At 37.6% G+C, this 71916-nt stretch overlaps 1 protein-coding gene and 1 pseudogene across 4 annotated transcripts; one reads left to right on the forward strand and one right to left on the reverse strand.

Moving 5' to 3' along the window:
• Positions 1 to 8922: 8922 nt before the first annotated feature.
• On the reverse strand, positions 8923 to 9855 carry LOC117033229 (60S acidic ribosomal protein P0-like; annotated as a pseudogene).
• Positions 9856 to 26687: 16832 nt separating this feature from the next.
• On the forward strand, positions 26688 to 51024 carry CNRIP1 (cannabinoid receptor interacting protein 1). 4 transcript variants are annotated; one of them, XM_033125575.1, is made up of 4 exons: positions 26688 to 27174; positions 27522 to 27726; positions 29742 to 29892; positions 41372 to 42349. In XM_033125575.1, the coding sequence occupies exons 1-4, from the start codon at positions 27141 to 27143 to the stop codon at positions 41534 to 41536; spliced, it is 555 nt and encodes a 184-aa protein (XP_032981466.1). In that variant the 5' UTR covers positions 26688 to 27140; the 3' UTR covers positions 41537 to 42349. The 4 variants fall into 4 exon arrangements, with proteins under 4 accessions (XP_032981466.1, XP_032981465.1, XP_032981467.1 ...); XM_033125574.1 differs by lacking the exons at positions 26688 to 27174; positions 41372 to 42349 and adding an exon at positions 50728 to 51024 and having other exon boundaries at positions 27201 to 27726; XM_033125576.1 differs by lacking the exon at positions 26688 to 27174 and having other exon boundaries at positions 27262 to 27726.
• Positions 51025 to 71916: the final 20892 nt, after the last annotated feature.

Here is a 71916-nt window from a genome sequence, read left to right on the forward strand (position 1 = left end):
GGGAAACTGGGCCAGATAACATCTAAATTCATTTCCAACACCTAGATTCTGTAATCCGATGAAATGAATAGCATTCGGTCACATTTGGTTTGTTTGTTTGCTTGTTTTTGGATAGTTGGGTCTTTTTCAAGCCCTTAGTTTCTAGGATATTAAGAGCAATAACAAAAGAGAAATGATTCACTTCTTTATGGGAAGGACAGATATCAATGCATCTAAGCCTTGTGTTAATCTTCCAAATGCTGTCCACTGTTTTAAAAATGGTATGCTTCTTAACACCTGATCAACATGAGTGGATCCATACTAATGATAAAAGCTAAGATTTGTTGAATGCTTACTACGTGTTTGCATTGTGCTAAATCCTTCACTTATTTTTAATCTCATCTAATCTGCCCAATATAACCAGGCAGTTATTATTATTATCCCTGTCTTACAGACGAGGCAGCAAACACAGAGAAGTTAAATGACCTGACTAAGATAGCTCAGCCCCTAAGGACAGTGGGCTGGGATTTGACCCAGGTCTGTCTCTTTCCAGAGCCTGCAATCTCCAAACATTACCTCTAGCACATGGTTACCTCTAGCCTGTGATACCTGGCAGCTAAGAGAAATCAATCATTAAACTCACATCACCTCCAAAAGAGTTACCATGTCCACAGGAGAAACAAAGCTTCCTTGACTTTTCATTCTTAAAAACAAAACAAAACAAAAAAATGCTTACTGTGTATTTTTATATAAAAGTCATTGAATAAAATATCCCTACAATAAATGCAATCTTGGATTTTGTATGGCAGTTTCTTAAAATTTCTCAACATATCCAAAGTAAGGAAATAAACGCTTAGCCTCAAAAAGGTGATAAAACAATAGAAGTTATATATAAAACTTTACCTGTCTTAATGCAGAAATAAAACATGGGGAAAACAGAGAGAGAGAGAGAGAGAGAGAGAGAGAGAGAGAGAGAGAGAGAGAAAATCTCAAATGAGTATCCTTTCAACAGTCCTCCATGTAAATCATCTTTCATCACACTGCTTAAGATAAAAGTTGAGCAGCAAAACGTTTGAAGTTATAGTTTTTAGCAAAGGCCTAAAGTGTGTGTATTCTAGGTGACCGATTAACAGCAGATATATAAGTTCTGAAATAGTATCAAATTATTATTCAATAAATCATGGTGGTATAATGGATACCCATATGGAAAAATCAAATAAATTGAGATTCTACATCTCACACCTTATATCAAAATAAATTCCAAGTGGATCAAAATGTAAATATATTAAAAGTGATATCAGGAAAGTTCTATCAGAAAACATGAGATAAATTATTTTTATCATTCCAGAATGGGGATGCCATTCTGGAAGACTGAGAGATTAAATTACATAAAAGTAAAAAATCATGCATGAGAAAAACACCACTAACAAAGCAAAAAGACAAATGTCAAATTTTAAAAAAATTATTACATATCTCAGACAAAACGCTTATTTCTTTTATGTAATATACAAAGAAATAAAATAGAGACACTAAAACATGGGTAAAGGGTAAAGGACATGAACAGAAAGTTCACAGAAAAGGGAATTCAAATGATTTTTAAACTTATGAAAAATGAGTGAATCCATTCATAATAAAAGGAACTACAAAGGAACATTGAGATGTTATTCTCACACATCCGATGGCTCAGACTCAAAACTCAGATTGCACCCTGTGTTGACGAAGGTGGGGAAATAGGAACATGGTTGGTGGGAGTGCAAAGTAGAGCAAACTCTACAGAAGGAAATTTCGCAATATTTATCAAACTTGGAAAAGCATCGCATATTCTTTGACCCAGCAAATCTGCTTCTGAGCAAAAATCCCAAGGATATACTTACTTGTGTCCAAATAACGAATACATAAGGATTCCCCTCACTAAGGTATGAAGTTGCATCTTCCATCATCTTCTATTTCTTTCTCCTTTATTGGTCATCATCCATTTACCAGTACTATCCTTATACTTATTTGTTTTGTCTGTTTCCCCTTCAAAAGTGAGCAGCAGACCCTCTTGGGGAGATAATCCTGGATTTGCCTTCTCACAGCACCACTTCCTTACACAAAGGTGGACTATTACATACCATAAGTTGGTTGTCTGTCTTGTTTACTGAAAGAGCAGTGCATTGGAACTCAAGCCTGAGTCTGATGTCCCTGGCATCACATAGAGAGACAGGTGGGGAACTATAGCAGTACATTCTCTGTTTCAAGGTGAATCACACACACCTTGACCTCGTTCGTGGAAACTATGTTTGCACTCCCTGCACGGAGTTGCTGGATCACTGGTGAGACCAAATATGCTTTGCATGTTGTTTTCCCTGATCTGTTTCCGTGTACAGAGTAGACTCAGTCCTACTGAATCCCACTAGTTGAATTTTCAGTCTGAACCTGAAACTCTTGCTGGGGCAGGACAATGCACCAAAAGGCAGCTGTGTCCCAGCATCAAGAACAGAATCTGACACATATTAGGAAATCCACATATAGTAATATAAATGATAAATGAATGGATGAATGAGTACTATATTGTTAAGTGAAAGAGCAAGTTGTACAGTGGTAACACCCCATTGTACCATTTGTGTAAAAAGATAATATCACTTCCATTTGCACAGGCTAACTCTGGTAGAATGCAAAAGTAATTTGCACCTCAATAGATGAATATACCACTCCTGCTCTTGGTGGTTACAAAATATTTTTAAAGCCAGGACAAATATTTTTCTCGGAAAACAGTTGTTGGTCTGCTCTATCATATATGTACGTATATAAATGGTTAATCAAGATTGCATATCTTAGATAATGATGATTTTGAACTGGAAAATTATCAAAGTAGGCGTTACTGAGATGTCTTCATTACCTGCTGCCAGAAGTATAGTGGCCTAGGTGCTCTGAGGGACAAGTCACACCAAGAAAAAAAAAAGGCCCTGATTGGGAGCAGAAGCTGAAAGTGGTGCACAGTAGATAGGCGGATATTCATCAACTTAGAATCCTACTGATCCCACGAGGATAGAGAGGTCGAAAAATAATATAGCCTAAAGTAATCACATTGATCTTCCTTATGAAGTTGAATATCAATCAATAGGCTTTGGGAGGAAAGATGCTGATTAAAAAAAAAAACTTGATTTTTAAGGAGTTTATATTAAACTTTCTGATCATAGTTAAATAACAGCAAACATTCCTATTTCATAACAACTAAAAGGAAAAAATATGTATATATATGGAAAGAAAAACACACTTTTTCTATTTCCTACATAACAAATAGGACAGATAAGACGCTTATATATCATCCAAGAATTGTTAGAAAACCATTAGGAAATAAACAATGGTGTTACAGCATTGCTTATCTTTATACCACTCAGATTTTTCATTTGATTTCATAGGAGACTGTTTCTGGTAACTGGCTATCATGGTGTGGTTTCCGTATCAGGGGTCAAAATTGGACAATATTTATCTATACATGTTTTCTATTCATATATACTTTAGCCCATTAACTGCTTGTTTCCACAAAGTCAAAAGCAAAGTCCAACAAACAGGCTGCAAATATTATAAAGTCTTTCCATTCTGGCTGGTAGCAGTGCAAACTATTTTCAGCTCTGTGAGCTCTAGGAATTACTCAGACTATGGCTTTATGGTGGGCTCCACGGCCTGGAAATGACTTCAGCCACTAAGCTGGGACAATCGTAGGGTTCATCTTATTTATTTCCCTCTTCTCAGGTTTCACAGTCCTATGTTTCCTGCTGTCCACTGTGTGAAAATAGCTGTCATATATATTTTATTTTATTTTCTAGTGGTTTATTACAGAAGGGAAATTCTTGTTGCAGTTAAACCTTCATGGGAAGAAGTACAAGTCAATAATTTTATCCTTCATAGCTTCTCCAAAAGTGATAAGGAGTATCTTCAAGGTCAATTGAAATGTTATTGCAGTCATGTTAAACACACACAAACAAAAACAACAATTCTTATCTTTTAGATATTCTGTGGATATATTTATGGACTGAGTGATCCAATTTCTGGGATTTGCTTCAAAAATATGGGTGAGGCTGAAATTGCATGGGGACATACATTGACCCTGAGTTGATAATTATTGAAGTGGAGTAATGAGTACTGTCTACTTTTTATATTTGAAATGTTTCATAACAACAAGTTTTCTTGAATCAATTATAAGAACCTCTGTTTTTAATGATTACTAAATGACCTCTGTGTCAATTTTATAAGAATGAAACATCTGAGAGAAGGTTATTGATGGTAGAAAGGGACAGAACATGATGCATGCAGCATAAAAAAAAAGAAACCAAATGGAAGGGAAACTGAAAAGCAAACAGCAATCGTCAACTGCTGTGTCTTATCAGTTCAGATGACCACTGTCCCCCAGATATTCGGGACCTGGCACAATGCCAGACTTACAATGGGTTCTCCGCTTACTGTGTTTGAGAGGTGGCAGAAGCTCTGCCCATCACACATTGTTACTGCTGCAGTAACTGCCTGGTCCTTATTTTAGAGAGTGAGATTTCACATATCACAAAACCAATCTGTCCCATCATAAACTCCAGCTAAATAGAACCTGGATCACCATGGTAACAGCAAAGGCAGCAGCAGGGGAGGGATGCATAATTTGTCACAGCGACAAAAAAGGAGGTGAAAAGCAAAAGTCAGAGAAAGCATCCTATTCATCCTTCACGATCAAGGCTAGAATTCTGTCTCCTCTCAACTGCCACGGCCTCCTCTGTATAGCAATGTTTATAAAGCACCTAGTCTGTGCATCCAAGGCAGGTATCATTATCTCAGTTTTGCAGTAGGAAAACTGAGGCTCAGAGAGACTAAGAAACTCTCCAACGACTAATAAGTGCCAAAGCTGAGAGTGAAGTCCAGATATACCTAGTGCCAAGGCCCACATTCTCCCATCTCTCTGATCCTGTAGCATTTAGCATTTCCAAGTGCTCATTCAGACATACGGGTATCCATGCAAACCCGTGTGTCCTCACTTATATAATAAATACAGTGGACAATATCAGAAAGGTACACATAAAAATAATTTTGAAGCATTTAAGAGTCCAGAGTATTTTGAGAACTCATATTTCATTCCCCTCCTCTCTCAAATTTCAACCAAGTAGGAACATAATATTAGACTATAATAATAGGAGGGAAACCTCTTCCCATTTTGGAAACCTGAAAAGAGACACATAAACAGAGAGCTGCATTAAGGGATTGGTCAAACAAGCAATATTCTAGGACATCAATCTATGTATCTAAATATCATTGGGATAATAAAAATGATACTGTTCAGTGTCTCATATAACTCCTCAAATAAATAGTGCAATATAAATCAGCCTTATTCTTTTTTAGTGTCTATAATAAATCCTTTATTTAAACATGTTAAAATGTGGTAGAGGAAAATAAATTTATCATCTCAAGCTGGTTTCTAAGTAAGGTGTTTTTGTTCGTTGTTGATGTTATTTGGGGACATTGTTTAGGGATTTTTTTTTTATGTTTTGTTGAACACAAATACAATTGTTATCTTCAATATAGTTGCCTTGTCATGCTTGAAGACAGAAATCAAGGGTGTTCTGGAAGGAAATACTGTGGTCAAGAGGCTGCTGCTAGTATAGAATATCTACTATTAACCACCACTGCAACTGATGGGTTCTAGCCATGTTTTAAACTTTGCACCATTCATTCAAGATTTGAAGTCCTAAAAAGACCCATGCCCCACATCTTATATAAAATTAACTCAAAATGGATAACAGCTCTAAATGTAAAACCTAAAACTAGAAAATTTGCACAAAACTAGGAAAAAAATCATTAAGATCCTAGGTAAGACATAGATTTGTTAGATACAACAGCAAATTCATGATCCATTAAAAAAAATCAAATTGATGATTTGGAATTCTCAAAATGAACAACTCCTTCTCCTTAAAAGATACCACTAAGAAAATGAAAAGACAAGGCACAGATTGGGAATAAAATATTTGCAGGTCACATTTTTGAACTACTATATCTGGAATATATGAAGAACTCTCAAGATTTGGTGATAAAAAACAACCAACCCAATACAAAAACTGACCAAAAAAGAAAGAAAGAAACCACTTTGTGGTAAGCTAAAGAAGGGCCTCCCAAAGATGCCCACGTCCTAATCCCTAGAATTTGTAAATATATTATCATTACCTTATATAGCAAAAAAGACTTTGCAAAGGTGATTAAGTTAAAGATTTTGAGATGGGGATATTATCTTGATTTATTCAATTGGGCCCAATGTAATCACAAGGGTCCTTACAAAAGGAAGGCAGGAGGGTCAGATTCAGGAAAACGCAATGTGATGACAGAAGCAGAGAGAGAGTGATTGGAAGATGCTATGATGCTGGTTTTGAAGATGGAGGCTTCTTCAAAAGGAGCCAGGAGCTAAGAATGGAAGTGGCCTCTAGAAGCTAGAAAAGGCAAGGGAAGGATTTTTCTCCTAGAACCATCAGAAAAAACACAGACTTGCCAACATCTTATTTTAGGACTTTGGACATCCAACCTGTAAGATAATAACTTTGTGTTGTTTCAAGCCACTAACTGTTATAATTTGTTACAGCAGCAACAAGAAACTAATACATATGCATACACGAATATGTATATATACATATGCATATGCATATGTTACCGAAATCCAATTTCAGCTGCTTGCTGCTCTTGAGCCAATAATCAAGAGACAAGGTTGGTGGAAAGAAAAGCAGGTTTATTCAAAATGCCAGCATTCTGGGAGGATGGCTAACTCCTGTCTCAAAGGCCATCTTCCCATTCCTAGCACAGCCAAAAGTTTTATACGCACATAAGAAGAGGCAGAACAAAGGACAGGGGGAGTTGGTCAATTCCTGGGCACTGACATCTGAAAAAATGAAGGGGAAGAAAAAAACACGCATTCTGAAATAAAGCTATCTCAGTTTCTGTTGCCTCAGTAAGGAGGGAGTCTCAGCGCAGGGCTGTAACAGCTTCTTTCAAGTCAGTGTCCTGGAGATTAAGCAGATTTAGGAATGCCTGCAGGCTTGAGAAAACAGTTATTAAAGCAGGTAGGAGGGGAGGGAAGCAGAGAAAAGAAAAAAAAGTTTAAAAAATTTTTCAGCTAGATTACATTGCCAAACCAAACAAGAGTGTAAAATCTTGAAAATAGAAATAACAGTGCCACCCATAATACATATACATATGTATATGCATATATGCATTACATATATACTCTTCATAATTTTTCTTTAAACTGTTTATATGTTTTATGCACTATTCAGTATGTATATTATATATTTTTTAAAGAAAAGTTTAACTGTTATATATATGCATAAAACATAAAGAGTTAAAAGAAAAATTATGAAGTGAATATGCGTAACTGTAAGGCGGACGGTACACTTTTAAGGATTTAGCAATCTAGTTTGGTTAACTGAATTACAGTTTGCTTTACTTTATTTTGTAGTTTATATTTTTTTTCTCTTTTTTCTCGCCCTCACTGCCTAATTTAATTGCTCTGCTTTCCCAAGGCTACATGCATATCTCGTTAATCAGCAGAACACTAACTTGCAAGAAACTGAGTCAGCCCTCAGCCATCCATACACCAGCAACCAGGCTGCAGTACTGGACTGTGATTTTGTCAGATGCCATGAATCACCCCTAAGTCCGGGTTCGAGATAACCATAGCTGAACAAACTGGACCCCAGGAGACATCTTCCCGGACAAGTCTCATGACTACCTCCCCCCTTTCCTTTGTTCTGCTTCTTCTTGTGTACCTAGAAAAGCTTCTGACCATTCTAGAAAGGGGAAAGGTGGCCTTTGGGACAGCAGTCTGCCATTTTCCTTGCTTGCCAGAATCTAGAATAAAGAAAATGCCTTTTCTCCTCACCAACTCTGGTCTCTGGAATTTTGGGGTTTCATACAACAAGTGACCAGACCTGAGTTCAGTAATGTCACTACCACCAAAGTCAAGAAATAGAATATTTCCAGCGGCCTAGAACCCTGTGTGCCTCTCCCCATCCTATAATTCTCCCTTCTCCCAGAGATGCCCACTATCTTGATTGCATGATAATCATTTTCTTGTTTTTCTTCATAACTTATAGGCACATGTAAATGTACACATAGAAGTGTATCTCTAACCAGCAGAGTAATTTTGCTTTTTCGTTTTTTTTCTCAAGATTTTTTAATTGTGGTAAAACACGTGTAATATAAACATTTCCATCTTAACCTTTTTTAAGTGCACAGTTCAGTAGAATCAAGTATATTTACATTTTTGTGCAACAAACCTCCAGAAATTTTCATCTTGCAAAACTGAAATTTTATCCCCATTAAACAGTAACTCCCATGCCCCCTCCCACGCCGCCAGCCACCATGCTTTCTATGAGTTGGACTACTTTAAATACCTCATTTACGTGAAATCATACAATATTTGTCTTTTTGTGGCTAGCTTATTTCACATGCCATAATATCCTCACGGTTCATCCATGTTGTAGAATGTGTCAGAATTTTCTGTTTCAAGGCCAAAAAATATCCCATTATATGTACATACCACATTTTGTTTATCTATTGATCTGTCAGTAGACATTCGGGTTGCTCCCACCTTTTGGCTATTGTGAGTAATTCTGCTATGAAAATGATTGAACAATTATCTCTTCCTTACTTTTAATTCTTTTGGATATATACCCATAAGTGGTATTAACAGACCATATGGTAATTCTATTTTTGATTAAGGAAACACCATACTGTTTTCCATAGCGGCTGCACCATTGTACATTCCCACCAATGGTGCACAAGGGTTCTAATTTTTCCACATCCTCATCAACACTTGTTATTTTCGGTTTTATTTTGTTATTATTATTATTATTATTTTTTTACTTTTAAGAGAAGTAAGCCTTTATTTTCCTTGTTTCACAAATAAAGTTGGTACTGGTTGCTTTCTGGGGATTAGTCAAAGAAACCAAATCCCACATCCTCGTCCAACTCCTCCGGCTCTTCCTTTGCTTCAAACTTGGCTGGGCTGCAGTAGTAGCAGGAGCGGCCATGGTGGTAGCAACCACAGTGGCAGCAGCTACAAATGCAGAGGGATCAGCCAAGAAGGACTTGACCTTTTCAGCAAATGGGAAGGTGTAGTCAGTCTCCACAGACAAAGCCAGGACCCGCTTGTACCCATCGATGATAGAATGGGGTACTTGTGCAACAGTTGGGTAACCAATCTGCAGACACACGCTGGCAACATTGCGGACATCCTCCAGGAAGTGGGAATGCAGTTTCCTCTATGACATCAGGCACTTCCAGGTTGTAGATGCCGCCATTGTCAAACATCTGCTGGATAATCAGCCCAAAGGAGAAGGGGAAGATGGTCAGCAGTGTGGCTTCACTGGCTCCCACCTTGTCTCCAGTCTTAATCAACAACACACCACTCAGCATTTCAATGGTGCCCTGGAGATTTTAGTGGTGATGCCTAAAGCCTGGAAGGTCTTTTCGGGCCCTAGACCAGTGCTCTGAGCTGGCACAGTGACTTCACAAGGAGCAATGGCACCAGCACGGGCAGCAGCTGGAACGTTATTGGCCAGCAGTATGTCCCTGATCTCAGTGAGGTCCTCTTTGATGAACACAAAGCCCACATTCCCCTGGATATGAGGCAACAGTTTCTCCAGAGCTGGATTGTTTTCCAGATGTCCTCGGATGGCCTTGCGTATCATGTGTTTTGCCCATCAGCACTATTGCCTTCCTGCGGAGGGACGTGAGGATCGGCTGCATCTGCTTGGAGCCCACACTGTCTATTCCCACAATGAAGCATTTTGGATAATCTTCCATAAGTTGGATGATCTTAAAGAAGTAGCTGGACTTCCAGCTCACCCTGTCTTCCCTGGGCATCACGGTTGTGCGTCAGGGATTGCCATGCATGGTTTAAAGACGATGTCACTCTCACAAGGACGCCTGGCAAATGCTGTTTTGTTTTGTTTTTGATAGCAGCCATCATACTGGGTGTGAGATGATATCTCATTATGGTTTTGATTTGCATTTCCCTAATTATTAGTGATGTTGAGCATTTTTTCAGATGCTTCTTGGTCATTTGTACTATATGTCTTCTCCAGATAAATGTCTATTTGAGTCCTTTACCTATTTTTTTAATAGAATTATTTGGCTTTTTGTTGTTGAGTTGTAGAAGTTCTTTATGTATTCTGGATATTAACCCTTTATTACATATATCATTTACAAATATTGTCAGCCATTCCATAGTTGCCTTTTTGCACTGTTGATTATTTGCTTTGATGCAAAGGAGGTTTTACCCAATGTCATAAAGCTTTTCCCTTATGTTTTCCTCTAAGAATTTTGTACTTTTAGGTCTTACAGTTAGGTCTTTGATGCATTTTCAGTTAATTTTTATACATGATGTAAGGTAAGGGTCTAACTTCTTTTTTTTTTTTTTTTGCAATTGGATACCCGTGTTTCCAACTCTATTTGTTGGAAAGACAGTCCTTTTCCCCACTGAATGGTCTTCACACCCTTGCTGAAAATCATTTGACCATATATGGAAGTTTATTTCTGGGCTGTCTATAGTATTCCATTGGTCTATATGCCTGCCTTTGTGCCAATACCAAACTGTTTTTGATTACTGTAACTTAATTGTGCTTGATTTAGAACTATATGAAATCCTATATCCATAGTCATGAGGATCTTATTTGTTTTGTTTAGCATTGAGAGATGCTTTTATAGTATTGCATATAGCTCTAAATGGTTTCATTGAAAACGATGAAAACAATAGTTAAATTGTTTCCATTGAAATATATTATTCTCTTGTGCAAAAGGTACCCATTCTACTACTGGTAGGTGCTTGATTCTTTCCTGACAACTATAATATTTTCTTGGAAATGGATTGCTGCTATTTGGGCTCATTAGGTTTTAAATTCTTCTTCATAGCCACCTGATTATACTTTATAATCTCTTTTAATCTTTACCATTTCATCTTTTGTTTTGTTAAGACTTTCATCCATAGCTATTTTATATTTCCTATCTGCTATTCTAAGACACGAAGCTCTTGATGGTCTAAGTTTGTTGCTTATTGTTTATGTGGAATCTCATTCTTTTTTTAAATCTACATGGTTTAAGTGATCTTTGACTGTAAGCTGATATTTAGTAGATATCCATCTGTTGAAAAATATGTGGCCCAGATTGAGGATGCTTCCTCCAGATACAATTTTTATTCACTTCCACCAGGAACCAAGGACTGCTACAAATCCACCACCACTTCTAACCCATATTTGGAGCATCAGGAATCCCAAGCTCATCCCTCCTTCCTGCCACTTCTCCATCTTGCCACTGGCCTAACAGCTTGGTTTCTGGATTGCAGGGCTGATGCTGCAATTTCATTTGCCTCCTGTTCAAATCTACGTTTTCAGAAACATCAAGATTCATTGGGTTTTTGTTTTTCTCCTTGGGAAAGTTCTCTATTTGTGATATAAGCAATATAATAAAAATTGTGTTTTATGTAGGTTCCAGTTGTCTTGTAGGAGGAAACTAATGGTGCACCATCATGTCAAAAGCAGAAGTCTTTCATATGCCATTTTTTTGTACATTGATATAGCATTAGCATCTTCCTTGAGAAGAATAAATGGGCTATTCTATTAATCAAACTGGGCTTTTGTTGTATTGAGTAAGGTGGACAAGACCTGGATTATCCTCAGTTGAGGACAAAAACTAAACCTGGACCACAGAGAGGATATGTAGTGATTTAAGGATGAGAAAGTAGAGAAATAGGTAACCAGAAAGGGCAACAAACTCTAATGAATGAGTTTAATTAAGTTTCTGCTGGTTGATGAGGAATGTGGATCACAAACTACCCACAAATATGTCCATAGTTAAACATGAATTTGGATCTACTTTGGAAGAAGCATTGAAATTCTGAATTTGGCTCTGAGGTAGGTGAGTGTGAGAGCTAGGGTCTATCCCCTACATTAAGTAATAACTGGAGAATGGAACTTACCTCGATCTTATTATTTTGATCTCTTACAGAAATATCTTCACCATCTTAACATACAATGTAAGTCTCTAGTTTTCACAGCATACTAATGTGAAAATCCATTTGAAGAACATTCTGTCTTTTGCAAAACCACATTTTAAGATATTTATTAAATTACTCAGTGTACCTTGAACAAGAACCCACACACATACAACATTTCTCCTTAAATTCAGTGCCCGGAAAAACCTTGTCTCTTTAGAAAAATATGTTAGTTTATTTTGTATCAAACTAAATAACCCATATGTTTCCTGTTTCAACTTTTTCCCTTAACTCTCCAAAAAAATCAGCTCTAAACTGAGTAAGTTCAGTTGTGGTAAACAGTGCATCCCAGGTATCTGGTCCCATCTCTGTCTCTGATCCTGTTTGTAAAAATAGCTTGATTATCCTTTCATTTTGTAGCATAAAACAATACATATTCATTATTTATTCTAGGAAATATAAACAAGAAAAATAAAGAAAAAAAGGGCAACTATTACTTCTAAAACCTTAGTGTGCATTCTCTGATTATACTGTCCCCACCCCCACACTAACTTTATTGATATCATTGGGTTGCCAGAAAGGAAACTGACTCAGAATTGTGTAGGAGAAGAAATTTTTCATTTTCTTCTACTCATTTTAAGTTCACTGGCTGGGGCCCTGCAAATTAGACTGACAAAAGACAGATTGACAAGAGAAAACCAGATGGGTTTATTAACATGTGAATCACACGTACACCTGGGACTGCTCAGTAATAAGTAGGTAGTTAGAACTTGGGCTCATATGGCATTTTAGCAAAGAACAATAATTTTCTACAGTATTGACCAGACAAAGGAAAAGGACTTTTAGCTTCTAGGAATGACAAATTATGGGAAGGCAAATTTATGGGGGAAACTAATGGTAGATATAGGCTAGTTTCAGCTAGGTTTGTCATAGAGATTTCTCTGGTGCCTTCTCTGAGTTGATAGAGTTTAGAGCACTCTTTGTGATTAACTTCTGACCTTTCTTGCAGTGAGGGGAAGGGACACACCTTTACAAAGTTTTGTCCTGCATTTAGACAAATAGGGGGAAGGCAAAGAGATGTTCTTGTATCTGCTCTACTCAGTTGCTTTTGGCTTAAAATAACCCTTATGCCAAAGTGGCATATTTAAAGCGGCAAATTCTGCTATCCTTCACTACTTAAACAATAAAAAGTACTTCTTAGAAGGATAATGATGAGCTCCCATAATTCAAGTAGAACTCCCAGGCCTCGGAATACACAGGAAACTTAGTGGCCCTCAGTCCCCAGCAATGGAAATAATGAACAAACTCCCTAGGAGGTAGCCATTGCTTGACTCCTCGCCAAGCTGCTTTTTTTCGTCTGCGATGGCCAGCAGGGAGCATTGTCATTTATAAATAATAAAGACCTTATTTTACATTTAAATTTTTAATTTATTTAAAATGTCCTTTTAAGTCAAGAGTTGGCAAACTTTTTAAATAAAGAGCCAAATAGTAAATACTTTAGAATTTGTGGGCCAGATAGAGTCTGTTGTAATTACTCAACTCTGCTGTTTTAGTACAAGAGCAGCATAGGCTACACCTCAACAAATAGGTTTAGCTGTGTCCCAATAAAACTTTATTTATAGACACTAAAATTTGAATCATGTCATTAAACATAATTTGTTAAATTTTTTTCCAACCATTTAAAAATGTAAAATCATTTTTAGTTCATGGGCCATAAAAAATAGACAGAGTCAAATTGGCCCAAGGGCTACAATTTGCTGACCCATGTTTAAAATATTTGTAGTACAATGATCACTTAAAAACAACAAAAAAAGCTATTTCTTCAAATACGTGCCTGTGCTTTTAGGCTTCATTATTACACAGATTTCAGATTTGACCTGATAGTTCCTAGAGAGAACAATCTTAAGAAATGAGTTTGTACCTGTGATGCCTAGCCTCCAAGTGGGCTCCCAGTGACATCTACCTCCGGGTAGTAGCCCCTGTGTAGTCCCCTCCCACTTCACAGTAGCATATGGTAGATGTAACGATATGTCACTTCTGAGATGAGCTTATCAAGACTGTGATTTCTGTCTTGAGTGCATTCTCTCTCTCTTTCTCTCTCTCTCTCTCTCTCTCTCTCTCTCTCTCTCTCTCTCTCTCTCTCTCTCTCTCTCTCTCTTTCATCTTTGTCATGTTGTGTAGTGAGGCCCACAGGGCAAGGAACTGAAGCCTCCAGCCAATAGTCAGAAAGGAACTGAGTCTTCCCAACACCCCTGTGACTGAGCTTGGCAGCAGAGCCACCAAGCCCAGCCAAGCCTTCAGATGTCTGCAGCCCCAGCTAACAGCTTGAGTGCTTGGGACTCTGCACCAAAATCACCCAGCTAAACTCTTCTGGACTCCTGATCGCCCCCCTTAAACTGTAAGATAATACATGCATCCTGTTTTCAGCTGCTATTTGGGGGGTAATTTTTATGCATCCTTCGGTAAATAATACAGTACCTATGTTAGACCAAGATCTGTTGGCTTGTTAACACTAGTCTCTCACATATTGCTGCTCTCAAGACCCCTCTTCTCAGACTCAAAACCCTCTCTCTTATCTGCGTGCCCAGTGCATGAACCCTGCTGCCTTGAGGCACTCCCTAAAACTGAGACTTAACTCGAGCTTTTGCAACGTCTATGCTACATATGGAACTAGTAAATAGTGAGGGGGAAATTCCCGACACATTGTTTTCCAAAAACACTGGTCAGATTTTCAGAATCTAGTGATTGAATAGCATCTTTCCATCTCAAGAAAAGAATAAAAAAGTTTATTTGCTGCTTCTTCTTCACCTGTTATGCAGCTCCCCATCTCTCCTCATTCACAATTTCCAGTACCTTTTCAGACAGTATATTGTACTTTAAGTGACAATTTTGTCTTTGAGAATTGTGCTTTGATTTTCAATGTCAACTGATTTTCCATTATAATGTACAGTAACCTATTCCACTGTTCATTATTTCTTACTCATCAGTATTACAGGTCTTGTGATTTCTCAAGATGGTATTTTGTAAAGCATAAGATAGAAAAAGCAAGAAAATAATGGTTACTCTGCCAAGCCAATCACATGATCCTGACAGAAGCTAGGAGCTAGGTCAGTCATCATTAGCAGGAAATTGTCTCATTGCATTTTGTGATTTCAGGGCATGAGAATTTCTTAATGTCCACAAAATCTTCTCTATATTTCGAAAAGTATTGGGATTGTGTATTGTTTCAGTTTGAGGGTATTTCAGGCACCTGAGTATGTGGGTACATGTGTGCATGATGGGAAAAGAGGTGGGGTCAGAAAGTGGGAAATATCCAGATGTTGTAACTTCCTTTACTCAATTTGTTTCTTAATTAATCAGAGAACTTTAAATGTAGAATAAACTAGAAGACAGCATTAAAAATTCCTATCTTGAACTCCAAAGCTATGGCTTCTATAAGATTAGACAGAGTCAAGGCTATTATATATAGGGAGCCAAATTTGAGTAGCTTGACACTGTTGTCAGTGGTGATAGCCTTGCCAGGCATTGTGCTCAGAGTTCAGACACTGGCCTTAGAACATCTCAGCTCAATTTCCTCCTCTGTCATTTATTTTTGTTTTTATTTTTCTCATGCCTTCCCAGCAACTTCCTTGGTCCTTCTTTGGAAAACAGCACCGCCTTATTTGGGAAAATAATCCTTTCTCCCCAACGATTTGGTTCTAAAGTTTCTAGTTCCAGTTCTTCCTGAGGTCCAGCTGATCTTTCCATTTTTTATGTATTGCTTCATCAGTGCTTCCTTTTGTTACATAATATACCCATTAGTCTCCCCCAAGCTAGTTAGAAATGAATTTCTTTATAACCACTTGCAAAGGAATCCTGACTCAATCAACTGTGCTAGGTGTTGTAGTATAAATAAAAGAATAGAAAATTATGATCTGATTTAGACAAAAGACATATAAAAAAAATAGAGAATCCTATGAGAGTATATAAATATAATTATAGTAATCAATTACCAATTATCTGGTGGTGTATTAAGTGGTTTTCAGCTAAAGTACATTTAAAAAGCAATATTGTGGAGAGACCCAAGATGATAAAGTAGATAAACACTGCCTGTGTCCTTCCATGAACACATTAAAATTACAACTAAATTATAGAACAACCAACCTAGAGAACCATCTGAAGTCTAGCAGAACAGAAGTCCTATAACTGAAAATATAAAGAAACTGCATTGAGACTGGTAGGAAGGGCAGAGATGCGGAATGTGCCCCACAGCTGCATGTGGTGGTTGAGAATCAGGAAGGATATCTCAGAGGCGGAGTTCCCCCCAAGGGGAGCAAGGGACCCCAGCCCCTCACACAAGACTCCCCGGCGCTGAGTACTGGTGTTGGGAAGAGGAACACCCGCGACATCTGACTGTGAAAAACAGTGGGGATTCCAACCATTCAGGTTGAGTGGAAGGCTGCGGGAAACCCAGGTGTGCTCTATAAACGCTCCGTGCACAGAGCCACTTGCTCGCAGGCACTCACCTTGGGCTCCAGCAGAGGAACAGTGATTCCAGGGGACTCAGAGACATGCAAGGGGGCAGAGTGAGGTGCGTGGCTTCAGGAGGAGAACTGGAAAACAGTCCGCATTTTGCAGGTGAGAGGTCCACCTTTCAGTGGACAGGCAGTTGAGTGCTATCTTTCCTGTGTTGAGCCCACCCACTCCAGCCAAATCTGAATCTGATTGGCCTGGTGAGCTCTGCTGCTTGGCCCTGCTGACTCAGTGGGCCCTGTCCCACCCAACTTGTGAACTGCCAGAGGCACTTTCTCTAAGAGAAGTCAGCCCCACCTACATTATACTCTTTCTTGTAAAATTATTGGAGTCCAGCAGGCTCCAGGCAGGTGGCGACTGCTCTGAGACTTTTGCTTAGTTGCTCCAGGCTCAGAACTGGCACCAAACCAGAATTTACATTAACCTGGTGACCACAATTCTTCCCTCAGCAGTGACTCCCTGAGGCCCTGCCTCACCCAAGTCTCATACCACATGAGGTATTATCAGCGGCTGAACCTTAAGGGAGCTGGCAGATGACAGCAGGCCTCGGGGTACCCTGACTTTTTGCAGAGCTACCCCAGGCCTGGTACTGGTGGCAGCCATCCTCAGTTCACAACATGGCCTCTCCCACGTGCCTCCAGGTCCAACAAAGGCAGCAAACAACTGTGGATCGCTTTGCAGCTCCTACCTGATAGCTTCTGGCTGGTCACAGGCAGTGGCTGACCTGGGCCTGCACCAGAGTCCCTCCCAGGAGGCCCAAGAACCACCATACTTAGAGTTGGCTTCAGACCATAGCATTACACCATCCAACTAGCCCCACAAGTAGTACACACAAAGGGTGGACTCAACAGGCTCCAGAGCCCCCGGGATAAGCCTTATCCCACTCAGTGGGATAAGCCTCCCACACAGCAGCCTTCAAGCTATGGATGTGGCCAAACCTCACAGCCAGTCAGCCTGAGGGTCAATCCCACCCACTGACATGACAAAAGCAATCAAGGCTCAACTATAACAGGAGAACGCATACAATGCACACAGGGACACTTCTGGAGACCCAGCTCAGGTGATGAGGGAGACTGTGCCACTGGTCCCCCCAGGACCCTACTAAATAAGGCCCATTGGCCAAGACTGGGAGACATAGAAACAAACACAGAGATGTAGCCAGAATGAGGAAACAAAGAAATGTGTCTCAAATGAAAGAACAGGAGAAAAATCTAGGAAAAATAAAAAATAAAAATAAAAATGGAGGCAAGCAACCGACCAGAGACAGAGTTCAAAACAATGGTTATAAAGATGCTCAAGAAATTTAGTGAGAACTTCAACAAAGAAATAACAAGAATTCACTAGAAGGAATCAACAGCAGACTAGATGGAGCAGAGGATTGAATCAGTGATTTAGAAGACAAGGTAACAGAAAACACCCAATCAGAACAGCAAAGAGAAAAAAGAACTTAAAAAATGAAGATATAAGGGGGTTGGGGGGTGGGGGATGAGGGTGAGGGGGATCAAATGTACGGTGATGGAAGGGGAGCTGTCTCTGGGTGGTGAACACACAGTGTGATTTATGGATGATGTGATTCAGAACTGCACAACTGAAATCTATGTAATTCTACTAACAATTGTCACCCCAATAAATTAAAAAAAAAAAAAAAAAAAAAGAAGATAGTTTAAGAGACCTCTGGGACAACATCAAGCGTAAAACATTCGCATCAGAGGGGCACCAGAAGGAGAAGAGAGAAAGCAGGAGATTGAGAACCTATTCGATGAAACCATGACTGAAAACTTTCCTAACTTGGTGAAGGAAATAGACATACAAGTCCGGGAAGTGCAGAGTTGCAAGGAGGATGAACCCAAAGAGGCGACACCTAGACACATTATAATTAAAAGGTCAGAGGTTAAAAACAAAGAGAGAATCCTAAAAGTAGCAAGAGAAAGGCAACTAGTAACTTACAAGAGAGCTCCCATTAGACTGTCAGCTGATTTGTCAACAGAAACTTTGCAGGCCAGAAGGGATTGGCACAAAGTATTCAATGTGATGAAAAGCAAGGACCTACAACTAGGACTACCCAGCAAGGCTGTTATTTAAAATCAAAGGACAGATAAAGAGGTTCCCAGACAAAAAAAAAGGATAAAGGAGTTCATCACGCCAAGCCAGTATTACAAGAAATGTCAGAGGGACTTCTTTAAGACAGGGGGGAAAAAAAGATCAAAATTATGCATAATAAGATGGCAGTAACTACATACCGGTCAACAATTATTTTGAATGTAAATGAGTTGATTAAATGCTCCAATCAAAAGTTAGGGTGACTGAATAGATAAGAAAACAAAATCTTTACATATGCTGCCTACAAGAGACTCACTTCAGGTTGAAAGACACACACAGACTGAAAGTAAAGAGATGGAAAAAAATATTTCATAAAAATGGAAACAAACAAAGAAACAAACAGAGCTGCGGTAGCAATACTTATAGCAGACAAAATAGACTGTAAAAACAAAGGCTATAAGAAGAGACAATGAAGGCCCCAGTAATCCCACTTCTGGGTATTTATCCAAAGAAACCCAAAATGCTACTTCTAGGGGACGTGTGCATCCGTATATTCATTGCAGCATTGTTTACAATGGCCAAGGTGTGGAGGCAGCCTGGGTGTCCATCACTGGATGAATGGATAAAGAGGAAGTGGAACACACGAAGACAGACAAGTAAGTTCGCCAACTAGTTGGAACACTGTTGCTAACCTTTTTTGATGCCAGGGGGGTTATTCATTATGAATTTGTACCAACTGGACAAATAGTTAAGCAAGTTTACTATTTGGAAGTGCTGAAAAAGCTGCGTGAAAAAGTTAGATGACCTGCACTTTTTGCCAAAAATTCATGGCTGTTGCATCACAACAGTGCACCAGCTAATACAGCACTGTCTGTGAGGGAGTTTTTAGCCAGTAAACAAATAACTGTATTGGAACACCCTCCCTACTCACCTGATCTGGCCCCCAATGACTTCTTTCTTTACCCAAAGATAAAGGAAATATTGAAAGGAAGACATTTTGATGTCATTCAGGACATCAAGTGTAATACAACAACAGCTCTCATGGCCATTCCAAAAAAAGAGTTCCAAATCCAAAATTGCTTTGAGGGGTGGACTAGGTGGAGGTATTGGTACATGGCTGCCGAAGGGGAGCACTTCAAAGGGGACCTTAGTGATATTCAGTGGTGAGGAATGTAGCACTTTTTCTAGGATGGCTTTGCTAACTTAATTGTCATATACAATGGAATATTGCTTGGCCATGGAAGAGAATGGGTTCTTACCACCTGTGGCAGCATGGATCGACCTGGAGAGGGTGTTGTGCCGAATGGAGTGTATTAGACAGAGAAAGACAGATGCAATGTGATTTCACTTATATGTGGAATCTAAGAACAAAATTAACAAACAAAACAGAAACAAATTCATAGATACAGAAAATATTTTGATGGCTGCCAGATGTGAGGGGGATTGAGGGTGTGGGTGAAGAAAGGGGAAGGGATTAAGAAGTACAAATTGGTTGTTACAAAGTAGTTATGGGGATGTAGGGTATAGCATAAGGAATGTAGTGAATAATATTGTAATAACTATGTATAGTGTCATTTGGGTACTAGATTTGTTGGGGTGATAGATGGGAGGGGGTTGGGGACAGGATGACAAAGGTGAAGGGATTAAAAAGTACAAATTGTTTGTTACAAAATAGTCATGGGGATGTAAAGTAAATCATAGGGAATATAGTCAATGATATGGTAATAACTATTTATAGTGCCAGGTGGGTACTAGACTAGTCAAGGGGGATCACTACTTAAATTATATAAACGTCTAACCACTGAGCTGTATACCTGAAATTAATATAAAATAATATTGAATGTGAACTCTAATGATAAATTTTAAAAAGGGGGAAAAGGGGAAGGTGAATAAGAGGTCCAAATTTGTATAAAACAAGTAAGTCATAGGGATGTGACGTATAGCATGGGAAACATAATCAATAATATTATGATAGCATAGTACGGTGTCAGATGGTTCCTGGACTTATCATGGTGACCACTTTTTTAGGTATATAAATGTTGAATAACTATGGTGTACCCCTGAAACTAATATAATATTGTATTTTAGCTATATTATTACTAAAAATCTTTTAAAAGAGACTTATCAAACTGTACATTTCAAATATGTGCAGCTTATTATATATCAGTTTTACCTCAATAAAGGTGTCTTAAAAAAGAAAACAAAGCAATATTATATTTGTGAAAAAAATTATTAAAATTGCCACATTTTTGTGTTAAAAGACATCTATTAGTAGTTATGACCATATGCTAAGCATTAAACCTCTCACCAATCACATACAACCTATAATAATGTGCCACAGCCTGACATTCTGCTACTATTCTATGAAAATCTGAGCTATATTCTGTTGTTGAACATCTAAATTTTTAATCATTATTAATATAACCTTAGTAATCAAAATGTCAGCATCTTAACATTGAAGAAAATTTTGAAATGTTTGAACAAATGAAGAAAATGTAAGGGGGGAAATATTAAGCAACCTGCATCCTTGTCGCATGCATTTAACAGAGTTTTTTGCAAAAAGGTTAGGGTCATGTTTAAACAGTGCTCCTGTGGGAAACAAAAAGGTGGTGATGGTTTGGGTCCATCACAAGGAGACTCCGTGAATTTCCCTGTCTGGTTTGATTTGCACTAAACTCAAAATGTTTGTAGCCTGAGAACAGAAGATAGCTTTAATGTGTCTTTCTGTTGGGTAATCATAGTCATACAATACCATGAGTTTTTCAGAGAACATATTGAAGAAAATGGCAGTGACTAGTGCTTGAGTAATACATGGAAACTCTGTTTGTAAACACTGAGAAATGAGAGCTTTGTGAGCTTGTTCCGTGTGAAGATGGAGAACGGTGGGGGAAGGGAGTGGAGAGCAAAAGTAAAACTGTGATCAATCCTTCTTTATGTTTAAAAATAAATTAATAAAAAAAAATATATATAACTAAAGAAAAAAAAAAAGTAAAACTGTGATCAATATCTCTAATCCCAGGTGGAATATATAGAATGCTAGGAAGACAGTTTGTTCAATGATAAGCTCACAGTTTGTGAACTTCATAGTATTATTTGAAAACAAAGAGTAACTTCAGGCTATTGTTTTGGTCAGGCAATGTGTGTAACATTCTGGGTCCTTAAAAGTGGTTGTATTATCTTTGCCTTTTGGAAGGAATCTATAGGGGGGAAAATATGTTCTAAAATATTGGGTGCACTATAAATATTATATTAATTTTGTGCTAGACTTTGACTAATTCTATTTTTATTATGAATTTGGGTTATCCATGTTCATCTCTTCCAGTTCACCACTGCCCCCAATATTCCAATTACTTATGAGTTGACTACAACATGATTCTGTAGAACTTCAAAGGAAGTGACTATTGGTGAGGGCTGGACTAGTCAGTAACAGCTTTCAGGAGACGGCAATATTTGACTTGGACCTTGATGGATGGGATAATTACAAATAATCCTGAAGACTTAATTCATTGATTGATTCATTTGACAAATATTGAGCACCTACTCTTTTCTAGGCTCAGTTCTAGGTACTGGGAATAAAGTTGTAAATAGGGTAGAATCTCTGCCCTAAAGGTATTTCTACGCTGGTTGGGGAAACAATGTACAAGTACACAAGTAAATGTATAGTTTAGAATTCCAGATGATGATAAGTGCTCTGAAAGAAAATAAAATAAGCTGAAGGCATAGGTTACTAACTTTAGGCCCCTCTAATGAGCTAACATCTGACCAGGGGCCTGAAAGAAGAGAAAGAACAAGATGCAGAGGTATAACACTCCAGTGGTTTGGGCGGAGGGAATAATGGGAAGTTAGTGTTCCTTGGGCGCACAGCTGGAGTTGGGGAAGATGAAAATGTTGTGGAGATGGATGTTGGTGATAGTCGGACAATAGTGATTGTACTCAATGCCATAGAAGTACACCTTTAAAATGGTTAATTTTATGTTCTGCATATTTTACCACAATTTTTTTCTTATAGTTCTGTATTAATATCAGAAAGAGTAGAAAGCCATTCCTACGGAATCCAGTTTTAATGGAATATTTATTTATATTTGTGGAGAAAACGTGAGTACTGCTGCCCTGGCTGTTCACAGATAACATCCATGGCAGGAAATAGCAAGTTTTATTTAGACGCCAATTCCTATGTTAAATTGGTCTAGAACAAATGCAAGTGAGAATTAATGTCAGGCTCTCCATCACTGAGCCCGAGTCTGCACCATCACTGTGTAAGGGGCTAACCAGATTCCCCCATGAGTCTAGCAGACACACAGGAGGCCTATTGCTTATCCCTATGGCTACAGAAATCCTTTGGGCCTAAGGTAAGACCTGGATTCTTCAGAATTGGTCCAGGAGAATGGCTTTGTCTTCAAATCTGGCAAATCAAACGAGGAGGGGAAGTCCTTATATAAATACAGAGTGAACAGGTTGAGATCCCTGATGCTAAGACATCCTGAGGCAGGAGAAGGATGGCACATCACAAACCATTGACTCTGATTTAAAAATAAAAATAAGAAATAAGTCCTGCAAATGTTAAGCTATACCTGAACATAGGTCAATTGAAAAAGAAAGTAAAATGTGCTGAGTTTGGATTTTACATGTATGTACACACACACACACACACACAATGTCCCATGTGATAATACTGTTTACTTTTTGAAGCCTATTCATAGAGACTGGGACAGCGAACATGGAATGTTAGCCTGATTCCTGTGCTAAACTCACCATTCATTTGGGCTTAATTTACCAATTTCTAAAGAATGATAATTAATGGTTGCCTGGTTGACAGGTAATGTTTAAGGTCATCAATTTGAGGTAATAACGCTAGACACTTTAAAAAATATAGTAAGTATATTTTCAAATAAATAAAAATAGCTACAACTTATTGAGTGTCTATATGTGACTGATCCTCTTGTGTGTTTTATACAATCTCCTTTGGTTCTATGAGCATCATATATGTTACCACCATCATTGTATAAATGAAAACATTGGGGCTCTGAAAGGCTATATAGCTTGGTTTGTTCAAGGTCATGCAGCTTGTTCTCAGCTGAATTGAGATACAGACACAGATTCATTAGACTCCATACCCATAATTTTTGCACATTTGTATTAGTGATGAGAAATGGTCCAGTTCCTTTTACATTAATTAATTCCATTTTTAAGAAGTTGCATTTTATGGTTCTGAAAATGTAATTCCTAATGCATCTTGCCCGGCATTTCCTCATTTAATTCTCACAAAGTTGGGAAGGAAGTGTTTTAATTCCCATTTTACAATAACGATAACTGAAATGCAAAGATTTGAAGTGCTCTGCATAAAGAAACCAATTAGTAGCTGAGCCAGGATTCAAACTGAGGTCACCTTACTCCATGTCCAACACGCTCTTCAATACATAGGTGGAAGATGGCTTGAGACTGGGGGATTGCTGCAGAAAAAGTTGAGAAAAAAGTAAAATTTCCGAACAGATTTTAAAATAATTCCAAAAGAAATTTCCAAACAGAATTTAAAATAATTTCCAGCCCCCATCTACCAGAAAAATAACCATTAAGTTTGTTGTGTACCCTCTAATGCTTTTTAAATTGCTAATAAAAACATATACAAATTTATATGGCTTTAAGTTTTTTAATGTTTTAAAATAGCATCATCCTGTAGATATTATTTGCAATTAGATTTTTTTCTCTTTACATTATTCCAGATAAATCATATGAATCTAACTAATTACTTTTTAAGAAATGGAAGAATTTCCATATGAACACATTTAAAACAAGGACAGATCATCAAGGATATAATTGTCTCTAATATCACGCATTACTAACATTTTAATAGAAAATTTAAAAAAAATAAGCTCAAACACTTTATGGAGACTAAATGAACATTCATTCAGTCAACAGTACTATATGTTGACCAAACCAGTGGGAATGGTAATATTTGAATTTTGTGTGTTAGAGAAACACAAAAATAACAGAAGAAGTAACCTCTACATTCTAAATAGAGAAAAGTTAACATGTTCTTGTCTCCTGCTATATTTCCTTTGCTTGTTATTCTTGCCTGTCCAATAGGACTTTGAACCCAGTATTGCTACTATATTCTTAGATCAGCATCTAAATTGGAGATTGTATCTTCTGCTTCTAGACTCTAACATAACATGTGAAATATATTATCAATAGAAATCCAATAAATATTGTTCAAACATAAAAAAGCAAGGATAGAAATTCAATTTAACAAATATTTATGGAGCACTACTATGTGCCAGGCACTGTTCTGCGCATGCTGGGGATACAGCAATGAGCGAAACAGACAAAAATGCCTGTCCTTGGGCGTCCACAGTTTGCTACTGTGTAGCCACCCCACTTAACAGTTTTAGCATATGTGTTTGCCAATACAACATTTTATTTATTATCTAACAGTTACATAAGTTCTATAGTATGGCATATGAGAATTTATTAAGTCATTTACTTACTGTTTGACATTCAGTTTATGCTTTGTTTTGATTTTTACAATTACTATTGCAATTAATGCCCACATTACACATAGCCAATGTAATTATGCCTTCTCCTTTAAAAGAATACGTTTTTAAAAGTAGAACTGCTGACTCAAAGGATACACATACACACACACACACACACACACACACACACAATTTTAACCTTTTACTATATTCCTCAGATTACTTCCAATGAAAGGTTGTAGCAGTTATATTTTTCTACCAGCTTATAATAGTGCTGATTTCCCTACATCTTTACTAACACTAAGTTTTAAGCCTTTTAAAATTTTGCCAAGCTGCTAAAGCCAAAAATAGTTTTGATATTACTGATTTAACTTGCATTTGTGTGGCTCTTCTACTAAAGATGGTTGAACATCCTTATATGTGTTTATTGACCTTTGCGTTTCCACTTAATAATAATTGCTAATATTAGAGTCAGGCACTAGAATGTGCATCATCTCATTTGATCCTTTCAACAACCCTATCAGAGAGATAGCATCTGCTTCCTCCACCCATTTTACAGATGAGAAAACTGTTTCCAAGAAGTTATGAAACTTACCCAAGGTCACACAACTGGCAAAACAGTAGGGAGGGGGATTTTAACAAATCTGATTGCATTGCTTCTGGGCTGAACCACTACGCAAACTGCCTTTGCTGCCAGGAACATTTTCAAGCCATTCCCTCCCATCTTACTCATACTCCCTCCCTTCTGGTGAAGTCAGAAAAACTTGGTTAAAATCAGCACATATTTGTAGGGTTCCTTTGCAGAAGACACTATGATAGACATCATTGGTTGATCTGAAGAAGTAAAGCTCCTGCCCCAAAGTCTTATTGAGGAACCAAAATACATTATATGTAAAGAGAGAGAGATAGATAGATAGATAGATAGATAGATAGATAGATAGATAGATAGATATAGATAGATAGATATCTATAGCTATATCTATCTATCTAGCTATATATCTTTATATTAATGTATTATATATCTACGGATATAGATATTTCTCTATATATATATATCAGCTTTTTTAGGATATAATATACTGTCAGCAAGTATGGTGTGATCAGCAAACCTATCCAATGTCAGAAAGTCAGAGAAGCGAGTAATCACACAAAATTCTGCAGCCCTGCAGAATTTAATACTGTTCAAAATGGTGTAGGGAATATTGCAAACAACTCTGGAATGAGAGTTAAAGCGGATTTCTTTTCGTAGAATAATGAAGGAAATAACTCTCGAGGCGATGCTATTTCTAGAGACAAGCAGTAGTAACCTGGGTGAACAAAAACTACCGTACAGGCCGGTCCCTGCTCTCTCGTCCTCAGGAACCCGCTTCTCCACGCCCCAGGTGTGTACTCCGGCCCTGGTACTATCCACCATCTAGGTGGTGCTGAAGCAGGAGCTCGCTCTCTGAAGTCATTCCCAATATAGCCTTGAAGCCCTTGGTCTCCCCTTGCTTCCAAAATCAGGATCTGTCAACCGACTTGTGCTATGAAGTCTCTCTAACTATGCTTACTATGCAAATCTAAACTCTGAGGTGTCGGACCGAGTACTCTGCCAAAAACCGTTTATTAAGGATCCCTCCTCTTGTCACCAACTGTGCCTTCAACACAGGCCACGGTTAATAGCTCATCCATCAGGATCTGTAAATATATATGTGATGCGTTACACCATGTCCCTCTTGAGACAAGGATACACATAATGGAAATACACATCCACAAGAAGGTGGAGCGCCTCGAATTGATATTGGTTGTTTTCTTTTGCTCTTTCTTGCGCATTTCCTAATCAAGTGTGGTTTGCAGTCCACATTAGAAGGAACTGAGTCTTCCCTTGGCCATTTCCCCTAAGCTTTGGAAAGACTCCTATTTCCTGAAATTTAAATCACTGGCTAGCGGTTTCCTGCTCCGCTTCCCGTCTCCTTTTCTCCTCTTGATCTCCTCCTGCCTGCGTGGATCCGGACCCGCGAGCAATGGTGTCCACATCCCTTTGCTGACGGAGGTGGTATCCAGATTCCCAGATCTCGCTCCTTGGTGTAGTGTCGCTGAACCCCAGTACCTACCCTCTTCTCCTACCGCCCCGCGCCGCTCTAGGAGGAGCCTAAATGTCCTCCGCTCCCCTAGCTGAAAGGGATTATGGTGCGTAAACAGAATTAACTCTCTCGCCCCCAGCTACGCTTATCTGCCTGTGGCCTGTCGGCCGCAGGGATCCCACCGGCGCGGAGGGCGCAGCACCGGGAACGGGGGATGGGGAGGCTCGGGGCCTTGGAGCTGTCCCTGCCGCGCGCTTCCTCTCGGGGTGGTGGGGGAGGGGAGGCCACAGCCTCGGGAGTTGCTCCTCAAAAGCCCAGACGGACCGCCGCGAAGGCGAGGGCTCCTGAGGCAGCCTCCCCTCCTCCACCTCCCTCTCCCTCCCCGCGCTTCCTCTCCGCCCACCGCTCTCCAGCCGCTGGGTCGCAGCCGGCGTTCTCCTCCGTCCCCCATAGCCACCGCGCCCGCCCAGCGCCCAGCCATGGGGGACCTGCCCGGCCTGGTGCGCCTCTCCATCGCGCTGCGCATCCAACCCAATGATGGCCCGGTCTTCTTCAAGGTGGATGGGCAGCGCTTCGGTCAGAACCGCACCATCAAGCTGCTCACCGGTTCCTCCTACAAGGTGGAGGTGAAGATTAAGCCCAGCACGCTGCAGGTCGAGTGAGTGCGGGCGCGCGCCGCGGATGCCCGGCCCCGCTTGGGGTATGCGCGGAATACCGAGGTCCCCGGGGCAGCCTGAGCGTCCCTGGCCTCTCTTGGATCGCCCCGTGCCCAGCGGGACCGGGGGTTGGGGGTTAGAAGTCCGCTCCCAGTTCCTCTTGGTCCTCTCCTCTGCCAAACGCTTGTCTTTCCTACATTCTCTCTTTCCTCCACCCATCGCGAGGTGAGATGTTTAAAACAATAACAGAAAGCCAGGGGGTTAGTGTTATTTTTTTTTCCTTGTAAATTGCTCATCCCTTCTGCCCAGCCATCAGCGCGGACCCGCAGGCGGCCGGGTGGTACAGATGGGAGCTGCTTGCCGCGGGATTCACCTTCCGCAATCCGGGTCCTCCTATCCCAAGTCCTGGCGTCCCGCCCGAGTCTGACCGCGAGGCTGAAGGAGGGAGAAAGGCTGAGGAATGAAGTGTAAATGCGGGGGTGGGGTGGTTATTGGGGCTCCCTGAGGACGCTCCTCATCCGCCCTTACGTGGCTGAGGACCGCAGGGCTGGAGGAACACGTCAGGGCGCAGTCTCCTAGGCTTGGCCTAGTTGGATGGTTTTCCGTGCTGGGTGGTTTTCTTTTTCTCTGGAGTTGTCTCTTCAGCCTGGTGATGATGCCTGGGATTAGCCACATCCTTACAACAAAAAGATGGGTTTTTTTTTTAATGTATTCGTGGCAGAAATTATCTCTTTCCTGCTACCACAGTTGATGCACCCAGTAGACCTCGGGCTGGAAAATCAGTGAGGTCAGGTGCGGTAGCTTATGGGTAGGTATCCAGGGGTGGAGTCCTTTACGTGTCAGCCTCCACCTAAACCTCTGATGTGAAGTCTAGTGTGGAAGGAGGAAACAACCATCTCTATCATCTACCATATACTGAGCCTGGGGGAGAGGAGGAGTTTGCATCCACCAGGCACCTTTTATAGCTTGAGTGTCCTCCGTAGCCATTAATTCAAGGACCTAGAACCAAACCTGGCTTGTTTCTAGTGCTCTTGGTCCATCCATTTGTCACATCCCCCACAACTGCCCCGTTACCCTCCTATGTCCCGGTGTTCTGTGCCTCTCCATATGATCCAGACTTTTGGTTTCCCGTTTTTCCTGGCAACCAACCTCTTCTCTCAAGTTACCTGTTCTATATCCATTTTCTTCAGGGTAGTTCTCTATTTTTCAAGCTAATCTAAAAATGAATTTGTGTTAATGACAAAACTATTTTTTTTCTAGTTATGCTTTAATTTTATCAAGGGTTTTTCAATGCCCTAACCCAGTGTTTCTCAGACGTAAGTGATCAGACTCATGTAGAGGGCATGCTAAAATATAGGTGGCTAAGTCTCATCCGAGAGTGGGGCTTAAGAATTTGCTTCCTACTAGGTTGGCAGGTGATACTGCTAGTTCAGGGACGACTCTTTGAGAACATTACCCTAACACAAAGGAATAGTGCCAGTGAGAATTTCTGGTGGTGTGACTGGCTTGAGAATGAGTACCCCAACTTACAGGACCCCTGATTGTTGGAACAGAAAAAAATCATTAGAGAATTAGTTTAGTGGTTCTCAACCCTACCTACACATTAGAATCACCTAGAGAATCTTAAAGTAAATTTACCTGTGCCCAAACCACACCCCAGGCCAACTGACTCCTAATCTCTGGGGTGTGTGATGTGGCCAGGGATAGGTAGGTTTTTCATAGCTCCCCAGATGAGAAGCTAAAGAGGAGGACCACTGATAGAGTCGTACTAGGCCTTTTGTAGCTATTCTGGATGCAAATACTGAGGTCAGTCCAGAGAGATTAAGTAGTTGGTCTGTGGTCACATACGTGGTTAGTGGAGAATCCAAGCCTCCTGAACATTCAGAACTTTCTACCCCCCCTACAAGGTCTCCTTTAGCCATATCCTGTAGAATTCCTGCCTCGGGTGGTGGTGCAGACCAGCGCAGGGGGCCTAAGCAAATTCCTACCATATGTGGTCAACTCAAGTCCATTGCAGGAACATCTCCATTGGTGGTGTGCTTGTCCCACTGGAGCTGAAGTCTAAAGAACCTGATGGGGACAGAATCGTTTATACGGGCACATATGACACAGAAGGTGTGGCCCCAACCAAGAGTGGAGAACGACAACCCATCCAGATCACAATGCCGGTAAGGCCTCCTCGGGGGTGTCGGGTTGTGGTACCAGGGCAAATGGAAACCATAGAACACAACCACTATTTTCCTTTAAGAAAAGGTATAAAAGAAAATGTTATGAAATTATGAAATGTTATGTCAATTCATGGTTTCATATTAGAATCTATTTGTCCAGAATGTCCCAATACAATTAATTAAATAATTCATGCTTCTCCAATAGTCAATTTCATAGTAATTTCTTATATGGTAAAAATTTTAAGGCTCTTTCTACACTTTTTAATCTAGTGCATCGATCTGTCTATTCTTACGCCAATGCTGCATTGTTTTAAATACATTGCTTTTATAATATGTTGTAAATAAAATATGTATGTTGCAACTGACCGATTTACTGAACTTGCTTACTAAAACTTTTTAGCAAATTATCTTGGGTTTTTCAAATAGAAAGTCATACACTACACATAACTGTATCAATTTCTGATTTTTTTTTTTTTCCGTACTGCATTGGCTAATGTTTCTAGAAGAATGTTGCCTGCTAGTGGTGATAAGTATTCTTGTCTTCAGGGTTTCACTATTAGGTACAATGTTAGTTTCAACTATTTATCAAGTTAAAGCATTCTTTTTCTAGTTCATTAAAGGTATTTTTGTAATTGGACAATGGATTAAATTTCATCTAATTCCTTTTTCTATCTATGGAGATAATTTATTTCCTTTGATATATTAATGTAATAATTATATAATACATTTTCAAATACTAACCTACCTTTATTTCTTAAAATAAACTCCACTTTAAAATTATGTATTATTTTTTAGTATATTGCTAAATTCAATGTCTAATATTTTATTTAGGATTCTTAGATTTTTATTTTATTAAATTTTTTATATGCTTGATTTGTCAGCAAACATATGTGAATTTTTTATGTATCAGACACTGGTAGAAGAGTGGTGAAAAAAATAGACATCCCTGGCTTCATGGACCTTTTAAGCTAGAGGAGGAAAACATACTTTATACATGATTATCAATAATAAAGCAAATAATTGTTATTATTATATAAAATGCGGTGAAAAAGTAGAGATGCCTTTGGAGCATATATCAGAGGTCTTATTCTAGTCCAAGATTTGGAGGATGGCTTTCTTAAGGAAGAACTAAAGGATGAATAAGAGTTGCAGGAAGAAGGAGCACATAAGGAAAGAGGAGCTAGTAAAGTCAAGAGCTGAAAGAGAGCATAATGTGTTCTAATGAATGAGAAAAGTCCCACATGGCAGGGGCAGAGAGTGAGGCAGGGACTGGCCCAAGATAAAGCTGCAGAAGTAAATAGGTGTTGGATGTTACAGTACCTTCTTTCCTGTCAGATTTATCCTAAAGCCTATAGGAATTCATTGAAGGTTTTTACATCAACTTTGATATAAATTTACATGCAATAAAACGTCCCAGTTTTAAATGTGCAGTTACATAGGTTTTGACACATGGATAATACTATGTAATCATCACCCCAATAAAAAATATAGAACATTTCTGTCACCTGAAAAATTTCCTCATGCCTATTCGTAATCAGTCCCCCAAACTCTAGCCCACCTGAGCTTTTCGTCTCAATAACTTAGTTTTAACTGCCTAGAATTTCATGTAAATAGTATCACACTGTTGTGTCTGACTTCTTTCTCTTATCATAATGTCCTTGAGATTCATTCACATTTTTCTATGTATCAGTAGTTGGTTCCTTTTATAAGTGAGTCGTAGTCATTGTATGGATATACTGTAGTTTATTTATCTTTCTCCAATAAATGGACATCTGGGTTGTTTTCAGCTTTTAGTATTATGAATGAAGCTGCTATGAACATTGGAGTATAATTCTTAGTATGAACACATTTTCATTTCTCTTGAGCAAATACCTAAGAGGAGATTTGATGACTCACAAGGTAAGTATATGTTAACTATATAAGAAATATCCAGACTGTTGTACCATTTCATATTTCTACCAGCAATGTATGAGAATTTTACTTGCTTTACACACTTAATTATGTATCAGTCTTTTAAATTTGGAAATGCAAAAGACCTAGAAGAGCCAAAATAATTTTTTTCATTATCTGTACTGTAGTCTCTAAATCAGGTTGCATAAATATTCCAGCTTTGTTTATTCAAAGCTATTTTGGCTAGTCTAGGCCCTTTGCATTTTTATACAGATTTTAGAATGAGCTTATCAATTTCTCCAAAAATTGGGATATTCATTGGTTATGCATTAAATCTATAGGTTAATTTGGAGAAATTTGACACTTTAATATTGAGGTTTCTAATACATGAATATGATATCTCTGTTTGGTTCTTCTTTAATTTCTCTCTATGACATATCACAGTGTTCCCTGTACAGACTTATATATATATTTTGTTAAATTTATCAGCATTCAGTTTTCCAACACTAAGTATATGAAGTTAGCTATAGGTTTGTTTTCTTTTTGGTAAACTCAGGTTAAGGAAGGTTCCTTCTATCCCTAGTTTACTAGAGTTTTTATCATGAATATGTTGCAAAATATTTTCAAATATGTTTTCTCGATCTTTTGAGGTGATCATATGGTATTTTCTTTTTTATTCTGTTCTATGGTAGATCATCTTGCTTTTTCAGGGTTAAAAGAACCTTGATTCCCAAAATAAATACTATTTAGTTATGATATATTCTCTGTGTATATGGCTAGATTTGATTCATTAATATTTTGTTGAAGATTTTTATATCTACATTCCTTAGGGATATTGATTTGTGGTTTTCTTTTCTTGTAATGTCTTCATTTAGTTTTGGTATCAGAGTAATAATACTGGCAGCATAAAATCATTTGGAATGTGTTCACTCTTCTGTTTTCTGGAAGAGTTTGTGTAGAACTGATATTGTTCTTCTTTAATGTTGGATAGAATTCACCAATAAATGTAAGTGTTTTTACTTTGTTTGAAGGTTTTTAGTTACAAATTCAATTTCCTTAATTGATGTTGGGTTACTCAGGTTTTATTTCTCCAGTTAATGTTTGTAATTTATCTTTGATGTCATTCATTGATTTCAATTAAATTATCAAATTTATTGGCACAAAGTTGTTGTTGATAATCCTCCACCATCCTTTAATGTCTTAGGATCTGCAATGACGTCCACTCTTTCAAACTTGATATTCATAATTTGCCTTTTTTTCCTTCTGATCTATCTAACTAGAAATTTAGCAATTTTATTGGGCTTTTTAAAAACCCAGCTTTGTTTTCATATGTTTCACTGTCCATTTTTCTATTTCATTAATTTCTATTCTTATCTTTATTTCTTTCCTTTATTTGCATGGAGATATTTTAATTTAAGTATAAGACATATATACATAATATTTATATATGTAACATTTTATGTACATATAAAATAAATGATCCCTTTGCATGTTGTACAGTTCTAGTTTTAAGTAGTTTGACTATGGTGGACCTAAGTGTGGTTTCTTTGTATGTCTTTTGCTTGGGGCCCATTGAATTTCTTGCATCTAGAGGGTTTTTTTGTTGTTGTTTTGTTTTTACCAAATTTTGGTTATTTTTAACCATTATTTTGTTAAAAAATTTTTTTTCAACTTCATTCTTTCCTTTCCTTGGAGTATAGGACTCCAATTACACATATGTTGGACAACTTGGTATTATCCCACAGGTATTTAAGGTCCTGTTCAAGTCTCTTCAATTTTCTTTTATAGTTCTTTAAATGCTCATTTCTATTGATATATCCTCAAGTTCACTTATTTTTTCTTTTATCATTTCCAGTCTGCTATTATGCTTATCTTCTATTTTTTTCTATTATATTTTTCACTTCTAGAATTTTCATTTGTATTTGTATAGTTTCCATTTCTTGAGATACCCTGTTTGTTCATTGAAACCATATTCCCTTTTACTTCTTTGAGCATATTTATAATTTCTGGTTTTAAATATTTGTCTGGTAAATCCAGCATTTGGCCCCATTTAGAGTAAGTTACTACATAATGAATTTTTTTTCCTGAATATAGGTTATACTCTCCTGTTTTGTTACGTGTTTGGCAATATTTGATTAGAAACTAAATATTGTAGGTAATATATTGTTGACTCAAGTCAGTAACTCTAATGTTAAGTTCAAATATCTGTCTAGTAATGAAAGCCTTATATAGCCTTTAATACTATTTTATGACTTTTGTCACCAACGTTTCAAGCTCAAGTATTATAAATTACAGACACAACCAGTTTCACAGACAACAGGGAAGTCTTAAGATGTCCAAATAAACCCAACGGAGTAGTTGAATCCAGCAATGGAAACTGAATTAAGGTTATACCAGAGCAATTTCTTATGAGTCTAAAGTTACTTCAAAGTACATAGTTTTTGTGGATTTTTAAATCATTGGATAATGATGCTAGGATAATTGGCTATTTGGGAGACACATCACTGTTGTTCTTTTCTGACACCATACTCCAAAATGTATTTCAGATAGATCAATGAGTTATCTGTAAAAAAGCCAACTTTTTGAAAAATCAAAGAGAATTAATCTGAACCTAAAAGAAATGGAAGAAATCCAAAGGTGAAAATTGAAAATTTTGATTATACACAAGGTAAAATTTTTGTCAAATATCATAAACAAAGTTAAATTAAATTTTCATTAAAAAGCGATTTAAATTAAAAGGCAAATGACAATTGGTGAAAAAAGCTGTGTTGCCTTGATTTGTTACTGCCCATGCAGAAATTGCCGCTGCCGTTAGTAACTTCCCACAGCCCTTTACTGCCCACTGAAGCTCAAGCCAGGAAGTAGTCGAATGCCATCTGACTGAGATTAATGGCAGTGAGCTCTTCATTCAAATAATTCCACAGGCCCTGGTACTAGGAGCTAAGAAAGCATTACCCAGCTCTAAAAGCTCACAACCCCTCCTTCAAAGAGAATGTTGACTTGTGTTTTAACATGACTAATTCCCTACTCAGTTCTTCCAAGGACAGAGGCCAGATGGAGAAGCTGCACAAATCATCATAAGGTTCCCCTTCGGTTGGCCCTCTTCAGTGGGAGACTGGTGGGAGTTTGGAGGAATAAGGCAGGGAGGTATATGAGCTTGTTATGAGGTGTTTGTGTGGAGTGGAGAGCCATATTATGCAAGCACTCCCAAATATAAAAGTTGTTCCTCATGTCAGCTCTGTCTAGTAATTTGGCAAGATCTGTAACTTAATACTGCAAAGAGTTCTTAGAATCATATAAGAAAAAGATAACCGTAAGACATGGGAAATAGAAAACTAATTTTAAAACAAAAATAGGCAATTCACAAAAGAAGAAATACAAATGACCAATAATATATGGAAAATGGCTGAATTTCACTATTGTGAAAAAGACAAATAGGGCAATGCCAATTTTCACCTATAAAATTGGTGAAATATTTAAAAAATAGCAATTGTTCAGTGCTAGTATTTTTCTTTATGAAATTTGTGGTTTTGAAAATGATAGTGTATCCTGCAAACTTGCTAAATTCACTTATTAATTATAGTAGCTTTTTATTAGATTGCTTAGTATTTTCTGCAAGCAGTTGTTCATCTGTGAATAGTGACAGCTTTTACTTCCTTAAGGAGTCTTGCCTTAGGTACTGATTTGGATCTCTAATACTCCCATAGGAGTAGTAGGAGCTAATAACCTTGCCTTTTTTTCGATCTTACAGGGAAAGGTCTCAGTCTCTTACCATTAAGGGTGATGTTAACTATAGGTTTTTTCTCATCAATGCCCCTTAATCAGATTGAAAAGCTTTCCTTCTATTCCTAGTGTGCTGAGAGTTTATCATGAATGAATGTCGAATTGCCACATGGTCTTTCTGCATCTATTAATATGATTATATGGTTTTTCTCCTTTGTTTTGTTAATATGATGAACTCTCTTGCTCCTGATATAATATCCTTATTATATATTGCTGGATTTGATTTATTAATATCTCAAGCAAATAAAAAGTATAAGCCAATCTTATGCATAAGTCCATGAAGAATTTGCATCTGTAATTTTTCTTTACTTGTAATATCGTTGTTAAGTTTTGGTATAGAGTAACGTTAGCTTTATTAAATGAATTGAAAAGGGTCCCTTCCTCTGTCTGAAAAAATTTATGTAGAATTGGTAATTTTCCCCCTTAAAGATCTGAATTTATCATTGAAGCCACTTGTGCCTAAAATTTTCTTTCTTGGGAAATGTTTAACTACAAATTCAATTTCTTTAGTAGATAGAGGTCTACTGATACTTTGTATCTTTCAAAGTATTTGTCCATTTCATTAAACGTATAGGTATAAGGTTGTTCCTAATTTAAGGTCTATAGGATCTATAGTGATAGTGTCTCTTTCATTCCTGATATTGGTTATTTGTTTTCTTTTTCTTACTCAGTTTTACTAGGGGGCTATCAATTTAAAGGCATTTTCAAAAAAAAAACAGATTTTAGTTTCATTGATTTTTCTTTACAGTTTTTCCTTATAGTTTTTCTTTAGTTTTTCCTTTTCTTCTTCATTGACTTCTGCTTTTTATTGTCTTCCTTCTTCTTATCACTAGATGGGCTAAAGTTAAAAGGACTAGCAATGCCAACTGTTGGAGAGGATGTAGAGCAACTGAAACTCTCATATTGCCGGTAGGAAAGTAAAATGACACCCTTACTTAGGGAAAGTTTGATAGTTTCTTATAAAGTTAAACATACTTTATAAGACTGAGAACTTTTAGTCCTATATATTCAGCTAAGAGAAATGAAGAGCATGTATATACTAATAAAATTTGAAGCATTACAGGAATAAAGAGGCTTGGAATCCAGTAGGAATTAATAGGTCACACGACACTAAAAGTCACAGATGCTTATTTATACTGAATTTGTTTAATAATGAAGGAACGTCATGTTTCTATCAATGTGATAAGCTTGTTCTGTTTTCTCAAGTCGGTGGATTTCTGAATGATTTTATTCTTGGTGAATTTCACATCTCCAGTGGAGGTGGGTGGCATGGTGAATGCAGAGAAGTACTCTGGGGATTCTAGGCCAACTGGTTGTAAGACCACAGAAATTCTTTAAAAGAAACTCTTCAGATTACTCTTTTATTAACGAGGACAACAAATATCTCCTCTCCTTGGAATCTGATGGGTTCTCTCCCACATTAGTTGTGAAATAAAAATGTACCAAGACTTGCAACTTGTAAGGACACTATAGCAAATGTCCAGGTATATAGTAGGATGCCAGTTTCAGAATACAGTAGACTGGGTGGCTTAAGCAACAAACATTTATTTCTCACAGTTCTGGAGGCTGGAAGTCTAAGATCAAGGTGCCAACAGATCTGGTCTTATGAGAGCACTCTTTTAGGTTCATAGACAGCTGCTTTTTTTTTTCTGTGTCCTCATTTGAAGGAGAGGGGAGAGAGAGAGAGAGATCTCATGTTTATTGGCACTAATCCCATTCATGAGGACTCCACCTTCATGATGTAGTTACCTCTGAAAGGGTCTACCACCAAATTCCATCACATTGGGGGTTTAGACTTTATCATATGAATATTGGAGGGATTAAAACATTCAGTTCAGTGTCCTAAAGCATTCAACAGGTGACAATCCATATATTCCTCACTCAGAGAGAAAAAAGAAAAAAACTAATCATCAATTCTTAGCTTTTGCTTATATAAACAGTTTGGTACAGGGATGATGGTTCTTAGATAGGAATTAGGACACCTAGGTTCTTGACCTGCTCCTATCATTGGCTAGGTGCATAGTCTACACCAAAGGCAAGTCACTTAACCTCTCTGAATCTTTCATCCATAAAATGGAGATGTTAAAACCAATCACAAGACCAATGTGGAATGACATATGTGAAAGAATTGTATAAAATAAAGGGTCCTATACAGATGCACAGAATTATAGCTGTGTATAAATTGCATCACCAGGACGCCTGCCTGAGTAAACTTTCCTTGCAAGGTACAGATGGGTTGGGAGGGAGAGGCTGTATAGTTGCTTATGTTCTTCAAGAAGAATGTCAGCGTTTAAGACTCCATCTGTTCTTAGCCAAAGGAGAAGAAATTTTGAGCTAGATTGTGAGATACCCAGGAAATAGAACCCCAGAGGAAAGAATAATAAGGAAGAAGGCTAATGGGAAGTTAAAACAACTAAAGCATGGGAAAGAGGAAATTATATGCATAATTAGCAACAGTTAAATTTTCTACTCCATGACCTTGGATCCAACAGTAAAAAAGAAGAAACAAAACTGAAATATGAAGCACCTAATATCCCATATCTTTAGCTATAACTGTTGCTGTCAGCAGATTTCTATTTTGGTCTCTTGTGTTACTTACAATTCTTAGATTGAGACTTTCTTAGTTTTAAGGTTATTCAGACATAAGTATAGTACCGTAAGTTTTTTCTTACCTCTGGTCATAATCTTCTTAATTTTTTTTTTTTTCTTAATTTGGTTTTTTTACAACCAACTATTGTCTATTTAAAAAAAAGGCCTCAGTATTGTTTCTTCCTCTTACGTAGCATGGTTTCATGCTGCTTCCCTCAAAAGACTAGCTGGTGTTGGTAAAATATTTTTTTAACTTAATCTAATTCAGTTATACTTAAAGTGTGGAATGCCCTGTGCTGGTCAAAAACAATAATACTAAACCTCTTTAAAAGTCTTGGTGACTTATAGACTGAGATTTCATTTTATTCTTACCACCACTACCATGTTGTACACACAAGTTGTAATATTTTCATTAGCATATATGTATCTTTAAGAGAATTTGTAAAATCCCTAGGAGTTGAGGAATATATGTGTTAATTTTTCATGGATGATAAATCCATTTCACCATTTAAAATATTCTTTCTAATTATAAAAGTAACATTTATTGCAAAAAAACCACTCAATTTCTTTATTTAGAAACTCTGTTGTTAATATTTTTTCATTATCTTTTTTCTGTACATCTTATTTTACATGTTTGAGCTCATACTGTATATAAACTGTTTTAACCCATCTTTTCCTGTTAACATTGTTCTAATCATTTTCACTCATCGTTAAAAACTCTAAATTCATGTTTAATGGATATATAAATCCATTACATGGATAGGCTGCCATTTTCATAATATTTTCTAAAGTTGGGTGCTTAGATTGCTTCTGGTATTTAGAAATTTTTGCTTATTTGATAGGTGAATATTATCTCTGTACAAGTTTTTTATTTTTTGAATTACTAATATTACATTTGAATATTTTTAAATGTTAGCCATTTTTTTCTTTTTAATGAACTATGTTCCAGCTTTATCCAAATGTTCTTAGTAGCTCTTAGTAATTAATTCATAAATTATTGTATATTAAAGATATTAACTATTTGGTAATTCTTGTAAATACAGTTTGACTTAACATTTTTTCTGATTATAAAAGGAAAACTCAATCATTAAATTTTGAAAATACAAATAAGTACATAGACAAAAATAAAACTTATTAACATGTATAATTTTAATTGAATTAATATTAGACATTTTTGTTGGTACTCTGCTTAGTTCAGGTAATATATAAATAATAGAAAAAGTTTATTAAATGTTTATATTTAGAATTTCTATGTAGTATTCCATTATATCGATATGCTGTAATTAATGTCTGACAGATGGACATTTAGTGTTCAATTTTCACTACTCTAAACACTGATATTCTTAAGATAAATTATAAATGGAATTTCTAGACTCGAGTATATTCACATCTTTCACTTGATACAAATTACACTTCCAAAAGGTTGTATAATTCAGTTCCCATTGGCAGTGTTTAGAGTACCTGTTTTTTTGTAGCTGGCTAAAAATCGATATTTTTATTTTTTGATCAACTTTAAGGTGTAGTTTATATATAATAAATGTACCCTTTTAAAGAAAACTGATCAATGAATTTTGACAAACATGTACATATAATACTCGTATAGCCACCACCCAATCAAGATGTAAAATATTTTTATTATCCCAAAAACTTTCCTCTTGCACAGTTCCATCAATCACTTCCTCCAACACCAGGCCCTAGGTAACCATAGATATTTCCTGTCATCGCAGATTTTATATGTATATATGAGATTTATATGTAGATATGAGTTTCATACAGTATGTGTCCTTTAGAGTCTAGATTCTTTTGCTCAGGATGCCAGTATGTTCCTTTTTATTGTTGAGTAAAATGCCATTTTATAGATATGCCAAACTTGTCTATCACCAGGTGAATGATGAAACATTTGGGCTGACCCTGTCTGGACTATTGTGAATAAAGCTGTTGTATACTTGTACAGGTCTTTAAGCCAAGACTCTCTCAAATGACATACTGCATTTTTTATCTGGTAGAAAATTTGTGGACTCTAGGTATATCACCCACTGTTTCAAGTCAAGTGAACACCCCAAAGGAAAGCCAAATCTTGTTTTGGGATTAAATTAGCAGGATGAGGCAATGGTGCAGGATATAATTTTGAGAGCATCTTGGAAAGCAATCTGGGAAGCACCTGATCACCCTCGTCCTGTAGCAGCCGCAAGGCTCCTGCTGCTCACTGCCCTCCCCCTCCCATGTCTTCTGGCTCCTGACAAGTCTAAGAACCCTGCCAAGTCAGTCCCTATCCCCTCCCATGACAGGGGAGGGTCAGAGGAGAAAATAAGGACAGGCATCATGCTGTTGAATGCCAGAGCCCCTAAATAGCTCCAGGAGCTGGTAGCAGGGTCAGGCTACCCCACAGGCCACTTGAGCAACTGCCCAGTGGCCTCTAGGGTATTCTGTGCCCTCTTCTCAGCTACATGAGAATTATGTGCTTATGGCTTAGGAGAGTTCAGTGCAGTGATTTTCAGGGCCTACCTTCGGGAAGCAGAATGCAAACTTCTTGAGAGCAAGAATCATGCCTTATACAAAATTTTATACATGGAAGGCATTTAGTAGGTACTAAAATATAGTTCTGGGTAAATTACAATCAAAGCCTGAGACATGGGCATGGATCTTGACTTATAAACACTCAGTAGTATTTAAAAGTTAAATTAGGGTCTTTAACAATCAAATGCTTTCAATAAAATTGTTTTCCCTGGAATTGAAATTAGCGATAGAGGGCAATTGTTATCTTATGTTTAGTTATGTTGTGCTTATGTTATTTTGTACAGCTGTCTTTTGAAATAGAAACTAAAAAAAACAATCATTAAATATTATCTTCTCTTCCCAATCCCCCTTCTGTGGCAAGCTCTAAAATGTTGAGATTCTATGAGTGGTTTCCAGACATTAAATTTGGAAAAACAGGTACATTTGGAGAGTTCGTTTTATTAAGGGCAATATGATAGCAGATGCCACTCATACAATGAGAATAAGATTTCATAGAGGAAAAATGGTTCACACACAGCTTTTCAGGAAAATATCTCCCGTAATAATGAAAGATAGTTCGTAAAAGGCCAAGGTTTGCCAACCCAAAACGTATTGATTGATTACAGTTGAAGATGCAGGACCTTTTTCACTAATGTTAGCTCTCATCTATTGCTCACGGCAGAATGACGTATATTCATGGGGTGTGTTTGTCTTCCTTCAGTTCACTGACATTGGGACCTTCGAGACGGTGTGGCAAGTCAAGTTCTACAATTACCACAAGCGAGATCACTGCCAGTGGGGAAGCCCCTTCTCTGTCATTGAGTATGAATGCAAGCCCAACGAGACACGCAGTCTTATGTGGGTGAACAAGGAATCTTTCCTTTGAAGGTGGCCCTTTCTGATGTTGCTGGACAATCTCTTCAGAAATCTACTTTCAGATAACCCAGCACAAGCCTTCACCGAGGCACACCACACCGTTGCTATTTCCCATCGGGTGCCAGTGACCTACTAGCCCTGATTATTTTGAAAGTGTCATTCCCCTCTGATGCAATGTCCCTGACAAAAGATCGTGACGTACCGTCCCCAAGAAGATCCCTTCCCGTATTCTGTGTTGGTGTTCCTGCTTCCGGTGTTCCCAGTCATACTGTTGGCCGCTTGTGAGGACCTCAGTGGACCTGGCAGGCGTGTCCCATACTTAACGGTTCTACTGAATGACTGTGGTATTTTGTTTCCAAGTGGAGTGATTTTCCCTCTTTTGTGAAACGTGAAATAAAAAAATAACAATGTGACTGGGTTCTCTTGCAAGTGTAATATGGTAACATGCTAACTTGCAATGTTTTGCAGCTCTCCCAGCAGGCTTTGTGAAAATGTAATACAGACAGCAGTGAATGGGACTCGAACATGCATCCTATAAACAGCTTGGCTTTTTCAGTGAAGAATGATGACAAAATAAAAGGAGAAATATTTAAGATATATGTATAATGTATTAAAATTCTTTCAAGTAACTTAGGGTTTTGTGCTGTGGCCTAGTGGAAATGGGAAAAACCATGGTTGTGGACCACTGTCAAGCAAGGTGACAGGAGTTATAGGGTTGTCTCCTTGGCAAGTGACTCTAGTGTTATATTGATGGCACCCCGACATTCCCCTTCACTTGAACTTTCTAAAACTGTGTATGGAACTGTAATCAACTTTTGATATTTCTTAATAAAGTTGTTGAAAATCATATCCTGACTTTCCTTCTTAATTTGGGCAATATGTGTTTAGCAGGTGGACGTCTGCTCCAGGCCAGCTCCACTCAGATCTCCATCTGTGCTGCAGGGTGAGGGGGACAGACCTGGACTAGAATTACCACACTTACTCATAGGTCCATTCTGACAATTTAACAAGGGTGCTCTAGCCAGCTCTGACAGCTAGTACAGGCTCAGACACTTGGTGGGCAATCAGAAAATGCTTGGCCCTGTCCTCTCTCCATCCCTCCTTCTGTGGTGAACACGCCCCCATCAGCCGGCTAGGTCGCTGAACAGTATGAGGACGTGGTGCTATAACAGCAGGTGTACATCAGGGTAGACACCCCCTTGCCTGCTCCCAAGGCACTGCAAGGTACCTGGCACAAAGCCTGTACTCCATGAAGTTTGAGGATGAATCCCTAAGAAGGGAAGAAACTGCCTCTTCATACTAATTTACACTAATATTGTAATATTCACCTGGGAAGCACAAACCCTATTGTGTTGGAAAAAATTAGTTGGAGATGTGGGTTTTTTGATACCTGTAAACCCTTCATGTAAGACTATGCAAGGCAAATGGGAGTATTGTAAAGAGTCATTGTATTGTGGAACTGAATTTGGAAGGCTGGCACCTAAACGCTTTCCACCTCTGTCACTTACCTGCAATGAAGCTGTACTGCCAGCAGAGCACAGCAGTGTCTTGGATGTGGACTAGTTGTGAGCTGGCTTAGGAGAGCAGCATGCTTCTCAATGCACCGTTTTTCAAAAATAATAATGGCTATTACAACGACCGCTAAATGTAACCATTAACCCATTCCTAATGACTGGATTTTAAACACCAACTCTCAACTATTTAAACAGACATTGAGCTAATTAAAACAATGTATTTACTACAGACAGAGGCTTAAGTTTTCTTCCTGAATATCCAATAGAAATGCAGTGATTAGAAGGTGTGAAAATATGAAAACTACATATTTTAATCTGCTGAAGCATTTGATTAGCAAATATTTTCATTTTCACTTATGAAACAAGATGTTTCAAGCTGGTGACTCGTTTATCAAAGCTTTAGTGTTTGTTTTGAGGGATGGAAGCAGATCATGGCTTTTGCAATATTTCCATGGCTTTAAAAAACAAAACAACAAAACTCAAGGCTTTGCTTTTTGAGGTTGCCGTGATTCTTGGCAGGACTGGGGAAAATGTGGCCCACTGCACACACACTCCCACAGAGGAGCCAGACGGTGAGCCCTGGGTGGGAAGCTGGAGATCTGAGTCCCACAAACACTCTGGTTGAGGTTACATGGTCATCTCGCTTTTCTATGTCTCAGTTTGCTTGTCTCCAAAATGAGGAGTTAGGCTAGGAGAATTCTAAAGCCCTTTAAAATTTATAGTTTGTAACTCTGTTTTATACTCCTTAAAAGAAAAAGCGTGTGTGTGTGTGTGTGTGTGTGTGTGTGTGTGTGTGTGTGTTTCCTAGGGGCTAAGAGGTAAAGCTGAATCAAGGGAGGTGGGGAGGAGATGGAGATGAAGTAAACAGGAAAGAAGGAAATCTTAACAGCTAATCTGCCACGTTAAGTGATCTCTCCTGGCATATACTGTTCTACTTATGATTGGACTCAAGCCCAGTGTCTCTGGCTACTTCTCGCATAGCTCTCCTCCTGCTCCAAAACTTGAGTGCTCAGCTATATCAAGCTGCTGAGTTGTAACTTTGCCCCTCAGCCATCTGGAAAGGCTATTTTTATACAAGTTGTAGCCACGTCTCTTTACTTCTAAGCATCAGATGGCTACTCAGAAGCTTGAGGAACAAGGCCATCCTTCTAATTCTGTTGATGACTACAACACTTTGAACAGGTAGATCAGGAGACATGCCTTGAATTTATATTTTGTGACACATCGCTTATTGAGAAGTCACTAATCCAGCCTTCTAAACTATCTGGACCACAGTTGAGCACAGAAAACATGCCAAAAAATAAAGATCTTTATCACAGATGTCACAAAGTCCATTCACTAAAGGCTCAGGTCTTCTCTCAAAACCTCACAACTCATATTTTAGAGACAGTTCCAACATAGAGGGTAATCTGGTTTCTGGCTTTTAGGAAACTGGAAGCAGAATAATTATAGGAAAGAAGGCAATTTGTAACTTTTCATTTGAACTAGGACATCCATTTTCTCCTGTCCTGGGACCTCAACACTCCTTGTACTTGGGCTTTCGAACTCGGACTAGAATTTATGCCATTGACCATCCCCGCGCCCATTTTTGGGCCTTCGGACCCAGACTAAACTTACACCATTGGCTCCCCTGGGTCCTATACCTTCTAATTCGACTTGAATTATACCATTGACTTTCTTGGTTCTCCAGATTGCAGATGGCAGACTTTTTGGCCTCTATAATCACATGAGCCAATTTCTATAATCACATAAGCTAAATCTCCTCATACTATTGGTTCTGTTTCTCTGGAAAACAATAATGCAAACTGGAAAGGTGAGTAGAATTTGAATAAGCAAAAAAGAAAGAAGTATTCTTCTGTGACATGAAAATACTATAGCATAGTGGTTAAGAACACTGACTTTGGAATCAGATCTGTGTTTGAGGGCCTGATACTTGCTAGTATGTGACCTTGTGCAGGTGGCTTAGCCTCATCTATAAAATAGGGAGACTCATATATAAAATATAAAATTCTATGTTACATGATTGTTGGAAGGATTAAATGAGATAATGAATGTAATGTGCGTATAAAAAGCAGATAAAGTAAATCAAAAAAGTATAATAGACAGGGACTACAGAGACACGATCCTGTACTAAATCACAGTAGTTTCTGTGGATATCAAATAAAAACTGATATACATAATTAGGGCCCTATTTCATCTAGGAAGATGTATCATCTTCAGAAATGTATCATCACGACTCAGTGTTTAAGAGTTCAGATTCTGGAGCTACTTACTAACTGTGTGACCTTAGGAAAGTCACTTAATATCTTTGTGCTTTAATTTTCTCATTTGAAAAATGAAGGTAATAGTAGTATTTACCTTGTAGAATGGTTGTGAGGATTAAATAAGTGAATGTATGTAAAACGTTTAGAACAGTGTCTTCACATAATATTATTAGGTGCGTTTTATTTAAAAAGGCAGGGCAAAATACATTTTCAAACAAAATTATTTACAATGCCAAGAGAAATACTGAACGAATTTAAAGGAATAAAACTTATCTTCCTAGGATATTCCATGCATGGATTTGAAATAATGACTAAAGTTTGTGCTCTATTTTTATACCCCCCCAAAAAAAATTCATATAGAGACAATATTTTTAATTACTTAAAAATAAGTAGTTCGAAGTTGTATATTTTAAGATATTCTAGGAAAAGACTTTCTCCACAAACAGGCTTCACAAAGTTTCTTTTATAAAGACCAGTTTTGAATAATGTGCAAATATCAGAACAGAATCAGAGAACTTAAAATCTAGGAAAGGTCAAGAATGATGTAAAAAATTCTACTTGTTTTTTCTTTTATCCTGACAACTTTGTGAGGTAGGCAGCACATGTCCTGTGTCCATTTTACAGAGGGAAAATAACAGTCTCAGAAGCTGAAAAACAAAGCTCAAGTTTAAACAGCTAATTTTACAAGAAGCCACTTTATTTGATCTTCTGTTTTCTCATTTACGAAATGATAATAATATCCACTTCACAAAATATTTTAAAATTAAATAATATATCACATGAGAAGCATCTTCTTTCTCTTCTCCCTATCACTTTCCACCTGACACATTTTATTGAAAATGACTTCATTTTGTGCCCACACTCCTGCAGTGTTTGTTTTTTTAACCTGGTGATTTTTGTCTTAATTTGTTTTCAGCCTAGTAGATCATTTGCTTTTCCCAAAGAAAATTACTGTGGATATATTAAAAACATATATACAACTTAAAAATGATTGTCACTAGAGAGAAGTATTCAATTTCTAGAAACTCAGTATTCATATAGAAAACTATAGTACTCTACACAGCAGGTTACTTGAAAATGACCTTTTCTCTTGGAAGTCATACTGAGTAGTATTACAGCATTCGATAAGACTAATTACAATTTTTCCTTAATAAGTATAGTATTCCATCTCCCATTTGCTAACATGAAAGTTACAATAATCTTTTTAGTTCTACATTAGTGCTTTAACAGTAATCCCGACAGTCACTGTAGACTCTGGCCACGGTGAATTTCTGGTTCTCCAGATACAGCAAGCCAGAACACCTTCCTTGCCACTGCACAGCCTGTTCCCTCTGCTTGGAATGCCCTGCTCCATTTCCTACCTAGCAAATGCCTTCAAGTGCCAGCTTAAATGTCACCTCAGCTATGAAGTCTTTCCTGACTCCTCTAAAATGTCAAGTCGAGAATAATTTTGAAATACTTTTAAGTCAAATATTTTATGTTATTACCCCATTTCTGAAAAGCATCATCAGCCTCTGTCTAACTTCTGCTTTTCTTAAGTTCTCTGGACAGCATCCACGTTTTCTTACTGATGGTGAAAATGAGCTGACTCAATAAAAAGGTGATGAGATTCTAGAAAGAGCTGGCTGGCTGGCTGGCTGGCTGGCTGGCTGGCTGGCTGACTGGCTGGCTGAGTGGCTGGCTGGCTGGCTGGCGGGCTGACTGACTGAAAAAACAGCCAGCAAGAAGTTTGGAACATATCAGCCTTCAGCGGGTTAGTTCTCTTCCCTTTAAAGGAGACCAGAAGAAAGCAAGTGGATGAGAAAGAGAAAGCTTCTGAATTCTCTTACTGACACTGCTTTAAGTGAATGTGCCTTTTCATGTTACTATTATTACTGATGATGGTACTAAGGTGTGTGGTTCTTTTAAGGAGTTTATTTTTGTCAGGGTAATTATTGTGCTGTCCACCAAATGTTTCCAGCCTGTCCCTGTCTAGGCACATGATGGGACTGCACTTCCTTGGACTGGAGTAGGGCCCTGTGAGAATAGCTCTGGCCAGGAATTGTGAGCAGAAGTGACATATGTCACTTCTAGGCTGAAATATCCAACTGTCTGCAATACCTGGCAGAGCTGTCTTTCCCTTTGCCATGGCAACCAGCCATTTTCAAGATGATCCATCATCCTGGGTCCTGGAGTGAGAAGATACGCAGCAGAAACCCAGCCAGCCTTTGTCAGACCCATAGCATAAGTGAGAAGTAAACTTTTGTCTCCAATATTTTATTGTGAAAGATATTGAAATATACAAGAAAGCTGGAAGAACTGTACAGAAAATATCCACATACTCATCACCTGGATTTTACAATTACCATTTTGCTGCATTTGCTGTATCGCTTATCTATCCATCCATCCATCCATCCATCCATCCATCCATCCATCCTTCTGTGCTGTATCAATCCATCCTTTTCTTTGGGGAGAGGGGCAGTGAATGGGAAACTATTGTAAAACACTACCAAGATTTGGGATTGTTCATGAGGTTGTTGTGTACTACAGTGTAACTTAGGCTTTCCTGATCTGGGAGCCCTGATCAGCTACTCTCCTTCTTTCCTGAGGATCCTAAAGTAGAACTACTCCAAAAAGAAAAGGTAAACGCTTTAAGTTAGTTCTAAGACATTATTTCCTGCCAGGGAAAACATAAGTCATACGATAAATTAAAAGACAGATTAAGCCATCTTTTTTCTCTTAGGCTAAAGGAAACTATAAACTCTGAGCTAGTTTCAGTGGGTCTCTGTTTGGAGGCAGAAGGATAGATTAAATGGGAAAGAAAAAGCAAACATCACATTCAGTGAGTGTCTGTTGTGTGGCAGACATTTTATGTATACTATCTCATTAAGCCCTCCAAGCCACCCAGTAAATGATATATGATTGCCATTGTTAAAATGAGGAGGTTAAGCTCAGAGAGGTTAGGCTGGCTGCCCAAGGTCATATAGCTAGTGTGAGTGGAAGAGGCAGAATAAAAACCCAAATGACTCAAATACACTTACCCTCCTCTAAAAGTCTACAAACCCTGGTTTTTAACAGTCCCAAAAGCTGATGTTTCCTTCCCACTGAGAAGGTCACTCCTAATGGCCCATGAAGTAAGCATGGTGTTATTGGCAACCTCCTTCTGCTTGAAGCAGAATTTGAAATGTCAAAATTATTTGACCAGAATTTTTTTTAATATTCAGAAAAGTTCAACAAACCCGTTAAACATAGGAACACTGTGAATTTCTCAAAGCTGAAACATCTGGTTTTTCCTGTCTTTATCAGTCACTTTCTCTGGAGATATATATATATATATATAAAAAACATTTATATATATAAAGCTTGTATACGCTCAAAGGGGCAGCATGGAGTTTCCTGGGGCTCTATATCCTGATAGCGGTAGTGGCTGCATGAATATATATATATATTTAAATACTAATTTTTTTTTCAAGTCAAAACCCAGCTGGAATCTTGATCTTCTCTCAGTTTATCTTTTAGGCTTGTATTTTGTAGTGGAGTAGACACATGCGTGCACTTGGTACTTATTTCCCCAAATCTACATGATTACATCTTAAAGAGTTAATGAATATGACCACACTGAGAGTTTATTTTCAGAAGTTTCATGGCTGCAGCCTGATGATTTCAGATTCGTGTTAGTTAAACTCAAAAGAATGGGTATGACGGACGAAACCTTAAATCATCAGGTTCCCATCCAGGACAAGGATGCTTTTCCTGAGCTAGGTAGCTCTTGCTTGCCTGGATAGGAGGGAATAGCTTAGCCAATTTGCCTGGGAAGACAAATCCTAAGAACCCATTTAGGACTAAGGATCATGGGAATTTGTTCTCACCCTATAGATGTGATCCAACTCTGAATGACAAATTCCTTCAAATATTGAACACGGATGATTTTTCTTAACTTTCTATAGAGGTTAACCTTTCCCCCCTAGTTGTTATGAGAGTAAGGCCTTAAAGTAAAACTTGTATACGCTCAAAGGGGCAGCATGAAGGAGTTTCCTGGGGTTCTGTATCCTGATAGCGGTAGTGGCTGCATGAATCTATACACGTGTTAAAACTCATAGAACTGTACATGCCACATCACACACCATACACACACACACACACACACACACACACACACACACACACTCACAGAGTTAATTTTACAGTATGTTTACTTTCTAAAAATCCCAAAGACACTAACGCAAAGTGCCCATGAGGCAAGAAATCAAGCTGTCAGGATCAGACCATCTTCTCAAAACATCAGGGAATAACTTCAGAGGGCCACACCACTGAACAGACTCCCCGGGATAGCTGCCAGTGTGGTTCTCTCCTCTTTCTTTCAGGTATATCACTCTTTCCATAAAATTGACAAGCATCAAAATGTACCTCATAAACCACTGGAGAAGAGTGCAATGTCTTTCTCAGACGGTCTGCTTTGAGTAGATGAGTGTCTTGCTTTGGCCCTGGAGTGGTGTCTTCATCGAGTTTGGAGACACGAAGCTGAAGAGTGGGCATGCTAAGGAGGCCATGATTGAGAAGGAAGAACCTAGAAAATATGGAGTCAGAGAAGTGCCTAAATCAGAAACTGGGTGAATGCAACTGGGTTAACCTCTTTAGAGCTGAGGAAATCAGAGTCTGTAGAGCCGAGAGAGGTTTCACCAGGAGGAAAGTCACAGGAGTGAGGAGTCAGGGCAAGTCCAGGTTGATCCACATGGCTAAGGTCAGAGCCCCTGGACTTCTGGGAGAACTGGTGCTCTGAACCTGGTGGACATCTGCTGCCTAAAGGTTCTGCCTTCTGAACCAGAGCCTAACCCACATTTTCTACTGTCTCTGTAAGAGCCCATCAGTTAGTTATATGGAGTCTTTCTTCGGCCAGTGTTGTCCTTGGCAGTCCTCCATTGTCTAGAACCTGTAAATCTTTTCAGAGCTTATCTATCTTGGGAGAAAAATTGAGCACACTTGAAGGCAGGGGAGAGAGCCACCTGCTGAAGACAACATTTGGCAGGGTGGGTGGGGAAAATGAGACTGAGCAGAGGGGAGAGGGCTGGGAATTATCCCACTCTGCATCTGCTGCTTCGGGAGCTGCTCTTGAGCAATGCATCTCTAACAAGTTGAGTCGGGGTGAACTTGGGCTTGTTCCTACCTCAGGGAGTGAGGGAAGACAAGCTTAAAGCTACTAAAATGCTTGGAGAACATCCAAAGAGATGCTTGACATAAATGCAACATATTAATGAAAACAGCTTGGGCCTGGCTAAATAGTGACTGTTCTAACAAAACAAACATATGGGAGTTGATGACAATTGTTCTGAAAAAGAAACAGTTCAGCCCTTATATGTAGAACTTGATGCTTCTTTACAGAGTCTTCACGGAATTCACTTCACTGTGGCTTTCTCATATGTAGGCTGGCATCTATTTATTCTCAGGAGTGCCAAGAACAACCACCTCAAGGATCTCTTGTGGGCATAAGCACATTCTTCAATGTATGTCGTCTCGAGGAACAAATGTTTTTTGCTTTTTTTTTCAGATTATTTGATTTGCATTCTAGGGGAGGGTTTCTCACGGGCCATCAGAATTATGTGGGATTTTTGATAAAATGTAGATTCTTGTGCTCCACCTTTTCAGATCTGCCAAATGAGGAGAACTCTCAGAGTAAATCCAAAGCATCTGCATTTTAACAAGCACCTTAGAGGATCCTTATCACAGTAAGTTTGGAAATCACTGCCCTGAGGTCTATTTATTATAGTCCTTCTCGTTAATGTTCATTTACTCATTCAAAACATATTCCTGTGCCAACTACTCTGTGGGCCAAGAAACGGTAAGTGTATCACAAGAAGTATTCAAACTGCTCTTCTTGCTCATTTCCAAACAATTCTACTAAAATACGGTAAATGCTACAGTAGAAAGGGATATAAAATACAGGAAAGGAAAGAGGAGGAGCCTGTGGGAGTTGGAAGCAGCTTCATAGATGATATCTGAGTTGCATCTTGACAAATAAGTAGAATTTAATCAGGAGGACAGAGAGAAAGCGCCTTCCAGGCACAGAGAAGGTATTGCAGGGTATGTGATCCACTCTGGAAGAAGGGATTCTGTGCAGCTGGAGCGTAGGGAATAGTGGCGGAAGAAAGGCCTAGACCAGTGTGGGAGGAGCTTTGCGTACCTGCTGAGCTGTTTAGGCTTTGCTCTACAGAAAATGGGAGCTGGAGGGATTTTTTAAGCATAAAATGACAGAATGATCGTGTGTTATAGAGTGATCTCCCTGTTGGCACTTCGGAGACGGGGAGAGGAGTACAGAAGCATCTGCAACGGTGAGGTGTGAGGAGGCTAAAGACAGACAATGGCACATGGCGGCAGAGAAGTCTGCATGGGAGCAAGAGAGCTCTCTCAGGTGGAGCAAACAGACTGGGACGAGGCAAGAGAGGTGCAGGCCGGGACCAGACCGCCCATCGCCAGCTTAGGCCACAGGATGGAGCAAGAGAGGAGCTATTCCTCAGGACAGGGAACAAGGTAGGTGCAGCTTAGGCGGGGGAATCCATAATGGCTAGTCTGAGGTTAAAACTTCATCCAGGGCCAGCCCGGTGGCTCAGGCGGTTGGAGCTCCATGCTCCTAACTCCGAATTCTGCCGGTTCGATTCCCACATGGGCCAGTCTGCTCTCAACTACAAGGTTGCCAGTTCAATTCCTCGAGTCCCAAGGGATGGTGGGCTCCACCCCCTGCAACTAAGATTGAACAGGGCACCTTGAGCTGAGCTGCCTCCCGGATGGCTCAGTTGGTTGGAGCGCATCCTCTCAACCACAAGGTTTCCAGTTCAATTCCTCGAGCCCTGCAACGGATGGTGGGCAGCACCCCCTGCAACTAGCAATGGCAACTGGACCCGAAGCTGAGCTGCGCCCTCCACAGTTAAGACTGAAAGGACAACAACTTGACTGGAGAAAAGTCCTGGAAGTACACACTGTTCCCCAATAAAGTCCTGTTCCCCTTCCCCAATAAAATCTTTAAAAAAACAAAAAAAAAACAAAAAAAAAACAAAAAAAAACAAAAAAACTTCATCCAGCGGAAGGCATTTTCAAGGCCCATATAACTCTTCCAGCTCAGAATCTGACAACCAACCCGACATTTCAACTTGTGAGCAGATTATAGTGTCTGGGCCCACCGGTGATAGTTTCTGCTGTGCTGGGTAATAGACTTGAAGATATCTCTTAAACAATAACAACAACAAAAAAATCATCTCCCATTACATGTAGTATGATTCCATTTAGAGAGAAAGAGAGAGAGATTGGGATTTGAGGAAATGCACAGCAAAGGCAGGAGACTATAAATAAGGAAGATGGGGTGGGATTGGGAGAGGGAATGAAAGACCCTTGACAATTTACTCTGAATTATTGTGTATTTTTCATTGTTTTTAACAATGAGTTTTATTGATGTATGCTTTTATAACTTTTAAAAGCAAGTTTTAAAAAGGTGCCTACACATTGTCCTGGCTGCCACTAGATGGTACTAGTGGCAGGACGGATGGATGGCCTTAAGCTTCTGAGCTCATCAGGGCACCTGCATGTGGGTCTAACTTCCTAACTTTACAGAGCACCACCAATTAATTGGCTAATTATGATTAGCATGTGTTCTCAGAGCTTAGGGCTCAAGGCCCCCAGAATTCCCTTTTATTCTCCTTAAGACAGTAAATACCGGATTTTCTATTAATACTTAATTTGTATCAAAACATTTTCAAGTAAAAAAAAATGTTCTTTCTGCATCAGTCTAAGTTGTACACAGTTTGGTTCACATATATTCAGATTTGTCTCAAGATCTCCACCTCACAATGATATTCCCAAATCAAATCTTCACCAGATGCATTAAAATAATTTAACTTTTCTCTGTGATGGTACCCTTCATCTGAGTTTCCCTAATTCGAAGACTAAGCTTTTCTTCCATCTACTTACCCTTAATTCTCTTGGACAGTCACATCTTCCATCACCTGAATTAATGTGGGCAGGAGACAGAAATGTTACCACTTATCCTCTTTCTACATCCCACAATAATGCAGCATTTGTGATTTCACTTCTGGGGGCTTTTCCCTTTTTAGGGGGGCTTATCTCTTCTATCATGGAGTAATCTGAACTAGCTAATGTGCTGTCCTTTGTTCTAAAACAATATTTCATTCCAAAACCAGGTGCCTGAGATTCCTAGTCTTGGAGTTAGCAAAACCTTGCAGGACTCAGTGAAATCACTCATGTACTCTCTCTGGGATACCAATGAGGCCAGCCTGGTACATGCAGAGCTGCTCAGTCCCAAAGGATGCAAAGCCAAGTGGTGTCTGCACTGGCTCTGGCTTGGCTAAGGCTCCACGTCACGATCCTCCCTGGACTTGACCTGATTCTTCACCTTCTTACTCCCTCTCCCCCACACATCCCTCCAGCAGGGGCATTGTGTTAAATCAGCCTTTGGATCAAACCCAAGAAGAAAATGACCAAGGTGACAGAGTTTTACTTGACATTCCCTACATTCCCTACGTGGCCCATTGAGTCACCCATAAATACCAGAGGGGAGAGTCAAAAACATCCCATGCCAAGGATGCTAGACATTAAATGGGTATTAGCCACTATCCATCATTAATAATAATAAAGACCACTGTTTATTTGAGCTCTTGCTGTTTGCCCAAGCCCGTCCTAAGCACTTTATGTATGGTATCTTATTTGATGTCCTCAAACACCCTGTAAAGTAGCAGGATTTCTCCCATTTTACAGATGAAAACAGAGACTTGGAAAGGTTCAAGAGACAGGCTCAAGTTTACCTATTTTCAAAATTTGTGTTCTTAATCCCGCCCTCGTCTGAAGACAGTTAAGGGCTCCCACTGTTCAGAAATCTGTTTACACCCTATTTAATAAATTACTGAGAACCTTACCCCTTCGTTCACTCTCCTTTCCAAAGGTGAGAAAAAAGGTCAAGGCAAGAAAGTGAATGTAAACTTATCCATGTGCTTTGTACTGACATTTAGGCTGAGTTACACATTTTTTAAAGGAAAGAACTATGCTTTCCAGTTACTTGTGGCCCCCTCTCAGCACCTCCCATCATGTCCCACCCAAAACACTTTCTGAATACTGTGTTCCTTCCGTGACCGGCTGACCCCTTGTTCACATGCGGGGACAAGAAGGTTAGTGATGGGATATACCTCAAGGTTTGTGAGTTTCTGTGGGTCAAGATTATTTTTACCACCTGTTCCCCTTACCATGAATCCTTGAAAATGAAATGTAAATTGGTTTCCATATTGAAATATTTTACATAATTTTTATATGGGTTTAATTTTATGATTTTACAAAAAATTAATTAACCGTGGTTGGTTGAAAGTAGTAAACAAGAATAAATCTACCACAAACTTCTCTTTTCTGGGAACTTGGAGCTGGAGCTTGTTTTCATGATATAATTAGGCAGGGCCTTCTGTGACTTAATTTAAAAGCCTGAATTATAATCACCTTTCTTTTTTTTTTTTTTTTAAACAGTTTTCTCCTCTACTACCCTGGGCTGAACCTGGCTTTGCTTTTCCAAATTCAATGATGTCAGGTCAGCAGGGAGTAAATTTGAGACTGTACTATTACCATCAGCTGTTAGCTGGGGAGATCTTTTCATCCCCAAGGTCTAAGTTCAATTCTAAAGGGCATGTTTTCTTTTCGACGTACGTGGTTATCCCTTATTAACAGGAATGGGTGTGATGCGTGAATATGCAGAAGACTCTATACCCATAAGATGTTCCCAAGCATAAGTTCTATGAGGTCAAAGTAAACACATTTTTACTCTTTGGTGCCATTCTCCTCCATGTTCAGATAAATGTTGATACCTGAATAATACTCTAAGTGATGAAATGCCAACACACGTGGCTTCTGCATATGTCATCTAAAGGATGTGGCTTTAAAAATGGGTTCTTTTCTGTTTAATTCTTGGCCTGGCAAACCAGTAACCCTATGAGGGACGCAAGGAGACATTTCTGAACAATTTTTTTTTCCTGCCCTGATGTTATACAACTTGTGTCAGTGAGCGAGATACACGTAGTATTGCATTAATGTCCTATTCTGAAATGTTTGCATCCTGGTCTACCTTCAGTTGATTTGATCAGTATCAGTGACTCTGATATTATCAAGTGAAAAACAGGCATTAAAAAAGAGCGACTGAAATATGAATAACAAACTGTTCAAGATGAGACAGACAGTTCCAGAGGGCTGGCTCCACTAGCCTAAGAGGCATGTGCCAAAGCCAAATAAGCCAAAATAAGAGGCAGCCTTGTTTGTATAGTACTTAATAGGCCCCAAAGGGAAAAGCAAAAGCTCAATAAAACAATCTTGCCTGATTTTCTTCTTAGGCTCTGTACTCTATTAGAAAGGTGTCTAAAATGTGATGGTTTTAAGAACATCAATTTGCCAAGGGCTCTTAAAATTTATGTTGACGGTTTTAATCTTGTTGTATGTATACTCATAGTTATCAACAGCAGCAGTGGCATTTAGCATGTACTTGAATTTAGTAATTTCTGCCTAGGAAGGGCTTTACTGACATTTGCAAATTCTTTGCCAGAAAAAAGAGTGGGAAATAATCTGCTTAAGAGTAATAACAAGATTGTTAATTTCTTCTAAAATTATTTTTAAGGACATAAATAACTCACCCCCTTCTTTGCGGGTATTAACCTACAAAACACAAAACATCAACTTGTGGTTATCTTTTCATGACTGTTGGCCTCAATTCCTGGCTCATAAGATAATGTAAAGCAGTTCAACTGGTTTTGTCTTGTTTGAGAGACCAAAATTAAAACTTCAGGAGTTATTTATTTTAACCCAGAAACAGGAAAGAAAGTGGTCTATCAGAAAGTCATAAAGACAGTTTTCCAAATGTGTGGACTTTTTTTTAACATAGTACCAATCTAAAATAGATATATATATATTTTAGAAATTATATATATATATATATTTTTTAAGATATTTTTCTTTCTTCTTTTTTTTTTTTAAAATGTCTTTCTCTAGTTGCAACTGGACGCTTTAGTTTTTATACTCATCTTTCAGCTACTGGCATGTCATAATCTACTCTAGGGAATGACTGCCTAAATTACTATATCCATAAATATTCTGGTGGAAAACACTCACACGGCTCATTTTCAAAAATACACTGCAGTACCTTGAAGCTAAAAATCTATCTCATAAGACCAAAGTCAATCCTATTTTTCTATATTATAGTCAGCAATTTCAAGGTGTTATTTTAAATATCACAACTCCAAAAGCATGACAGTAAAGGATTATATGGATGCTATAGAAACCAATATTGCAGTTTATTATGGAAAAATAAACAACTACCCAACGGTGGTGAATTCCATTTTTCATGCTACTGATAGTCAAACAGCCTCTAAGATAAGTGATTTTTTGGAAAATAAAATTTGGACAAATGTATATTATGCTGGCTCTTGACACATTCAATCTTTCTGTTTTTTAAAAATCATAAATCAGATCCCAGTTGTCAAATTTTTAGAGTTTGAAGAAGAAATAGCACTAGGTGTTTATTTATCAAATTTAACTAAACTGAAGTCATCACAGCTAGTTCTGGCTCATTCCTAGGATTCTTCTAATTACAAATTACTTTGTTGTATGAGTAAATGTGCTATATTAACTGAATGCTTTAAACAGCAAAGTTGTTTATATATTGTATTATCCATTATACAACCTTCTATACTAGTCACTGGCCAATAACTGGGAAGGATTTTAGCTAATAAGTGCTCTCTATACATGAAAGAGTTGGAATAGAGGAAGGGATTACAAAATAACCTCTGGATTACAAATTACAGTGATTGAGACAAAAATCTAAAAGTGAAACCACAATGAACAAGTAAATCACTTACTTGATAAGGGAAAAATCTTTTATTTTCCTTGTTGTGTTTAGGCTTCTTGGTTCTTAAATTCCATTTTTAATACATTTAGAGGAACAATTGAAAGCTTAGTAAGTAATTTAGATCTCAACGTTTGAAGTGTTTGTATTACCAACAAATAATTTGTGATTGTAGGTCCTGGAAACAAATGGCTAACGTTTTGGGAGTCTCAATAGGACACACAAACTACTCCACCACACACACACTGTTATCAAGCTAAAGAGAAGCAGAAATGTTTTTATACATGAGGAATGAGTCTCTTCTTAAGTTGTAAATACATAGGGCTCCGATTGCAACGTCCTGAGTTCCCTTTTCTGGCTAAGCAACTTCTTCCACATATCCCCAGGGTAAGTTACTTGGTCCCCTGGAATCTTCATCTGCCTGCCTGGTAAAGGGGAGGAGGTACAAAAATGCTTTCACCACAGGGGTGTTGGTAAAAATTAATTAGTATTTATAATGTGCTACATTAAGGTCCTCAGGTAATTCATAACTTAGAATAATATATGGCACTTGATCACTGTTTAAAGTTTTTAAAACAGCCCTTGGTTTTTCAACTCAGGCAAAAAAAAAAAAAACACAAAACAAATCTTTATACTTTCAACAGTAGGATTAAGTGTAGGAACATTTTGGCTTTCCTAGGAACAATTATTTTCCTGAGGTGAAAATATTAGCATTTTACAAAAGCTTATTTCCTCAGCTTTAGGCTGTGAATAGAGTAGCTTTCATTTATAGTTGATAAAAGCCAAAGGGAAAATGTTTTATAAAAGCCATTTTCATAGCTTATTCTGCCATTTTTGGAAGTGTTTTCAACTACTCATTACTTGAAGGGGAATTGGTTCATCTATTTTACACTTATTTAATTCTAGCACTTAAAACAAAAACCCTTTGGGGCAGCTAGATGGCTTGGTTGGTTAGATCGCAAGGTCTGAACAACAGGGTTGCTGGTTCCATTCCCACATGGGCCAGTGAGCTGCACCCTCCACCACTATGTTGAAGACAACAAGTTGCTGCTGAGCTTCCAGAGGGGCGGCTGGATGGCCAGCTGGTTAGAGAGCAAGCTCTCAACAACAAGGTTGCCGGTTCAATTCCCGCATGGGATGGTGGGCTGCACCCCTGCAACTAAGATTGAAAACGGCGACTGGACTTGGAGCTGGACTGTGCCCTCCACAACTAGATTGAAGGACAGTGACTTAGAGCTGATGGGCCCTGGAGAAACACACTTTTTCCCAATTAAAAAAAGAAAACAAAACAAAACAAAAAACCCTTTTACATCATTTGGTTGATGTCCAAATGTCATCAGGCCATTTTGCTGATGTCCCCTGCCTGCAATAATAGTATTGAGCACCTACTCTGCAAAGAAACATTCTCGTATTATAGACAAGGAAACCAAGCACGGCTCAGTGAGCTTAAGTAGTAGAGCAGAGAGTGAAGCCCACACCACTGGACTCCACAGTCCATTCTCTTTCTACCACCTCGAACAACCACTTCCAAGAAGTTATACCTAGAGCTGCTCTGCCCTGCACAGATAGGCATTTCTTCTCCTCTTGGTCCCTATCCTCTCCCTTAACTTAACAATTAAACTAAGATATTTTAATGAAACTTCAGTCCCATCCCCAGAGAGCTCAGGAGCACCCCCAAATCATCAGTTAAAAGTTATTTTGAAGGATAGGTAGTTTAAAATCACTTTAAAAGACGTATAATTTTTTTTTATTGAAGAAACAAAAGCTCCATGTATCTTTTAAAATTGAGTTAGTTCACTCAGTCTTAGTAATTTCTTATGCCAAATTAAAGTGCCTATTATCAGCACCTTTTAAACTTTGTATTAAAGTATAATATACATATAGAAATGAAGTATACTTAATATTTGAAATGTCTAAGATCCAACTTGCCTTCATCTTGGAATAAGACAAGATGCCATTTCACATCTCAGAGAAATATATATAAGTAATAATAAACTCTAATAATGTCTAACTTAGCTCATATATCTAACATTGCTTTGAAAAGTTAAGATCATTATTTAAATCAGGGTAAAGTATTGTTGGTAAAGTAATATTATAACTGTGATTATTATTTTAAATATTTTCTTATACATTTGGACAGCAGGCAAAGTAAGATAAAGGTAATAAAAAAATTACAGGCACCTTTCCAAACTATCACTATCTTCAAACAGTGATTAATAACCCATACGATATATGACTGTATAAAATTTTGTTTATACAATTTACCTCCACATAAATTACATAAATCATCTTTACGACCTATGATTGGAACGATATGGCCGTAAAGTCCCGAAGTACCTAAGAATATGAGTAGCAATTGAGAGAAGTCAGTCTTCAGTTGATATCCATCTTTGTTCTTTCATTTTGACTCATTCATTCTGTTTAACATTCACTGACAATTAAATGGATGGAGAGCACTTATCAAACAAACACCACTGTTCTACGCTGGTAAATATAAGATTCCCTAGTACGGAGGCTGGCTGATGCTGCTGAACGGGGAACACATTTATTGAAACATTACCAATGAGCATCAGTCTTTTATTGTAGTTGGTTGCTTTCCTCTTAACTCTAGACACTGGATCCACTCAGCCCTACCTTTCCCTCAGGTTGAAGGACATAGGCCACCAAATATCCTGCTCTACTGTGAGACTCAAAGAAAAACACCATAGCCGTCCCCCATACACCTTGAAAGATTGACTTGTACTTAATTTCTATTCTCAGTGTCTGTTGTGGCAGGTACAAGAGCTGAGCGGCCCTCTGGGTACGACATCTCAGGTGTGCAACTCCTTCCTGGTCTTGGGGCTCTAGCACCATTAGCAGTAAACACCCTGAGAAGGTCCCCTGAGGGCCTGAATTCAGCTTTGTCTGCCTGGTGAAAAACAATTCTTCTCCAATAATTCCCCTAGGATTTTCCCTGGGTAGTAGCATATAACACTAAACTGATCCAATTTGAAGAACCAGTCAGCTACAAGAGAAAGAAAACAATGTCCCTTAAACTTACTGACTGAGACCTCAGTAATTTGAGTTTAACTTGCTATATGAAGTTTACTCTGCTATACTCTGACAGCACTAAAACCTGGTTGTAAGATTTCAGGGAAAAAAATCATATTTTTAGAGAATATTGAATATACATACAGGTATTTAAAAGATCATAAAAACTTTCTAATCTAAGAGCTTTATTGAGAGTAGCTTAAGTTATTTATGAAATTTATTTTTGTTCAATAATATAATGACCTATTCAAATCATTTGACTTTCTAACTTCCTTTCTTTTTTGTTGAAATGTCCATACTGTCTCAGATCCAAAAAACAAATCTTATTTATATAGAAATATTCATAAAGTTCTTCATTTTATAAACATTATATGGTCCTAGAACTTAACCGAAAAAATAAAACAACCAATAAAAAAAGAGGTTATGGGCTGAAGGGTGGGGGAATTAAAATTGATCAATTGGTCATAGAGTACATTCTCCTGTCAAATCAGACAGAGGAATTCTAAGTCCGCAGATAAAAAACTATTCCGATTTCTTTTATAAATGTATGCTGATACATTAACAACTCCCACTGTGAGAAAGTGTTTTCAGGTATCTAAAATCAATGATAAAGAATGCGGGGCCATTATCGGCATAGAAACACTGTTCTTTTGGTACAGTATCTCAAAAACTAAATTCATAAAGCAACTAAAAATAAGTAAACAGAAAGTCTGTATGAACCTATTTCAAAGATGAAGTCTCTTGATTAACTCAAAAAGTATCAGTCTTCCCTCCCCTTCCAACACTCACTTGATTTCCTTAATTTGTCTAGTTATATAACTGATTCTGTGACTTGTAAACAAACAGCCCCATTGCTTGACAATTCTGGATCTGTGGGTTTGTACTGCTGTTTCCCTGTGGAGGTTGAGAGCTGCATAATGATTTATTCTTTTCCCGCCCCTGCCTTCTTTTCCTATTTGGCTCCGTCTTTTTATTTTTTTTTCATTAAAGTAGGTTAAAAAAAAAAATCCAAGGGAATTACATGTGAAAACAAATCCTGGTGCTATAAGATTGAGGCTGCCCATTTAAATATCCCAAGCACAAGTAATACAAAATGTGAAGGTCTCATACTCAGATGAGCTCCCCACTGGGAGACTACTAACATGTAGTATTTTTCAGCACCCCCTGGACTCTTAACCATATGCTTTTGTATAAGGCCCCTTTGATTCCCCTGATTTCCCACGCATGGAATTCTCACAGCTTCAAAGAGAGCTCTGCATGCAAAAGATACATGGGGGTGTAGTTCAGGGGGAGGATGGTGCTAGAAGGCAGAATGTGGGTGAATTAACATTCAAGTCTGTGCTTTAACTCCAGTGCTACCTTTCACTGGTGTGCCCCAGTTATAACATTGCCTGGTGGCAAATTAGAAGCTTTCTATTTTGGTGATTAGACCTAATCAATTACCTGGAATTAAAACACACCTAATTCTACCCTAGAGAACTTGGATTTCAGATTGGTTCCTAGATTGTAGATTCTATTTATTTTTCGATAGTGAAGGTTAAGTACAATTTATACTATGGTGTGTTGTGCCATACATGTACGGGCACTTTGTGTTGCTGTTGGAATCTTCAGGAAACATTTTCATTACATAATAATTTAATGCAGGTAAAATAAATCTAGAATAAATAAAGTATTTTGGATTTTAAAAAATCTAGAAAATTATGCCGTCTTAAGTGAAGAAAGAAAACAGAGTCTTTAAGTACCTTCAATAATTACATGAAATTGCAATTAATTCCCCCTTTGTGTTTGCTATTTTAAAAGACCTTTATTTGTAAACATCTTCAAACAGTTTTCTCTCCCTATATCACCTATTCTTCTATCATTAGGGGTATTACAAATCATTTCTATGCCAAAGAATCCCTTGGAACATCAGTGTCTAATCAACTAGTAAGCTTAGTTCTTTAAAAAAGCCCCTGGGAATATTTTATTGGCTGCCTCATGGCAGAAATAAGGATCTTCTGAAATTGCAAAAGGCCTCTTTGAATGCTGTCTTGGAGGTTTGGTCTTATTTCCATGAATGTAAGTAATTTGTGATTAAGGGGTATTTGATAATCTCTTTATAAGAAACATTCCCCTCTCCCCTTTAAAAATCATTTTGTCATGGGAACTTTTTTATATTAGTATGTTTCCTAGCTTTATTTTTTAAATTGATTTTCTTGTGTGTATGGTTAATAAGAATGCCCAATTCTCTCTGACCTCGATCCATGTGATCCAGGTTGAAATGAAAGTGGCAGGCCCAGTTCTATAGCCAGCAGGCGTAAATGAGATTGTGAAGTAAAACAGTTGCTGAGCCCAAGAAATTAAGAGAAGCCTTTGTGTTTCTCTCAGAGGCTCCACTTGGAGCTTGTTGAGGTTTGCTCTAGCAGGTTTCATAAGGCCTGTTAGAAACAATAGAAGCAAAGATCGTTAGAGCTGGAAGGGACAATGCTTAGCCTTCACCTCCTCTCAATCCCTCATGTTAGAGATGAGAAAATGCATCCGAGACACGGATTGTGATTTTGAAAGGCACATTTTCTATTTTCAGTCTTTTTAAAAAGGCATTTTTTTTAATTCATTAACAATATTTATACCCTCCTGATGGATAGGGACCCCTGAATTTGTGATTACTCTGTCCACGTGGTGGAAGAATTGGAGGGAAGGACCTTTTTGCTCCCCTGAAAGGACTGAGAAAATGCAGAGCGAACCACTGGGCAGAACTTAAGGATCTATATCTGATTTACCAACCTCCATATGAGTAAAACATACTATCTGATTTGCTTTATATAATCACAAACTTCAACTGTGAAATATAATGAGACAGTATTACTTGTTTAAGCAATAGAACCATAATTGGGTTTGAAAAGAAAAAAGGTAGTTTAAAAATTAACTTTCTTAGTCCACATATCTGTTGCCTGTGTATGTTGGAATTACATTTATTTTACTGTATAAACAAAGTTATAATTTCTAAAAAGTTTACTGTTACATATTATTACCTAATGAGTAGAAATACTAGTTGAGGAAACATTAGAGAAGATTATATTTCTGTTATTTCTATACAAGAGCCCAAAACATTCCTAATGAGAAAAAGTTAATGAGTCTGTGGTCATGAATGTTCCCATATGTCTCCAGGAGTTGACAGTTTTTACATAGTCAGAGAAATTGGACCACTGTCTTTTTCTCTCATCGCAACTTCTGGGCTTGCTATCTGACAGACTAATGGTCCAAGTCATTAGTGGCCTTAGTATGGCCTTCTGGGACTGTTTTTTATGGAAGGAATTGGCTTTTATTTAAACATAGTTCTTAGGCTTAGAGTTAGGGACCTGAAACCATTGTTACTAGAACTCTCCAAGCCTAATGTGTTACATGAACACAAGAATTGGTGAGGGAAACAGTTGTAAAACAGAATAATACTATTTTTATTTTACAGTGAAAAATATATGAGGGATAATTTATGTACACACACACACACACACACACACACACACACACACACACACACCATAGTTATGCACCAAACAGCAGTATGACATAGTAACAGAGTGGTGATGAAAAGCTTGAGTTTTGGAGTCACACAGACCTGGGTTTTACTTCCAGCCCCAGCATTTAATCTCCATTCTTCTTAGACCTACAAAAGTATTTTCAGTTAAATGGGAAGACTTAAAAATATGGTGCAGGCTTCCAAGTGCTTAAAATTGTGTTTTTATATACTGTTCATACTCAGTCCCATGTTCTTCCAGCCATAGTTATGGTTCTTCATGCTCTGCTAACCAGCCAAGCTCAGATCCCTCAGTGCCTCTTCACCAATACTGGATACTGGAGCACTTCGTTGGGGTTCAAAGTTCTTAAACTCAGGGTTTAAGTGCCTAATCCTTCCAACCCACCACTGTCTAAATATCCTGCAGCTCCTGCCTGTCCAATGCCTATTTATTCTGTCACATGAACATGCACATTTCAACCACAAGTAGATTTGAGTCCTCTTGAGACTCCTCTTCTGATCTCAACCCCTTTAAATCCTAACTCTTATTAAGTACACACCCTTTGAACACCAGGATCAATTTGTCTTGGGCCTACAGAGACCCAACTTTTTCTTAAAGCATCTGCTAAAGGCAAATGATCGATTTCAACACCTCTGGTATTCAGATTAATGAGGTTTTATTCTACACTGAATATATCCATTACTAATATCCATTACACACATGTACATATTTAGTTTTAACTTAAAATGACTCGCAAAAAGTTTCATTTTATGCGATCTCTCTTTATCCTATGTCATTAAAAAGAGATTCTTGTACTGTTGCATAACTTAGAAAAAGTAAAAATAAAAGATATATTCATACTTTAAAAGGACCAGACTTTTCAATTAGAAGAAAGGTCTTTCTTCTATAACATCAAGATGTTTTATAGTGAATAGCAGACTAAAATATATCATGGTGGGTTGTACTCTCACTTTGCAATTTATTAAATAGCATGACAGAAGGAAGTTCTGTTCAGTCAGAGACAAGTACTTATCAAGCATAGTAGACATTGTAATCAATTTTAAAGTATTTTCTATACTGTATTGCTTTCTGCAAATGAAACCATCCTCTGGCTCTTGGGTGGATCCATTCTAATTCTAATTTCAGTGTTTTATAGGATCCCATAAAAGGAAACAAGGGAAGAAGGGGACTCAGAGACTGAGTATGGGTTGGGAGAGGGTGTATGGTGAAAACTTCAATGCTCAGGACTTGAAATTAGTTCAGGGGCAAGAAAGGAGGGGTGATGATCAGAAAGAGTACAGATGAAGTATGGATTTCTGTGTGGACCTGGTTATGTTGCACCGGAGGACCTACTGTTTCCTTCTCTTTCACTCTCCTCTGTTCCCCATTGCTTTCTGCAAAGTTCTTTTGTTCCTTGGCAAACTGTGCTTATGAAACCACTGATGCTGACACTGGGAAAGCACACAGATCTTGCTAATAGTAAATGCTTTGATAGTAGGAGGAGTAACTAATGATTAGGTCTTGGACCTAAAATGGGCAGTTATTTTGGAAAATTAATGGAAAAAGCTAATTGGGACTTACTAAGCAGAATCACCATTGACAAAATTTGTATCTAAAGTAGAATGGTCCCGGAAACTCAATTGCTTCTGGGCAAAGGTAATCTGCTTGCTTGTTAATGTCTCTCTTCCTTTAGGTTTGTCAATCTGATTGGTTAAGAGAATGCTATAATTTTATGATGATCTGGAAATACTCTTTAAAATCACAGAACATATAAAATTCACTGAAGAAAATTTATTTACCAAACATTCCATTGTTATTCCAAAATATACTTTTTAATTAAAATATTTTCTTAGAAATACAATTGAGACAGGTTAGTTCGCATGATATCAGGGAGTCAGGAATTCCCTGGTAGGACGAACAGAAACAGTCATATCTTGAAAGCTTTAGCCCTGAGATAACTCACTCCAACCAGAGCAAAACATTAATTATGCTCTGGGGCTACCAGAACAGAAACATCAATTATGCTCTGGGGCAGATAGGTCATTTCAAAAGCCTCCTCCAGGCTGAACAACCCAGCGAATCTGATAAACAGTACCATTAGGCTCCAGCCCTTCTTCTCATATATACAAGAAAAAGTATAAAAGAAAAAAAGCTTTTGCCTTAGCTAGTGGCCATCCTAGTTTTGGGGACCCCCTTTCGCTTGAGAGCTGTAACTCTTTGCTTTAATAAACTATCCTCTTCTACGAAACCTTACCTCTCTGGTCTGTGCTTCCATTCTTTGGTTCTGCAGGACCACGATCCCGGGCGCACACATAAAGAAATATCCTACATCACAATCAACTTCTCCATTCTGATAAATGCATAAAATGTATCTATACTGCAATTTACAGCTGTAACCTTATTTTAGCACTCACTAGTGTAATTTGCCAATTATGTAGAACTGAAACGTTCTATTTACAGTATTATAAATTCTGTATATATCACAGACATTTATAAATTCTTTTCAAAACAGCAAATTATTTTTAAAAGCATACTGCTTAATTTTAGCGATACAATCTTGAATATGCATGTATGGTCATTTACTGAATATTCACAATTTACAACACTGTATTGTATATATTTATTTACACAAGTATATTTCTTCAAAATATGTCTTTTTAGTTACTCTGATATTTCCTGGAAAAATAACATTATAGAGAATATACTAGTGAATATACCATAGAATGTACTATACTATAGAATATACTATATTTTAAATTTGGTTACAACAAGTTTCGTCTGAAAAAACAAATTTCCATGATAACTTTAATCATTACAAGAAAAAGTGGTATAACCAGTCAATTATTTAACAGGTATTTCTAATTTAGAATATTGCACAAGAAAGAATCCATTCCGGCAGAATCAACTACCCAGGATGGATCTCAGGCTTGCAACTATATTTAGTTATGATGTTGTTTTGGTTGAAGCAAATTGTTTTCATGTACTCAGAATATAGATGTAGAATATAGATGTTGCAGTTACCCCATGTACAAATAAAAGGCTGGTTTAATCTTCTACCTATTACCTTACTTAGGATACCTTGGAGAGAAAGAACAATATGATATAAAATTTGTGAGTAGCATATGTACTTGGGTAGAGAAAAACCATAAAGTAATGTCTACCATACAGAACATTTTATAGTCATATACATTATATCAGTTACTTGTGCAACTGGTACAGAATTATAGCAAAATAATACACACAGTTGACCCTAGATCATATGACATTTTCAGAAGATACCTTCAGCTGTTTTTCAATCTCTAAATTTAGTTGAGTGTGCAGTTCATTATGTGTCCTTGATGCAGGATTTGCATACATTAGTTGTCTCTTCTTTGAAGACTATAATTGACAGATCAGTTTTGCTTATCTTTAAGGTCAGATGAAGTTTTGAATGAATCAGATTAGCTATTCAATAGAAAACAGAGTAAATAGCCACTGTCAAGTCATCATTAATTAAACCATACTCTGTAAGTAAAGAGTGGTTGGTAATTTATTAGATAGTCTACATTCCAATCTAACCATTGAATGTATACACAATGTTCAGCATAGGATAAATTGATAATATGAAAAAAATCGTTCTTAATTAACTAGAATGATATTTGTATATTAAAGATATGAATTCTTTCATTATCATCCATATGGATATTTTCTCCCATATACGGAATGGAAAAACACACTTTTAAAATGCCACAAACAGAATCAAAAATCAAACTACAATCTTGGGGCAAATTGTCCCAACACATGATAAGGGGGTTACATTCTTCATATAAAAAAGTTGTTATAAATCACTAAAAATGATAAATTTTCCCAAGAAAAGTGAGTAACAAATATGTAAATCACAAGGATATAGTCTTAGTAGATAAAAGTTCAAAACTTAAAAAAAAAGGTATTACCAGTAAACCAAGAAATGCAAATTTTGCTGAGGTGCCAGTTTGCTAAAAAAAAATCTGCATTTAAAATACATAATTTGTATGGTGGTTGAGAAATGTGCACTACCAGTGGGAGTCTACAATGGCACAAACTTTCCTGAGAGTAACTTAACTATATATATTTTACCTTAAAAACGTTTATACATTTTGGTTCTGTAGTTCCTTTACTATAAATGTATTCTAAAAAATCAGAGATGTGCATCAAGATTTCCAAAGATGTTAATAAACTGTTGTCTGTAATGGGAAAAACTGAAACCCACCAAAATCAGAATTAAGTTACAGGAGATTCATTAAATAAATTATGGTACATACTAACATTATTGAATATATAAAACTAAAAATCACATTCGTGAAGAGTATTTAGCATGTCTATGGGAAAATATTCCCAAATATTAAGTAGAAAAGTATGTTAGAAAACAGTAAGTCCCAATTATATAATTTTTTTCTGTATATATATATATATGTATTCTGAATATAATATATATTATATATACGTATTATATATATAGGATGCCAAAAAAATGTATACACATTTTTAAGAAAGAAAAAAACTGTATTAAAATTGTAATACTCAATAACAAAAGATGAATACAAGTCATGTGTATATATTTTTTGGCACCCCTGGTATATATAAAAATATATGTGTGTGTATGTGTGTGTGTGTATATATATATATATATATATATATATATATATATATATATATACATACACACACATATATATATGTATGGTTTGGATATACAGTACATCCAAATATAAACAATAATTATCTCTTGCTGGTATTATTACAGATGACTTTCCTTTCTTTGTAATTTTCTGTATGTATGTAAAACATTTTCTATAATAAACATATTGATCCAGTAGTTTTCCCCCAAGGGTGTCCTTTAGAATTTAGCTATTCCATTTATGTCACTAAACATTTACCCAGTGTCCAGAGTAAGGCAAAAGAGAGAACAGGCTTGCTCAAAAGTGGAAAGTTCACAGTAGTGCTTTCTAGTGCAAACAATGGATGTAAAGGACAGGTTACTAACGTCTAATATTTAGCTACAGTGCTCCCCATTCTCTTAACACCCCCACGTAGAAAATGCCACCCTAAGCTATGCTCAGTTACGGTGTAGCCACAACTTAATAGCACTGTAATGGCATTGCATTGCCTCCCTATTCCCAAGAGAAGGCAGTGGGGACTTCTGAAGTCTGCCACCCAAAGCCAATGAATCCCTAGTACCTGTGGGTTACAATCTGTAAAACCTTGTTCCCTTTTCTAAGGGTCAGCCTGAGCCTGGCGTGTATACCTTTTCAAATATCAGATGAGTTAAGTTAATGAATGGATAGTCTACGCCAAACCAATCTTTTTTTGCCAGCTAACTCATTTCCTTTCGTTTGGAAGCCAAGGTCTACCTTGAAAATTCCTTGAAAAAAAACCCCTGACAATCGAAAGAACTGGATTCAGTACGTTGCGTGCTCGAAGTCCTGATTCAGCACTAAGGAATATTATTTTTAGATCGGATATAAAACTGAAACCCTGATCCTTTATTTATTAACGATCTCTTATGAATCTATGTGAGCTTACAGGGTTAATACTTTATCCTTTACTATCTTCTCTTTAAAACTTCTCTATAGTGTCCTGATTGCTACTTGAAATCTCCATTAATGCTGTTGGTAAAATATAAAAATCGGATTATAATAAAAAATAAAATTAATTAGTGAAAACAAAGTAAATCAACTATTCTATGTAGTTGCTAAAATATTTTTACAAATTTTAAATTTCTATTATGTTTGTTGCAATATATTATTTGATGCTGAAAAAGCTACACTGAATATTTTAACATAGAATATGTGCATTATTGTCAGTAAAACTATTGACAATATTCTTTAAATTTTTTTCAGTCTCTAACATAAACACTTTTTTTCTGACATTAGCACATTTTCATTTGTTCAGATATACTTTTCTGTTTTTTAAGTGTCTATTGTATGTTTGTTTAAATGCTAAAGACACCTAAGATAGTTTCACTTGTTATATTTGAAATTTCCTTACTCCATAATAAATAAACATTATATTAGTGTTTGGTGATGAATATTTTCAGGTAAAGACTTAGATGAGTGCTGTCCAATAGAACTTTCTGTGAGGTCCAATACGGTAGCCACTATGTATACAGCTATCAAGAACTTGAAATGTAGCTAATGAGACAGAAGAACTGAATTTTAATTTTCTTCAATTTTAATTAATTTAAATAGTCACAAGTTGGTACTGGCTACCATATTAGACAGTGCAGATTTAGACTTAAATAACTTCCCAAAATTCAGAAATGGACTGGAGCCAGAGGTGAAATTAGAGCTAGGGTCTCACTCTAGTCTTACACACTATCATGTGTGGAGCACATGTAGATATTTGTGGGTGTGTAAGTATATTAGTGATTAACAAGTATGACAAACAGGTCTTCTCCAGTGTCATAATATGTCTGTTTTACATTTAAATCATATTTTCTGTTGTGCTTAGGTAAATACTGTATAGGTAAATGCTTTAAGGTAAATACTCTTAGTAAACTATTGTAGTAACATGGAAATACTATCAAAGTCCAAATAACCGGGTTTTTTTTTTTTTTTTTTTTTTTTTTTGGTTTTCACTTTTATGTGCAAGAGACCAAAGAAGACTTGTAATTCAGAAAACTATTTCAAGACATAATCTAGGATATTTCAACAAACATAGACAGATGTAAACCAATTCCCTGCACTTCTCCATCAGTCCTGGTCCTCTGCCACACCGACTTTCATCCTCTTCTTCAGCTTCCTGCTCATTCTGGTCATCTTTGCCCTTCTGCCTAGTCCATTATCTTTTCTGTCGCTTATTTCTCTTTCTGCTACTTAAATGTAGATGTTTCCTTTGTTTCTGCCCTTGGTCTGGCTCTATCGCTTCTATGTTCTCTGATTTCTGTCTTCTATCTAACGGTTTCAACTGTCAAGTAAGTTTATGCAGATAATTACCCAGTTGTAATGTATTTAGCATAGGAAAAAATAATTAGCACAGAAAAAGAATAAAGCTCATCATGTGAAGAGTGTTAACAGGCTGTCTTTAAAAACACTGTGGGTTTTTCCTGCAAAGCTTGGAATCAAATGTGGATTCATGAGGTTTAGGAATAAATCTTGGAAAGCCTTTTCTTCCCCTTTTCTTTTTGGTTCAGTATATAGTATAAAAATAATTTACATAATTAATTTGTCATATAATTTTGGGAAATTTTCCCTAGTTAAAAAATATTTCTACTTTGTGTTTCACCTGAAAAATAAATAAGATTTTATTTTGAACAAATTCAATGTTCTTTATTCCTTTAGGGAATTAGAAAAGTTGCATACAATCCATAATTTAAACAGTAGTTGTGTTTAAATTAAAAAAAAAATCCATCCAGTATGTGGTATACATTTTCCCCAAACTCATTAATTCATAAAGCTATACATGTTTTAAGAGCATTGTTTTCTACTATTGTGTTTTTAATAGCAAATATACAGAGTTTCAGCTACATTATAATTTAAGTAGGCTTTTGTAGGAGGGCCACTGTTTACAGAACTCTTTGTAAAACGGTTTCTATGGAGAAACGAGTTTCCAAGATGAAACAGAATCCTTGGCTCATACCTCTGCTACTCAGCAAGAAAGGTACTAGCCACTTCTTTGCCATCTCAGGTGCCAAGGAACCTTTCCTCAACCACACCCTGGAGCAGGGGGCTAGCTGGCATTCCTGTTTTCTCCTTGGTACAAAAAAGGATTCTGGGAAGAAAGGCAATCTACTCCCCATGCAATCTCAGTGCCCACCGAAAAGAGAATTTTATGGTGTGAAACTAGGTGACAAAAAGGTACAAAATAGTCTTAAATCTGGGATGCTTGAACTGGTTCATATGTCCATCTAGGAGGAGTGGTAGTCAATTCCATCAAATCTACCTTAACAAATGTGTACAAAAGCACCACCACCAAAACCAGACATTACTTTCAACTGGTTTTAATTGATTTTCCTATTTAATTGGCATTTTCGTCCTATGTATGAGTACAAAATTAAGCATGGTTTCTAGTTGACATTAGTCAATGTAGTCATGAATAAGAGTGGATATTTTGGGGTAGTACTGTAATGGAATACCTTAAATAACTATAGGAATGGTAATTTGTTTCTTCAATATTATATATTATATTGTAAATGTTATATGTAAATAATTACACCCTTCAATATTATATGTAAATAAATGACAGTGATCAGTCCTTTAAGAATAAGGCATATTTCTGGA

Source organism: Rhinolophus ferrumequinum, chromosome 13 (assembly GCF_004115265.2).
Source record: "Rhinolophus ferrumequinum isolate MPI-CBG mRhiFer1 chromosome 13, mRhiFer1_v1.p, whole genome shotgun sequence".
Taxonomy (NCBI): Eukaryota; Metazoa; Chordata; class Mammalia; order Chiroptera; family Rhinolophidae; genus Rhinolophus; species Rhinolophus ferrumequinum.

Bases quoted from the DNA above. Each gene is read 5' to 3' on its own strand.
- CNRIP1 (XM_033125574.1), top strand. From the start codon at position 27,548: ATGGGGGACCTGCCCGGCCTGGTGCGCCTCTCCATCGCGCTGCGCATC. The intron at 27,727-29,741 runs GTGAGTGCGGGC...AGTCCATTGCAG, and splicing joins CCCAGCACGCTGCAGGTCGA to GAACATCTCCATTGGTGGTG. The intron at 29,893-50,727 runs GTAAGGCCTCCT...ATTTATTCTCAG, and splicing joins CCATCCAGATCACAATGCCG to GAGTGCCAAGAACAACCACC.